Source organism: Armigeres subalbatus, chromosome 3 (genome assembly GCF_024139115.2).
Source record: "Armigeres subalbatus isolate Guangzhou_Male chromosome 3, GZ_Asu_2, whole genome shotgun sequence".
Taxonomy (NCBI): Eukaryota; Metazoa; Arthropoda; class Insecta; order Diptera; family Culicidae; genus Armigeres; species Armigeres subalbatus.
Genome location: NC_085141.1, coordinates 384,222,410 through 384,294,498, shown reverse-complemented (window position 1 = coordinate 384,294,498; position 72,089 = coordinate 384,222,410). Strand labels below are relative to the sequence as shown.

General features: G+C 40.8%; 2 protein-coding genes and 1 pseudogene across 2 annotated transcripts; all 3 read right to left on the bottom strand.

The window, feature by feature from the left end:
• Positions 1-7,338: 7,338 nt before the first annotated feature.
• Positions 7,339-24,422, bottom strand: LOC134226683 (structural maintenance of chromosomes protein 5). The gene is made up of 7 exons (XM_062707625.1): positions 24,018-24,422; positions 23,819-23,960; positions 22,578-23,134; positions 9,532-10,341; positions 8,247-9,411; positions 7,697-7,972; positions 7,339-7,624 (listed from the first exon to the last, which is right to left on the bottom strand). The coding sequence occupies exons 1-7, from the start codon at positions 24,068-24,070 to the stop codon at positions 7,514-7,516; spliced, it is 3,114 nt and encodes a 1,037-aa protein (XP_062563609.1). The 5' UTR covers positions 24,071-24,422; the 3' UTR covers positions 7,339-7,513.
• Positions 24,423-36,753: 12,331 nt separating this feature from the next.
• On the bottom strand, positions 36,754-41,131 carry LOC134222945 (uncharacterized). Its single transcript, XM_062702090.1, has 5 exons — positions 41,073-41,131; positions 40,651-40,759; positions 40,417-40,434; positions 39,141-39,654; positions 36,754-36,803 (listed from the first exon to the last, which is right to left on the bottom strand). Exons 1-5 carry the CDS (start codon positions 41,129-41,131, stop codon positions 36,754-36,756), a joined length of 750 nt encoding a protein of 249 aa, XP_062558074.1.
• Positions 41,132-65,202: 24,071 nt separating this feature from the next.
• LOC134223810 (uncharacterized) lies at positions 65,203-66,493 on the bottom strand (annotated as a pseudogene).
• Positions 66,494-72,089: the final 5,596 nt, after the last annotated feature.

Genomic DNA, 72,089 nt, shown 5'->3' with positions numbered 1-72,089 from the left:
TGATCTGCCGTTGTGAATTAAGACAGTCAGTAGTTGAACTAATTTGGTGTTCAAATCGTCAGCGTACGACAGTCGAGGGCTTTCGATGACTAGATGGACGTCATTGAAGTAGAGCAGGAATATAAGTGGCCCAAGATGGCTTCCTTGCGGTATTCCAGATGTTGCTTGGAAACTATTCGATTCGCAGTCATCTAAAGTCACCATCAGTTGTCGGCCAGTCAAGTAGGAGCGGAACCAGCACAATAAATCACTACCGATGCCGTACCTGTCGAGTTTGGCAACAGCGATAGCATGATTCAACTTGTCAAATGCGGCGGACAGATCGGTGTAGATAACATCGGTTTGCATCCTTCTGAGCATGCTGTTGGTGATGTACGAAGTAAGGCATAGCAAATTGCTAGTGGTAGAACGACCGGCGGTAAAGCCGTGTTGGTCGGGGCTGAGATGTTGCTTGCAGTGCGAATGTAGTGGTTCCATGACAACGAGTTCGAACAGCTTAGAAACGGCGCTTAATGACGTGATTCCTCGGTAATTGTCTACGTTGCGTTTGCTACCTTTCTTGTGCACCGGGAACATGTGAGCGATTTTCCAGCAAGATGGAAATATTCCACTAGACAGTGACAAATGAAAAATACGATGAAGAGGGTCAACCAAACAAGAAATTTGTTTTTTGAGGAAAGCAGACGGAATACCGTCTGGTCCTGGATTATAGGACGACTTGAGTTTTGTTGCGGCCCTAGATATAGCGTCAACGTCGACATCTAACACGCCTAATGTTTGGTTGCTTAATGGAACGTTGCTAGCTGCGAGTCTAACTTGGTCAGCACTAATACGCTCATCGCTAAAGACACTGGCAAATTTTTCAGCGAATAGCCCACAGAGCTCCGATGGGGTAGACGCTGTTTCACCGTTGTACTGCATTGAAGATGGCAGACCAGATTCGCTGTTTGTTGATGTAACTCCAAAAAGATTTTGGCCGCTGCTTGAACTTACGCTCAATGCTGTGCTGGTAACGCAAAAAGTTCTGACGACTGACACGCTGGTATTCATGGTTGAGCCTCACGTCCTGATCTCGCAGTGGTAGTGTCCGATACTTGGTAAATTGCCTCAGAGCAGCTCTCTTAACTGTCTTCAGTTTTCGTAATCCGCTTGTCTGCCAGGGAGGTCGCGAAATGTTATTCAGAACTCTCTTTGGAACGTGCCTATCGATGACGTACATCATGACATGTGAGAAGGGTAGAGCAGCTGAGCGATTCCAAGCAACAGCATCAAAATTTAAGAAAATTTTTAATTCATGATTTTCTATTGAGTTGAAACTTTGCACAGTTTTTCAATTTCATCTAAATCGTCATTTTTCGATATCAAATCTTCATATTGAGTCACGACTAACTTTTCAAAAGGGTGTATGTGAAAATGGTTCAAAAATATTTAAAAAGCTGCACAGCAAAAACGGAATGTTCGATTGTTATGATTTTTCAGCAAAGTTAGACAACTAAATGGTGATTCTTAAGAAAATGTGCACAGTAAAAAAAATTTTTTGCCTTTAAAAATATCATTTTGTCACAAAAACTCAAATATCTCAAAACCCTATCTTTTTTCGAACGTAATTTTTAGGGAAAACGGTCCATTATATTAGCTATCTACCATAAAAATTTGGTGATGGTAAACTAATAAACAAAAAGTTATGACATTTCAAACATTTCACAATTTTCACATATAGTAAACAAAAAAAATTTCCGTGTATTTTTTTTTCAAGAATCGCAGTTTGATGCTGATTTTATTGTTAAGGGCCTTGCGTGAGTTAAACAAGTTGTTTGTATGATATTCCATATTTATGTATTCATCGATATTATGTATATTATATGTATAAATATTATATGTATAAATAAATAAAAATGAATTAATATTATCCTAAGTATTAAATTAAATGTGGCAGTTACACAATGTTGTTATAGAAACTCTAAGAGTTTTGGGTTTGAATTTTGGTATGGGTTATGATATCATGAAAACAGTTTATTAATACTTATTTTTTATTTATTTTTATTCAAATTTTTTAAAATATCGAACACTTTTGAAATCCGACAATGGAATGAAACAGTGAAATTTTTGGGTTCCTTGGATCGTTTTCGCGTTATTAAATTGCTCGCTGAGCTCTGAAGCCTTTATTTCGTACTCTTCAGTAGTAGTAAAACAAAATGATAATTTGGTTAAATCTTTTCTTTTCTACGATTTGCCCAATCAAAAGTTCTTTCGCAGTTTTAATTGGATGCTCACGTTCTTTGGCTAAACTTGCTCTTGTGGCCATGCGCTTTATTGTTCCTCCAATAGCATCACAAGGACCTTTGCCATGTGATGTAGCAAAAAATGCCATTCTGCATCAATTCCGTACATTGATTTAAATTGACATAGGCTCGAAAAATTCTTACGATTTTTGTACTGCGACGCTGCTCCATCAGACATGAAATATATCTTTTGACTTCTTTATGCTTATCAACGCGTAAAAGTTAATCATTTTTCAATGAACAAGTTTACGGATACTGAATCGTGTCTTAAATCTTCGGAAATTATAATAAAACTTAAGTGTTCAATTTGCGTACTTCCATTAAAATAAATAACGAATGGATGAATTGTAGCTTGTTGTACGTTCCAGTGATGGGACTGCACTTCATCTTGCAATACAAAGCTGTAATTTTCAGAAAAATCACAAATGACTAAAAATTCACCATTTTGTAATGTATTTTTCGTATTTTTAAAAAGCTGGATTGTTCTGTTTTAATGAAATCGTGAGGATTAAACTTTCTAATTTCAAGCAAAAATATGACACAAACTCATCTACAGGTTTTACAATAGTTTCTATGTCACACCTATCCGTGGTCACCCATTGCTCAAATGATAACTGATCAATATATTTTTCTTCAAACTCAGCGAATAAAGTATTTTCCAATGATGAAGAATCTGGACAATCCGAACAAGATCGTAGATAGCAATTTGATGTTGTATTTTCACACAAAAGACTACCAGTTAACATTTTAATATCCTTTGTTAAATTGATTCTTTTCAAACTATGTAAAATAAGATTAATATTCTCATGGGTTGTGCACACACACACATTATGTGTTCCTGAATTGGAAAGAAGCTTACATTGCCTTGGCCGAAGGCTTGCAAATGAGGAAAAACCTATTTTAATATTATCGTGAATTTCCTTGAAGCGTGTGTACGCTTCTTTCAAAGTCGTCATCATTAATCGTTTTTTGGATTGCTTGACGCTTTCCATCTTTTTTTACTGATACATAATCTTTTTGACCAGGCATAGCTCGACTTACTTCATCATCTTCAAAATATTGAACTACTATTTCTTTTGTCTCATCTGTTAATGCAGTACTAGACCTAGTATTTTTGGTTGAAAGACAGTTATTTTTCAATTGTTTTGCCTCTTTTACTGTATTTCTATTGGTTTTGAACTCATCAATGGCATCCTGAATAGACCACGAACTTGGCAGCATCGACAAAATCAATAATTTTTCTTTCCTTGTCGTGGCTGCATTCGAGAACCTTTCCTTCATATTTATAATTACCTCATCGTAGTCTGTATTTTCCACATCATCAGGTCCTAATTTGAAGAGGTTTCTTCGTACAGCTTCGTTTATTTCACGGTATTTTTGCTCCGGGTAATAAACGTAGTCCATCTTACTCCATTTAATCGGAGTCACTTTTATCCCAGCTATGCCCTCGTTAAAGCGTTCGATGTTGACCTTTTGGATACACTCATCTTCCGATTGATTTGTTGAAACAGATTTCGCTGATGGTACGGTGGCAAGGCTCTCAGCACTTAATACTTCTGGTAATTCCTCAGTTGTTGTCGATACATCTGGCAATTCCTCAGTTGCTGTCGTTTTCGAACTTCCTGCGCTCTGCTCAACCGATGATATACAGATTGCTCTTTTGTCAACGTTTAGACGGCAGGACGTGCAAATGCGTAAATTTGTATTCAATGTGGACATTGGAGCATAACCAGTCGCTTTCAGTTTATCTATGGTGCTTTCGGTGAGATTTCGTAGCTCTTTTGAACACTTTTCCATCAAACGGCCTACAACAGTTGAGAAAGCGGCTACTCATGTTGTTCGTAATATTTCAATAAACAAAATCACTTTTAAGTTTTTACTGACTAGTTTGGTGTCATTTGCTTGACTGAAGAAAAAAATTACTATAAGATCTTTAACAACCTTAGTAGTAGTAATTTTTTTGCTTTTTCGTGAGCATTGTCATGGTATGTACCTATCATGCATTTGTTGTTGTTGAAGATACCCGTTTCCTCCCGATCATAAAGTCTATTCTCTAAGAGGTAAATTTTTTTCAAGAAAACTATAGCCGTATACGTGTATATAAATCTTTTATTTTGCAGCTTTTGTCTTAAAAATAAGATTTCTTATATGTTTCTTATTATCCACAGGTTTTCAACACTAGTGTTATTAGTTACTAGTTATTAAGAGATTTTTCGCCAGTCACGTACAATAAAAATTATAACACTATCAATACTTTTGATCACAATACTGGATCGCGTCTAAGTTTCTAATAGACATTATGAATAATTAAATCAAAATATCATAAAAACAACTTGTTTAAATCACGTCCCTTAACAATAAAATCTGCATCAAACTGCAATTCTCGAAATAACTTACACAGAAAAAATTTTTTTACTAAATGTGAAAATTGTGAAATGTTTGAAATGTCATAACTTTTTGTTTATTAGTTTACCATCACCAAATTTTATGGTAGATAGCTAATATAATGGACCGTTTTCCTAAAAAATTACGTTCGAAAAAGATAGGGTTTTGAGATATTTGAGTTTTGTGACAAAATGATATTTTTAAAGGCAAAAAAATTTTTTTACTGTGCACATTTTCTTAAGAATCACCATTTAGTTGTCTAACTTTGCTGAAAAAATCATAACAATCGAACATTCCGTTTTTGCTGTGCAGCTTTTTAAATATTTTTGAACCATTTTCACATACACCCTTTTGAAAAGTTAGTCGTGACTCAATATGAAGATTTGATATCGAAAAATGACGATTTAGATGAAATTGAAAAACTGTGCAGAGTTTCAAATATTTTCGAAATGGTCGCTCAGGATCGACTGACATGCCCCCGTGGAATGCCTCAGCTTCATCCACATCATGCGTATTGAGAACGTTTCCCCAATCGATACTCGATAATACATCTGTAATATTTAAGTGGTCGGCTTTCTTAAAATCGTATGACACGGGACCAGTACGTTCGATGAAGTCGTGTACATGACTGTATTCGATGCTGATAAGTAGTGGAGGGTGATGAGCAGCATTTTTGACCAGTGCGCAAGGTGCTGGCAAGATGAGCGGTGCATTGTCCTGTCTGCTTACAAAGCATAGGTCCAAAGTGCGACCGTTTTCATTCACAATGCCGTTTATTTGGCTAAGAGTGGCTGAGCTGTAGTTATCCAAAAGCATGCAGGATCGAATGTTCTGGATCAGGGTAAAGGAAACCGCTGTGGGACTGCTTCCAAGAGACACCAGTCAGGTTGAAATCGCCCAGGACAAGCACTTCGTCAGTCGGAGTGGCCGTTTCTAAGACGGCGAAGACTGATTGGCAGTGAGTATCGATGAGTTGTATGTCATGAACCAGATCAGGAGGGATATACAACGAGCACAGGAACAGTCTTCGGTCACCCATCTCGATTGATACCCAGACGTGTTCGAGACTCCTTCAAGAATCGCTTTCAACTGGTTTTGCTTTGATTCCGGAACGCACGGCAATCAAGACACCGCCACCAGTAGACTTCATGCTGTTGTGTTGATTCCGATCGCAACGATATACTTCGTAATCGTGACCAAACATTTGGCTGAAAAGTGTTCTGGAGTCGAGCCATGTCTCTGTTATTACTATAACGTCGTATCAGGAACTGGAAATAGCGAGGCGGTGGTCGTCGATGCTGGTGTTCAGACCACCTACGTTTTGATAGTAGATGGTAATGTCTGTTGCTTTCTCATCGCGATGCTGTTGTACACTGGAATTTGAGACACTCTTAGGCGAAGCAATAGTTGGTCGCTGATCATACTTGCCAAACATTGAAGGTCGGAAGGCCCCGTCTCCCGACTCAAACGCAGGGCCGGGACGACTGCTGGTCGCTGGCAGGAGTGGCTCGACTGCGATGAGTGGAATATTATGACAAGTGAAGACATTCCACTAAAAAGCTCAAAATAATTTTCTTAACAACCGTAGGCAGTCAATCATGCTCATTAGAGTTATACATATTTTGATATTTTCGCTCCCTTAAGCCCCAAACGCAATACAACGGAACGGCGACGGAAACGGAAAATTTGACAGTTAGCCCGTTAGCGTTTCCGTTATATTGCGTTTGGGGCTTTATGCTTAAATTTGAATCACTCTAACTGCCCCTATTCGCATAAGCGTCCCATGTCAGTTTTATTCAACTTGAGAATATGCCGTTGAATTTTTCAAACTCGTTTTACATGGAGAAATTGAAAAATATTAATAAATCGATAAAACCAGCAATCTTTCTGAAAATTTGGCATAATATTCGTTATCTGTATTCATTGTTATGGAACTATTAAATGGACCATAATTATATTTATTTTATGTGCAAAAGTGTATTAAAGTCTGGGATGTGACTGTTATGCGAATAAATAGCAAGATGGGACAACACAAGTGGGTTTTGATTTTCAAATTTCTAGAACAAAGCCTATTATTTTATTAGTTTTTCTTAAAGTTTAAATCATTTTAAGCTTATATCTGGCAGAAAATCAAAATCGTCAAAAATCGACATGGGACTCTTATGCGAATCGCGGCATCTAAGCTCATGCACAAACCAGTGCTTAGAAACCTCGCAGTTTAATAACTGTGGAAGTGGTGGAAGTGCTTAATGAACACTAAGCTGCGAAGTGGCTCTGTCCCAGTGTGGGGATATGCCAATAAGAAGAAGAAGACTTCGGGCGATCGTTCTGGGATATGGTGCATTCTGGGTTATGGTTTTCTTGGGAACGGTTTTCTGGGAAATAGTATAGAACCGTGTTTGATGAATGTTCGTGTTTCAAAAAAGTCAATCTTCGACCGCTTTGCTCAAACCCTTAACGAAGTCCGATTGAGTTGAAATTTTGCACGCGGACTTTTTTTTTGAGGAGATGAAACTTTTGAGTACTACCCGTTGTTGAAATTCGATGGTAAATTTTTTCCTATACATTCCATTGGCACCCTAAATACACACATAAGTGACGCTTACTTCGGTTATGCAATCAAGAGCAATATTAAAGGCGTTCGGATGTAATTCATGTAAAAAACATATGCTTTTAAATGTTTGACACTTGTACATATAAAAATCTTGAATAGTAAGATATGTCCAGTAAACTAATGGAATAAAATACGAAGCATTATCTTAGTTAACCAGAAGTAAAATCAACGATAAAAGTTAACGTGAAGAAATGCATACATCTATACATGTTTGTTGAGTTGAGGAATACTTCTAGCCGTCTCGCATCTGATCACGTACAAAAACGTGAGAATCTTCTATGAATTTACCATTGTGAACGATGAAGACACTCATGAGGTCGTTGTACTTCAAGTTTGGAAGGAGCTTAATAGTGGGGGGAAAGAAAGAAGACCAAGTTTATTTATCGACTGTTACGGAAATCAGTAGTTTCCTTACCTTGGGCGTCACGAAGAAGTATTGCGACTGACCGGGGCGACAGGTTTCATCGACCAACATCTCAAACACCTTGCGCTCGTTGCGCGGATCCATGCCCTGGTTGATTTCGTCCACGCATCGAAACGGCACATGCGTGATGTGCTGCAACGACAGAGTGTAGGTGGCGATGGCTACAGCGCGTTCCCCACCCGATTGCACGTGCCGATCGAGAGCCTGAAGCTTTTCCGTGTTGCGATACTTGACACGAATCTGAATACCGTACTCGTCATAGTCACGCTACGCAGAAACAGAAACAAGAGCAATGGCAGATGTGCAATTAGGATGCAATTAAGAAACATTTCATTTAGGTTTTGATTATTTGACTAGCATAAAATAAGATAAAAGAACATTCATAAAAAATACTATGCGTGAGTAGGTTTCATTAATATGTAAGTGTGGAGGATAATTATTTCAGGATTATGGTAATTTTTCCTAAAATTTTGCTTAAAATACGCATAGCTAGAGGCAATGTTTTTATATATGATTTGAAATTACATAAAAGTAAACTCACCTCTCCTTTCTTGATTATTTCCACCTCTCCTGCAAAGCCCATGCTGCTCATGAATCGCGAAAAATTTCCGTTGATGATATCCACTACCCGACTGATCTCCGGATACCATTGATCATGGAGCTGTTGCAGCTCGGCCTCCAAAGCTTCCGTATTTTTGGTGGAGTCACCAATGGATGCTCTCAATGTTTCAATCTGTCGACAGCGGTTCTCATAATCCTCCAAGATGTTTCCGTTATCCCGTGACATACATTCGATTCGAGCCTGGATTTCGTCCATGTGGTTGGCCAAATCTTCCAGTGCCGATGGCAGTTTCCTAAATTCTTTCAAGTAAGGAAAATCCTCATTCTGTGGAGTCTTGTTATTCGTAAGGTCCTTAGCAAAGTGTAGTTTCCTCTTCACTTTGTCTTTCACTTCTTCATAGCGCCTTAAAACGGAATCGTGATTTCGCTTTGCGGAATCGAATGCATCCTCTGCCGAGCGGATTTCGCCTTCCAGATCAGCATTTCTACTCAAAAAAATCGTCAATTTCTGTTTGTAGGCTTCGTACTTAACTGTGGCAGCCACATATAAATCCATCTCATCCACCTTCTTCCCCTGAAGTTTGAGCATATCTGCAATAGTTTTCCCACAGAAATCTCTGAATTTGTTTTTTTCCGCATCGACATTAACTAGTCGTTTGGCCAGATCGCTGCACTTTTGTTCCTGACGTTTTGTTTTGTGTTTAAAATTCTGGTATCGTGTGAACTTTTCATCTACTTGTCTGCGCTCGGCATTCAATTCCGAGCATTGCTCCTGCACTCTGCTGATATCCGCTTCAATCTGAGTACGATGATTTCGAATTTTGTCACACTCTCTCACCAGTCGGTCGAGAGCGTACTTTCGTTCCTGCAACGCCTCTGGATCAACATTTTTGTTCAATAGATTCATCGAGTGAAACTCATCACACCGGGAGCTTTTTTCGCCTGTGTAACGCGACTTACTGATGTGGAACCGATGCGATGGAGTGAAAAACAAACGGATTTCATCCGGCATTTGGGAGGCATACTTGGTGGATTCGTCAGAGCCAACCGGGACGTTTTGCAAATTAAAAGATTTGCAAAGGTAGTTCAAAATCGGAAAAGGTGCTTCAACCATGTCTATCAGGTAGGAGTAAAAACCATAACGTCTGTAAAGAAAAGCAATGTAGGTATTTAAGAATGAACACATGAAGTTCAAGTTTCTACAAATCCATAAATTTTTAAAAGCAGATTTAGCAAAATTAAAAACATAAAAATTCAATACTTACTGTAAACTTTGTATTGGCAGTCGTGACTGATAGTTTAGTTGATCCGATGGCTCCGAAAACACCACGTTCACTCCTTCAAGTTTCATCTCTTGGCGTACCTTGCGCAGGAAAAGCGCCATATCGTCCCGGTCCTCGCAAGTGAATGCTATCAAGTCCCGCCTGGCGATAGTATTTTCCAAATATTTGGCATTTTCGCTGTTTGGAACATTCAGTTCTAATAGCATCGGCTCGTAAATCTTTTTGCGGAATAGATGTTGATTTTCTCGCAGCCACAGTGTTGCATTGTAGGCACTCTCAAACCTCGACTGCAACAGACGCATCTTGACTTGTTCGATGTTTTCCAGTGCTTCAATTCTCCGCTGAATGCTTACCATCTCTGGTTTCAGCTCTGTTTCGATTTTCTGGTTCAACTCATTCCGCCTACTTACCAGAAGGTCACACTCTCGTTTGACCTTATCTATCTTGACCGTTAGTTGTTTCTTCTTCTGTTCCTGGACGGGCTCTGAACCCAGTTCGTTCATGGCGTTTTTGCAATCTTGCACCAGAATCGATAGTGTCTCTCTGGCTTGGACCAGTTGGTTTTCGCGATCTGCTGCCTGAGAAATGGTATCATGTAGTTCGCGCTTGTGCGTTGATATTGAATCTTCCAGCTGTTCGGTCCTGGTTTCCATCTGCCGCAGTTGGTTCGAATGTTTTTGGATCTCCGACGCTTCCACTTTGATCTTTTCGTTGAGCTCCCCTTTGGTTTTGTTCAGTTTGGCAGCTTTAGATTTGAGTGGATCCAGACGTTTCTGTTTCTCGTTCATGCTCCTATAAACGTTAGAAGAATAAAACAAATTATAATTTTCAAATGGCTGAGATCTGAGATGGTTGTTAACCTGACAGCTGTGAAGTGTGGGACTGGTTCGAATATTTCATTTCATTTCATTTTCATTTTGCAGCGTTTGGTGGGGCAATGAGAGCGCAAGTCAATCCAAAGCCGATAATAGAGAGGGTAATGGCAGAAGAGTCCTTGCAGACCACTTGAACGCCATGGGGTAGGATAAGGATGGGGTGAAGTGAGGTTCGGATTTGGAATCGACTCGACACTAATGCAAAATGTAATTGAATGCAAACTAGTCAATGATCAAAGGATAAAATGATAATTTCAAGATTTCTAGTACAACGTTTTTCTAGTTACCGTGGAGGCACCATATTTGACGCAGTTAAGAAAATTTTGAAAAGAATAATTATTGAAAAAGTAATTGCAAAATGGATTCGCCTAATATTCAACATAACAAGCTTTCTACTATTATAGAATGTGTACAAATAATGAAACTTCGAAATATAAGTTTATTTCTTAGTTTTTTAGTCTGTTTTTATGTGGTACTTGAGGTGCCCAACTTGACGCACTAATTTTACCATGTTCCTAATTTGACGCAAAGTTGTTCCTAATTTGACGCACTTTGAAATTGTGTTAAACTCAATCAAATAAACGCCTTATTTTTTGTTTATATAATGACAGTGCAAAATAACTTTGCACGTTATAAAACAACAAGTTAATTCATTTTACAAAGCAGCATTTCATTTATTTTTGTTCAGTTGTTCTGCAAGTTATATGCTACGTGGCACATAAGAGTTTTGTTAGTTTCATGTACCCAATGCATCAATCAAAATGCTTCTCAATTAGGTGTAAGAGTAATGTTAAAACATATATTCACGGGAGAACTAACTTTGACATTTCATTGCATAACCAGCCTATCATGGTCTGTTGCATTTGTAATAAAAACCACTTTCTTTGGTAAACTGCAATTTTGAATCTATAAACTGAGACGGATACAAGGAACGCAACCATTTTTAGAACAACGTTGAAGCTACCAATATGCAAATGCTACTTGACCAGCAAATATATCTCAAAAATATGAGCTGTCCGTCTATATACATTTTTTCAATAAACTATTAACGTAAACTGAAGCTTATATAAGAAAGGCAGGCATATTTTTGTTTGATTTCCTATTCAGGGTTGCCTGACTAGTGGCTTGCATAGCAATAGAGTAATTATTTAAAAATGCGTTAATTTTTTGGCATGTTAGAATTTTGTACAGAGAAAGTAAATTGAATTGTATGATACTAATTTATTATATAATATTATTTTCTCGCGAGAGTGCTGAGTAAAGTTAGGAGTACACCGGCACCAATGGATATGCTTAAAACGCTCATAAATTTTTGTGTTGTCGTGCAAAACCTGGTAGGGCATTTGAAGGCAGCAAACGCACCTGACGCATCCTTCTTTACTGCACGATTTGGTCGATAAACTTCCTGCAAATATCCGATTGGACTGGGCGCTTTACAAGCAGCGAAAGTTTGTAGCAGATTTGGAATCGTTTAGCAACTACCGTGCTGTGCCCTTATTCCGTTCACCTAAGACAATGCGCTATGTCTAAAAGCTCTAAAAAACAGCCGTTTAGTATTTTGAAGCTGCAATTTCACTACATAGTATCATTTGCTATATCCAATTGAAAATAAAATATGTTGGGTAGGCTGACCATACGTACCGTATTTAACGGGACAGTCCCGTTTTTTAGACCTTTTTGTGCTGTCCCGTCGTAATCTAAAAAATCCTCAATTTGTCCCGTTTTTTCATTGATTCTGCCAAAGAGCTCCAAAATATTATTCAAACAAAATCAATATTTTAGGCCGGGATCTAAAATCAAATACCTACAAAGAAAGTGTTTTTTGTGTCTTTATTAGAGAGTTTAACAGCCCTCGGCTGGATCATCTCTCAACAAAGAAAGTGTACGAAACCCACACAAAAAAGTGATGTTATGTTATTAGTTTTGTTTTTAGAAGAATACTAGGATAAAGGATGTATTTTGGACCACCCTTACGGGAGCTTTTATTTTGGACCACCAAGAGGAATTTGCACTCAGTGGTCCAAAATATGAGCCGTCGAACTGGTGGTCCAAAATACCTCCCTTACCCTATCTATGCCGTTTAGTATTTTCCATTGATCGACTTTTCTTAAGATTTTTCATAGTTGATGCCAACATGTGCTTCTCCGGGCAATTTTTTTCATGCAGTTTCATTTCAATTATTTTTTTCTGCTTATTCCGGGGGCATTAAAATTTGGCCAACCATCAGTGGAAGTAACTTGATAGGCAAATATTTTCTGAAAATCAGGCATCTCAACGTCAATAAAATAAAGCGCAGGGAGAGTGATTCACAGTCGGCGAAAAAGCGTGCGCGTGTGAAAAAAGTTCCGAAAAAGAAGTTTTATCAAGTGCTTTGTGTGGGATACCCCCTTCTATACCAAGACGGACCTCGGTGGCAACCCGGACCGTAGAGTAGCTGGATTTTGAAGTGTCAGGAGACCGGCCAGCAATTTTTGGTGAAGCGGAGCAGAATCTTCGTCGCATCGCATCATCGTCGGAAGAAGGCATCACCACGCGGCAATTGTGACCGGAAGAAGAAGAAGCACGGAAAGACAAATTGGAAAGAATAGAAAGGATTAGAGATTTAAAAGAACAGAAAATAAAAAATAGTTTTAGCGTATAGTATAGTTATAAGTTATAAGCAGGGTGGATAACGGTAGCACCAATGAAAAACACCGAGGCAGGAAAATTGATTAGGATGAAAAGAATAGTAGATAGCAGGAAGAACGCACATGGACGAGTAACCAGACTCCAGTCTAGGCAAGAAGATGCGAATCGTAATCCAAACACTGGTGGAATCGAAGATAGCAACAGGGATCCGCAGAATACACAACAAACCGCAACAACCGAAACAGTTATCCTGGAACTGATCGACACCGACAAGAATGGACCGAACCATCCATGCCAGATGGGAAAGCTTCTTAGAGGAAAAGGATTCAGCGCCTTTACAGACATCGTCAAAATAGGGAAGTTCAGGTTTAAAATCGTCACAAACGAAATCTCTCGGCTGCGGAAACTAAAACTAGAAACCGACAACCTCAGGATATACGAACCCAAGAACAAGAACCAAACCATAGTGTTCGTGAAAGGAGTACCGGAAAGTTTCGACGACGAATAGATGGCGGATAACACAGAAACGGATCTAAAGCTCCAGAGAATTCGACGAATGGGAAGAAATAACGTTACAACACATCCAACATTAAGGCTATGGTAGAAGGCGGCCAAGTTCCAGATAAGGTTAGGATCTACGGTTGTTACTTCAGGGCAGAGCTTTATATTTTTCCAGTTCGACAGTGCAAAAACTGTTGGAGATACGGTCACGGGGCAAAACATTGTACCTCGAGGACCCGCTGTACATCTTGCGGTGGATGTCACGTTGTTTCAGTCTGCAGTAGATACGCCAAATGCCCAAACTACAAAAAAGGTCAAAAAGCGGATGACCCAGGATGCCCAGAAAGACAGCGGCACAAAAGCATTCGAATAATTATGAGAGAGAAGCAAATCCCCTTCAAACAAGCGGAGGCCTACTATCCCAGACTGAAGAACCGATTCAGCATTCTAAGAGAAGAAGAAGCAGGAGATGCAGATCCATTACCAAGGCTGCGGACCGAATATCAGCCATTCTCCAAGAAGGAGAACATGCAGTACTGCAAGTAATCTAGAGGCAATGGAAGAAGCGACGACTATCAATGAACGGAGAAACCAGCCCACACTCTACGACACAGGAGAAGACCAATGCCCAGAAAACCCTCTAAGAGCCACTGAGAAAGAACGTCTTATTTCTTGGCTCCGACAGGCGCTGCTTGCAGAAACCAGATCCAAGAGATGGCTGAGAGCACTGAAAGATCTTCATCTGAAAATCACAAAAAGGATTCAAACAATATCCACAGGACTAGACAGCGACCAACTTCTGATTGAAATCGGACAGGACATCCAACAAATCATCGAAGAAAATGACCATCCAAGAGGAGCTACAAGATGCAACAGCAACCAGCACAGTGGAGTGTAAAAAACTGATGATTCTACAGCACAATATCCAGAGTCTCCGACCTGTCGAAACAAGAGAAGAACTCAACCACTTCTTAACGGAGAATTCTGTGAAAGTAGCCTTGCTGCAGGAAATATGGCTTAAAAAAGATGAAGGTTTCAAACTCGCCCGTTACCGATTCGAATCAACTAGAAGAAACCATGCTATGGAGGAGTTGGCATTCTTGTACACCAATCAATTGATTACGAAAACCTGGCTTTCGACAATCTTCTGCCCTTAGAGGTTGTCGGAATCAAGATACTAAAAGGATTCGACCCGATCACCCTCATCTCCGTTTATGTTCCACCGGGATATGATTTGTGCAAAGAGGCAATATCCAAAATAAAAGACTTCTTCGGAAGGATAGAAGACATGGAAGGCGAGATATTAGTAGGAGGGGACTTTAATGGACATCACCGTTCGTGGGACCCCCTGTCCTCAAACTGCCATAAAGGAAACGCAATCAATGCTGCAATAGAGACGTCGAAGTTCATCCTACTCAACGATGGCTCCTCTACATGCATGTCGACGCGGGATAACAATAGCACGGCAATAGATCTCACCATAGCCACAACAGGACTAGCTACTAAGTCTAAATGGAGCGTGATCCCCCAAGAATTTGGTAGTAATCACCTATCAATCATGATAGAAATAGGAAGTCAAATCCCGATAGCTAAAGGAACAAGAACCCGAGTAAACAACAAGAAAGCAGCAGAAGCCATAAACAAATTGAAACCGCAGTACATCTACAACCCCTTAGAAAGGCAGAACATATTCGAGGAAGCCATATCAGGAGTGTTGTAGTTAAGGATAAGAAAGCGAACTATCTGAAAAGGTGATGGTCTAAAGAAATTGACGAAGCTTAACTAGAAAAAGAATCTTGCTGAGGGACTAATAACAGATCAAAAACTGATAAACAAATCAGATCAATTTGCAAAAAGGAAGTGCAGTTCTGAAACAACTTATTAGAAAAGCCAAAAGGACATACTGTGCGCAGCTATCGGATGCAATAGACGAAACAACCCCTGCCAAACAGTTGTGGAACATCGTTAAAGGTCTCGATACGGCACTCACCCAACCGGTCCAAAGAAAACCGGAAACAACCATTTAGAACGCGGGGATCTTCATGGCACACTACTACGAAAACAAATTCAAGCGAGTTCCCAAACCAACATCTGCAACAACACCGGAGCTAAACGGAAACGAGATGGCCCTATCGACGGAGGAGATACTGGCTGCTCTGCGGAAGAGGAAAAAACACTCGGCAAACGGAGAGGATTCCTTGTCGTACGATATCCTAAAACATCTCAGACTCGACATGAGGGTTAAAATCGGAGAAATGCTGAACGAAGTTTTCGTCACCGAAGTGATTCCCGAAGGATGGCGACTAACGCTAGTAAAACCGATTCCCAAAAACAAGGGGAATCCTCTTGACCCTGGATCATATCGTCCTATAGCTCCTATGAGCGTCTGCCTAAAGCTAATCAACTCGGTGGTCAACAGAAGACTAATCGAAATTGCAGAAATAAAAGGACTGGAAATAGAAGGACCCCCTTTTTCCTTTGGGTTTCGGAAGAACCGCTCAAAGCTGCGTAAACTACGTAATAAATAAAGTAAAGGATATCCAACAAGACGGTGGATTCCCAATTGTCATCTTCCTCGACGTGACTCAAGCTTTCGATTCGGTAAACCTCCAAAAGCTATTGGATACACTAACAAGCTTGAAGATTCCCAACAAAATTTTATCATGGCTACACTGCCGTCATACGCATATTTGTCCCATGTTTGCTGGGATTCCCTATATACATGGGACAGTTATGCGTATAACGGTAGTACATTCCTACCCTAAACGTCGTCTTATGGTGCTTAGGACAGCGGAAAGTGACGTAATCAGAGAAATCAGCGAAGGACTGCCCAAGGATGCCCATTGTCCTCGAACCTGTTCAACCTCTACACCACCAGCCTCCATAACATTGCGAGCTAGTCCAGTTCGTCGATGATTTCGGAATAGCCATCGCTGGAAAAAATCTAGAAGAGGCAACAGAGAAAGCCAATCACTATCTCTCACTACTCCTCACCAAACTGAACTCACTAGAACTAAAAATCAACGGCTGTAGTAACATTCACGAAAAAAGATACAAACAACATCCGAATCAAAATAGGACTAGAGAGAGTTGAGGTTCAAAACACGCATCGATATCTGGGATACATCGTGGACAGAACGCTCACTCACAGGAAACACATAGAAGAAGTGAGAACAAGTGCAGCAGGGAAACTAAAAATCATCAAACTCCTATACAAAAAATCCAACAATGCCAATCCAACAACACTCATCAAAATCGGAAATGCCATCATCCGCAGCAGACTGGAGTACGGAGCCCAGATTTACGGAAATGCATCGCAAACCAACCTGAAAAAACTTCAAACGGTACAAAACAGCTATCTGCGGAGTGCTATGCGATACCTCAAGTCAACTCCAATCCACGTTATGCTGTCCGAAAGTGGGCAACTGCCGTTAGACGCCAGACGAGAATGGATGGCACTGAAGGAAATACTCAAAAGTACTTTCCACAGCAATCAACTACAACCATTTGTGAACAAAGCCGTTCAGACTGGTACGGCGGTGACTGGTGCGACGAACCGGAAGATCTTTGCCACCTCCTTTACTACTGCCCAAAGCACAATGCTGAACGTGCGGAATACACAGTACTGGAATACTGCAAACCCCTAATCAACATTCTCTCCGAGAACATCGAACAAGACCTACGGGAAATTGTATCATTTCTAAAAGCAATTAAACTACACATCTGAACACCACCCTCAAAAACAACGACGGAAACCACGATAACCGAAATGGCAAGATGGACCATGATTGGTCCCAGCCGTCTGTCAACAGACATCACAAAGAAAAAAAAAGCGCAGGGACAGACATTCTAATTTTTAAATTAGGCTAATTTTCAATTATTCTTTTTGAATTTTCCAAAGTAGGTAATTCACTTTTTTTCAAATTTGGTTTATCGCATATTTTTACATGAAATGATTAATTTGATTCGAAGTCGAACTTTAAGGGTAGTTTATACATCAGGGGCTTGTTTCAAATTTCACTTTCGAGAGTTATGGGATTCCGTTATGAAAAATTAGAAGTTCGGCCCGATTTAAAAAATAATCAAGCGGAAATCGTAATTTTAATCGAAAATTTACGACACGAGCTGTAAACCAGACTATAAATTGCCCAGGATTTTTTTTTTACTTTTGCGACGAAATTGTATGAGTCCTGTTTTTTTTTGGGAGCACATGGGCACAAAATCAATGAACAAGATTCCCGAGGTGTGAAACTACTTATAGCGTCAGTTAAATCAATTTCGACCAAAAAGCACTGCGAATTGATTAGATTTCACGTTGCGCCAACCGTATTCATGGGAATAATTAAAAAAAAAAATCTCACTTATATTCATGACAGAGATTAGGCACGGAAAATCAATAATCCCATCCTATTGCTCTTTTTGCATTTGCAGGGCTGGTAGCGATCAATGCTGCTCAAAATAGTGACTTTAGTGACCAACACTGGCGAAAAAAGGGACCAAATAGTGACTTTCATCTGCAGAAAAAGTGACCAAATAGTGACTTTTAATTTCATTTGCAGTGACAGAAATGGACTTTTATTTGTTAAGTTGAAGTTAATAAGGCTGAAACAAATAATTTTCAAAAATTATTTCTCGCCCTAATATCTTTTGGTCGAAAATTTCAATTTGAACGGGCAATAAATTTAAAAAAAAATGAATTGCCGCCAATAAATTCTTCAACAAATCCAATGAGAAGGAAATTGACAAGTTAAATCTGATAAGTTTGTTTTATTTGATTCTTTTTAACATTTTTATAAATTTTCCGCCCCCTTCACCACTGGAAAAGCACAACTTTGACGGCAAGTCATACAGAATAATGTGCAATAATGTTTATTATGGATTCGAACTTATTCGGAAAATCTTCGCTTGTGTATAAAAATAGCACTTTTTATGACAGAAATTTATATAATTCATTTTTAGACATAGAAATTCTACTCAAATAGTTTATAAATCTGAAACCCAAGAATTATTTCAAAACCTAAAGAATTTTTTCAGGATTTTAAAAAGCCTAAACAAGAAGATCGATCTACCAACCAATAAATTAACGTATTTATCTGATCAGATGTCGAGAGACCATTGGCAATTCATTTTTTCATTTTGCTCCTCACGAAAACATTACGGAAATTTTACACACCGTAGCTCGACGAAAACCCGCGCAGCCGTTTGCCCATTAAAATAAGTACTGATATCCCGGCAAAAATGATGCGATTTTATACAACTTTGACAGAAATCTCTCCAAGTCCATTGCATTATCAATCAGAGTTGCAAATTTCTCCATTTTGATTCAAAAATAGATATTTTTATTTTATTTTTCAAAATATACAGGTGATTATTATAAAAAAAAAGCTGAGAAGCAAGCCCTCGCTCACTTATGATTTCCACGAAACAACAGGGAATGTATCTAAAATTGAAAAGATTAATCTGAATATTCAACAGTTTAAAAACTGTTAAACTACACACTTTATCAATTAATAAAGTGAATAGTTTAACAGTTTTTAAAAGAAGTTTTTAATACTCAGCGGAGTCAGCCATTGGCTTTGTGAATATATTTAGATGCTCATCCCATCCTGCTTTCATTACTGTATACCCAATCATAAACTGTGACACAAAACCTCTTCAATTAATCGCTGTTGAAAATCTAATGACAACACCGAGATTCGCAGCGCAGGAGTCACGAAGAAGTTCCAAACAGCGTTAGGGCAAAAAGTACTATAGTGGTCATTTTTCCTGAATTCGTTATTTCATGTCCGTTATGAATAAAGCATCTTTCGACCCATAAAGCCCATCATTTTTTTCAATATTTTTTTCTCATTTCACGACGATGCTCACGGGACATAGTCAAAAGTTTCAAAATAGTTAAAAATAGTGACTTTTTCCGAGAAAAAGTGACTTTTTAGTGACTGACCCGAAAAAAGTGACCAAGTCACTAAAAAGTGACCCGCTACCAGGCGTGCATTTGTCTTTTGATTTTTTTTCTTAAAACTATTCTTTCTTAGATTTCCAATGCACAAAACCGGCCTTACACCTCGGAAAATTTTTCCGCCGGATTTTGATCCCCGTGCATTTTAAATGGGGCCGGGATTTTGATTTTCCGGGAATTTGGTCCGCGGATTTTTTCCCCATGTATTTTTACATATGCAATGTTTTCGGAATTTGGGCACGGAAAATCAAAATCCCGGCCCCATTCAAATAACACGGGGACCAAAATCCGGCGGAAAATTTTCCCGAGGTGTAAGGTAGCCTTTAGGCAGGGTACTTTGACAATTGTGAGTTATTTTCAATTGGAAAAGTTTTTAATATTGGTCAATAGTTAAATCCCTAATGCATGTCTAAGAGTAAATTAAAATAAAATTTCAAAATTCTCATTTTTTTTATATTGAGAGTTGCGTAATTTTCTTTTCCTTCGTGGTTTTGTCCGTGGTTTGTTAGAAGGTTATGATGGTGTTTTCACTCTGAAATATTCATAATTCTAAAATTTCGAAATAAAATTTCCACAGCTCTTGAATTTTATCACAAGGTTTTTTGACATGTCCCGTTTTGCAAGCGCGTTTGTCCCGTTTTTTCACCGAAATGATCTGGTCAGCCTAATGTTGGGATGCATTCATAGACTTAGGTTCGCATAGTGAGAACAAACTTGAGCAATTCTGTGGTCCTAATTCCAATCATCTGAAATGGCATTGTTCCTAATTCCGTTCATTCGTGTTCCTAATTCCAATCACCCGAAAAACATTTGATTTCTTGGAGATGCTAATACCAGGCATCATTTTTCTCACAAATCCATCTTTTCATTTATTATAATATTGCAAATTAAAAGCTTAAAATGTAATTTCCTTCCAAATTTAAAATACAATGAATGATATTTCCTTGGTATAGCCAAATTGACTGTTTTTTCGTTTGTTTCACTTACCATTCGAGATATATTCAACATGAACATTGCATTGCAGTTGCATTAGGTACCACAGAAAAGGATATATACGATTCCTTATCGGAGTTTTACACCTTATCTTCAACGTAATTTTGACTAGAGCCTGGATACTAGGCCTTTAATTCTAACCTGAACCTTCCAAAGCAATGTTTCTGTTTGGAATATTCTTTAAAGTTCCGGTTGTTTAAAGTACCGGATAACCCTACTTCTATGAAGTATTAACGGATTTTGGTAAAACATAACCTTATTTGCAGCTCAGAGAAGGCAGTTTTTTTAAAATAGAAATTCGCCAAGAAATTTCCGGATAAAGCTTTTAAACCAGAAAGCCGCAATTATGGATTGTGCTGTTTAAATTTGTCCGTATTCTCCGAAACCCTTTCTTAACATTGTCCAGCATTCAGGGGCATTCTCGAGTCCCTTCGAAACCCGCAGAGGGTTACGGCAAGGTGATGGTCTTTCGTGTTTGCTATTCAACATCGCTTTGGAAGGGGTAATACGAAGAGCAGGGATTAACACGAGTGGTACAATTTTCAATAAGTCCGTCCAGCTATTTGGTTTCGCCGACGACATAGATATTATGGCACGTAACTTTGAGAAGATGGAGGAAGCCTACATCAGACTGAAGAGGGAAGCTAAGCGGATCGGACTAGTCATCAACACGTCGAAGACGAAGTACATGATAGGAAGAGGTTCAAGAGAAGACAATGTAAGCCACCCACCGCGAGTTTGCATCGGTGGTGACGAAATCGAGGTGGTAGAAGAATTTGTGTACTTGGGCTCACTGGTGACTGCCGAAAATGACACCAGCAGAGAAATTCGGAGACGCATAGTGGCTGGAAATCGTACGTACTTTGGACTCCGCAAGACGCTCCGATCGAATAGAGTTCACCGCCGTACCAAACTGACAATCTACAAAACGCTAATTAGACCGGTAGTCCTCTACGGACACGAGACCTGGACGATGCTCGTGGAGGACCAACGCGCACTTGGAGTTTTCGAAAGGAAAGTGCTGCGTACCATCTATGGTGTGGTGCAGATGGCGGACGGTACGTGGAGGAGGCGAATGAACCACGAATTGCATCAGCTGTTGGGAGAACCATCCATCGTTCACACCGCGAAAATCGGACGACTGCGATGGGCCGGGCACGTAGCCAGAATGTCGGACAGTAACCCGGTGAAAATGGTTCTCGACAACGATCCGACGGGCACAAGAAGGCGAGGTGTGCAGCGGGCAAGGTGGATCGATCAGGTGGAAGATGACTTGCGGACCCTCCGTAGACTGCGTGGTTGGCGACGTGTAGCCATGGACCGAGCCGAATGGAGAAGACTCTTATATACCGCACAGGCCACTTCGGCCTTAGTCTGAATAATAATAATAATAATAATTTTTTGAGGAACCAAAATCATTCTACTACGTGATGCAGTAACAAATGTTACCAAATGGGCACTACATATTTTTCTATGAACGTTTCAACTTTGTCAGATCTTAAGTGCGCGAAATTAGGGTACTTCGAGGTACTAAACTAATCATTATCATTAGCAGAGTTAGGACAAGTAAAATTCTCAAATTTGATGCACGAACCCACCGGATTCATGCCTCAGAGAATCGATTCGCCGATTTACAACAGTGTACGAGTAGTGCACTTCATGACGCAGGGCTGTTTCAATGATGCGCATTACTCACTGCCACATCAGCTAAAAAAATTGACTTTAATTTAAGAGAAGCTGACTTTTGGCAACAAATCACAAAACAATACGAATGTTTTAAATTATTTTAAGTACATATTTGAGACAAAAAAGGCCAACAGAGCGGAGCGGAGCAAGCGCGCGTTCGTTCCAGTCCACTTTGTTGCTCTGCCACGTTTTCATTTCACCGATTGGCGAAAACTGAAACAATCATCGACTTTGTTTACAATATGCACAACATGAATATTTTCTTGTCCCTAAAACAACAAAGCTACGAGAACCTAAATTTTTGTTCGAATCCGAGCGTTTTCTTATCATTTAAAGTCCTTTACATAAACAATCAACAAAATGACAAATAAAATAGTAAAACTTACGTTTTTGCCAACTGCAAATCGTCCTTTATAGAAGTGAACTTCAGATAGACATCTTCATACTCCAACCACGCCTTCCGTGCATTGCATATTTCCACTTCTTTTTCGAACTGCTTTCTAACCTTCATGTTCTCGATCTGAACGCGTAATTCCTCATTTTTGGCCTCGGCTTCCTTCAGTTTGGTCAAACTGTCCGCACTCGATTTGGCCACCGTCTTCTGGTTTCTCCGCTTCTCCATCAGCTGGTCCATCAGTTCTATCATCTCCGGCCGGCAAACCGAAGCCTGAGTGTTCAGCAACAACTCCCGGGAGTTCATCTTGGTGAAATCCTGTACGCGATCTTGCGGCAGAAACTGGCACAGGTTGTCGATCTGAATGTTTAGATTTTTGATCCGATTGAGAAACTCCTTGTGCGACACCTTGGTGCCGTCGATTTCAAACCGATCCATTCCGCTGCGGTTGAACGTTCGGTTGAACATGACGACGTCCCGCTTTGCATTTTTATAGAGCGCGACCTCTATCTTGGCCACGTCTTTGCCATTCTTGATGTAGTCTTCTATCTGTAAGATACCAAAAACGTATTATAGCACCAGTGGCGTAGCCAGAAAATTGGTCTGGGGGGGGGGGGGGGGTTTCTAAACATTTTCTTTTCGAAAAAAAAATTTCATCCAAAAATTTTGTCTCTGGGGGGGGTTTTATACCCAAAACCACCCCCGTGGCTACGCCACTGTATAGCACAATTGAAGTTACAATTTGTCCATTTCGGAACATGTGCTGTGCATGTGCACAGCCAAGATATTAAAAAAAACTGATAATATAAATACGGACAAGAATTAATCTGCCGATGCGCATAACGGAGAAGAACCAGCCCAGGGTTAACAAAACCCTTGAGAAGGCATAAAAAAATCCTGTGAAACAAATATTCGAGAATTTGACGGAGTATATAAAACAAACAGGGAAACTAATTTCTTGAAAGGCGATTTATAACAAACCTGGTATATAGGTAATCAGGAACAACTTTAAATTTGAACGCACATGATTTCATATAACAAACATTGGAAAGCACATTCCTTGTGAAATCCACGGTATGGATCCGACAGAATAAGCATTTCACTATCAGACAAGGGAATGAGGGTTAGAAAAAAAGGAATCGATAAAATAACCATTGTTCATAAAATAACGTACGCCCCAATTGCAAAGTAGTCCCGTAATATGTTTGTGAGCTAAAAAATGAGCCAACTTACACTTCCGGAACGAGACAACAGTTTGCAGTTGCCTCCCATTCCCAAAACTATGGCAGCGACGATTGTAGACTTGCCGGTTCCATTGGGACCGATAATGATGTTGAGGTGTTCATCCGGATAAAAAATTGTAACATCGTAAGTGCTAAAAAAAATGAACATTCGATAAAACTGTTTGGACTCTCATTGAAGAAAAACTTACACAAAATCCTTGACTGCGACAGATTTGATCTTCCCTTTTATGAAGTCTTCCATTGATCTGTTTGTAGGCGATGAGAAACAGCTTAAAATTTGTATTCAGCCGCTTATGTGCGTGGATGTTAAATTCGGACATATAATTGGCTTGCAACCAGTAGATATCACTAAACACATAGATAGCAACCGCGTTTGTCGAGATAACACTTAACAGAACAGTATCAATAAAGTGAATTATAAATTAATAAAACGGAATTTATTTCCTCCAACAATGCAAATAACAAACAGAAATTCGTGGAAAACTAGATTGTTTACAGACGAGCCGATAACAACAAGTACTTTCTTGTTTTATTTATCGCTTGGAAAAGACAAACGCGCGAATCGCACCAACGATCAAGCTCTCGAAAGACGCGAAAATGCGATGATTATGGGATGAAGCATCCTTTAATTACGTAATCTAAAAGAGCCATTCAAATGCGCGCTGTGTTCTGTGCAACATTGTTATTTTGTATGGAAGCTTATATGTGAGTATGCGCTAAGTTGCTGCGATATGGAAAACATGCATAAAAGTGTGACGTAACTTATAGATCCTCCATGCTATGAATTTGCGATACATCGTTTCGTTGTGGATCGAATAATCAGATGGCAGCATGCAGCAATATAATCGTGCACTGGGCTCTTGCGGTGAGTAGCGTAAACAACAACACATAGAAAATTTTAAAACTGTACTTTAGGGTGTGCACAACAAAAACAGGACCGGAAAAAAATAGTTAAATAGTATGTAGAATGTATTTGTAATAAAAAATCTAGAGTTCGTGCTTTTAGTTTAGATGAGACAAAGCGATTTTTGGGCCAATGGAAAAACTTTACTCGTTGAGTGATCGGACGCGAAAAATTTTCCTCCCATCATTTTTCAGATGTTAATAATTTTGCGAATTTCGGCAGTGTTTAATAAAATAAGATAGTATATTATTGGTGTTAGGTTTGTAATCTTCAGAATATAAGTGAGATAAGATTAATATAACTGTTGAACTAGAAAGGTAAGAAATTTCAATAATAAATATTTTCATCTAAGGCTCCCGTAAAGATTTTGTATTTGAAATCGGTGAGTGATTAATGCTGCAGAATGGTGGGTTGACATCAAGGAAGAAGCGCCCAACAGGGCTCTGGGTATCAGAACGTCGGCTCCGGAGGCACGTTCCCCTCAATTTGGGAGATTTGTGCTATCGCCTTCACTGGCCTTTCTCATCATTTACCTGAGGGAAAAGGTTTTCACTTCCAGGGAAAGGAAGATGAAGTATGAAGTTGGAAAGGAGAATGGAACAGGTTTCTGGAGAAGGAGGATACATTCAATAATACATACATACGATGCATTTTGTAAAACGCAATGAAACGCGAAGCAGTAGAGTAGAGTGGGGCAAGAGTGCGCGTGGGGTAAGATTGCGTTTTCGATTTTTTGAAGTAATAAAAAAAGATAAACTAGCAGCACTCCATCAGTTTGACAGGTATTCTGGCCAACTATTATCATGTGTAATTGTAAACGATTTGAATAAACAACAAGGGAGATATGGAGTTAGATAATTTTTCGGTCATTTTGCTAAAAACAATTGGATTTCCGCAACTAGTGTTTCATTACCATATAAACGTTCAATCAGGTGAACATTATTATACCATTTCGATAACCTATTGTATAGAGTACTTTATGGTACAGAACACCAATCCGGTTGGTTTTCCAAGAAGTCAAAACCATTACTTGAATAATTTTTGGGACTGTGGGGTAAAAGTACGCAGGAACCGGTGGGGCAAGAGTACGCATATGAATCTTCAAGTTATGATGTCAAACCCGTATCTCCGGCCGAAATAAGACTTCTTCCAAAGTGTAAAGATTCACAACTAAGAAAAAAGGGACAGAATTCGAAATTATCACAAGTTTTTAGGATAAGTTGAAGTAATTCGGTGTTAGAAAGGACTTAGCGAACAAAGCACTGAAGCGAAATAATGAAATTGTATTAGGACTTGATGTCCACCTAAACATAGTACGAAAACACAATTTCATCTAAATGATAATTTCATTTCATCAAAAGAATTATGTGATTGGTGGACTTTCTTTAAGGAAAATGCCTTTGTATACGTCACGCGAAACCTGATATATATTTTTACCTCTGTACTTTTTTGTATATATAAAAAACAATGGTTTTTCGTATGAAAGTATTTTTAGGACCCCCTCCCCCTTTAAGAGTTACGTAATCTTTAAACATTTCCTAATATATGCTCATTAAACATCAATTAAATGTTATTAACTCTTATTTGTGTTAATATATACTTAAAGCACATGATTGGATAAATGCGTACTCTTACCCCACCCGATGCGCACTTTTACCCCACCGGTGGGGTAAGAGTGCGTTTTTCACTTGTCTTGCAATAAGGGTTCTACTAAAACGAATCTCAATAATTTCAATATTTTTTGCACTGGGTAACATAAAGGAAGAGTATATGAATCATCGACACTGATTTGATATGCAGAAGCTTACTTCATAAAGGCCACATGATCGATTGAAAACTAAGTGCGTACTCTTGCCCCACTCTACTCTACTGGAGAAGTCACACAATGCGAATGCATATGATATACCATTTATAAGAAAAGCCCATTATGTAGGCTCACACGCATTAAACTAGGGATTAAGAGAGGTGTCACAAAAACACTGAGGACGTAACAATGAACGAACGTCAAAGACGAAACAGAGAGTGAACTGTGATGAACGCATAATGGTAATCCATATAGGTGACAATTTGATGAAAACAAAGTAAAAAACATATTCATAACCCCACTCTTATTTAACCTCACGTTGAGATTGAACAAAAGTAGCCGAAGCCGAACGTCAATGACGAAACACAGAGTACACTGTGAAAAACGAATAATGCGAATCCATATAGATGACAAACACAGAGTACATTGTGAAAAACGCATAATGCGAATCCATATAGGTGACAATTTGATGAAAAACTAAGTTAAAAACATATTCATAACCCCACCCTTATTTAACCTCAATTTGAGATTGAATAAGAGTAGCCGATTATCTCGGAGAAGGAAAAAGTCAACTACGCCATAGCTCCGGTTAGCGCAGCGAGGGCTAAATACTGGGAAGGAGACCCTGGTGCTTCACAGGCTCCGTTTGTGGTTAGGTTCTTATGAGACCCCCTAACCATTCATTCGTGGGCACGGTAAGCATAAAGCCGCATCACACCGAGAATTAGGGGTCACCTGTATGGTGGACTTTTACCACTGGAACAGGCAATCCGTAATGTTATGCTTAGCCAAATAACCAGCTGCCAACACCACACGGCTATGCATGATTCATGCGACGCCGTCAGTTACCGTTCTCCTGTTTACCGACGAGTATTGTCCGCAGCACCTTACGCTCAAACACTACGAAAGCTCTCCGATCAGTTTCCTTTAACGTCCATGTTTCAAGCCACCGGAAGAATCAGATTAGTATGCAGCGCGAATTTTGTCTTCGTTTGCAGACTACGAGACTTAAGCTGGTTACAAAGACCGTAATAAGCCCTATTTGCAGCTGCAATACGCCTTTTCAGGTGTAATGTTCAATATACACAAGTAATGTTCCAATATACACAAATTCTTCAAATTTTTCACCATCCAACACCATTTCACTACCACCACCACTAATGAACCCACGTTGATTGCCAGCGACCATGTACTTCGTTTTGCTGGTATTGATCGTGAGTCCAATCCTCGCTGTCTCCCTCTTAAAAGGCACAAAAGCCTCTTCCACGGCACGGCGATCAATTCCGTTAATATCGATATCGTTATATGCGATCTTGTGATAATGGTACCGCTCCTTTGCGCACCAGCTCTCCTTATCGCTCCCTCGAGCGCTATATTGAACAGTAGATTCGAGAGTGCATCACCCTGTTTCAATCCATCTAAGGTAACAAATGATGTCGATATTTCATCCGCAACCCTTACACTTGATTTCGATCCGTTCAACGTTATACGAATCAGCCATATCAGTTTCGCCGGAAAACCATGTCCTAACATAATTTGCCATTATTCATTCCGTTTCACTGAATCGTTCGCCGCCTTGAAATCAATAAACAGATGATGGGTCTGCAAGTTGTACTCCCGGAATTTATCAAGGATTTGTCTCAGGGTAAACATTTGATCCGTCGATGTTCGGCGTCGGCCCTCACGAAAACCTGCCTGGTACTCGCCGACGAAGAACTCTTCAAGCGGTCTCAATCTGTTAAACAGAATACGGAACATAATTTTGTTCGACGAATTGAGGAGAGTAATGAGGGCAAATGAGACCGTCCATCCAGCTAGCAGGCATTTCCTCGTCTTCCCATATTTTCGACATAATATGGTGCAGAACTTCATAAAGCTGCTCACTGCCATGTTTGAGAAGATCAGCCGGGAGCTGGTTTTCCCCGCAGCCTTATTGTTTTTCAGCTCTTTAACAGCTTTTTTAACCTCATCTAGCGTAGGCGACTCCACAGCTTGTCCATCGTCGCTAATATTTATTCACCGATGCACCGTCACTTCCACTATTCAACAAAGTCTCGAAGTGTTGCTTCCACCTGGCAACCACTTCGGTTTTATCTGTCAGCAAATTCCCTTGTTGGTCGTTGCACATGACGGGAGATGGCGCTGTCTTTCGTTGCACGCCATTGACAGATTGATAGAACCTCCGCATATCGTTCTGCTCCATTTTTTCCTGTGCCTCGCTAATCACTTGTTCTTCATATTCTTTCTTTTTCCTGCGGTGGGTTCGTTTTTCGGCTGCTCTTGCTTCATTGTACCGATCTCTATTCGATCGGGTACCCGACCCCAACATGAACGCTCTTCCTACCAATTAAGGGACGGAAAAAGTCCTCTCTACCGACCTGAGCGTTAGCGTCTCCGATAACAATTTTCATGTCGTGTCTTTCACGTCCTTCTGCAGTTCACGAGCCAGAAGGCTCACTCGTCCAGGTTCATTTAGGATCCTGAAATTCCAGGTACCGAGTTTCCAATCATAGTCCTTATTTCGTTGCCGGGTCGGTTGCCAAAAATAACGTTATCTTTTTCTTCTATCTCCACTTTTCGTGGTATTTGAGAGTCTTCAGTAAGCTACCTTACCGGGGTCGCGTTACTTACATTACGCTGATGAGGCTGCCACCTTAGGTATCATCTTCTTCTTCTTATTGGCATTACATCCCCACACTGGGACAGAGCCGCCTCGCAGATTAGTGTTCACTAAGCACTTCCACAGTTATTAACTTCGAGGTTTCTAAGCCAGGCTACCATTTTTGCATTCGTATATCATGAGGCTAACACGATGATACTTTTATGCCCAGGGAAGTCGAGACAATTTCCAATCCGAAAATTGCCTAGACCGGCACCGGGAATCGAACTCAGCCACTCTCAGCATGGTCTTGCTTTGTAGCCGCGCGTCTTACCGCACGGCTAAGGAGGGCCACCTTAGGTATAGCTGACGCGATACAGCATTTCGTTAATCAGCCGCTGGGTACCAGGCAGACGCTGTTTGAACCGCACCTCCTGGTGAACAGACGCTCAAGGCGTCTCACTCTAGATGATGGCAGAAGGACACCAGTGCCAGTGCCAGAAACTTTAAAGACATATAAACCAACGTGGGAACTAGCAAAAATAAATTACAAAACAGTTATTTCACCAGCAATGACAAATAGGCTAAAAGCAGCAGCACTTGGCAAACGAAATAGAAAGTCATTGAGTAAATACGAAATGCAAATACAGAGAAAAATTATTAGTTGCTGCAGAGAATACCTAAATGGAGAATTAAATTATCTAATTTATTAGCTTGAGCTTGAGCTTGAGCTTGAGCTTGATTGACTGCTCGTAGTTGCTACTCCATTATGACCAGATCAGCTGTTCTTGCACAGGGAACCAACAGATGTTTGCTTGGGACTAGCTCACATCTTCAATGTACAAGTACTGGTGATCTCATTTGTTAGGTCATACTGGCGCCTGCCACGTCAGAATGCAAGTCAATGTAGGGAAGGGGGAGGAAATGATGATGCAATCACTCGCCCACTGCAAGCCGAATATACCCCTGCACTTGCCACGAGTTCATGCGGAATTTGTTGGAATTTTTGGGTTAGGTTCGAGAGGCAGAGGTCCGTCTTGGTTAACGAGCTGCCAATGTGATAGATAGGAGAAAGCAAGTGATGGAATTTCTAATTGGATGTATGGAAATGCGCTTTATAGTTCATTTCCAATTCTAGCAGATTTCTGTTAGAATATTCAAGTTGAAGGTATAGGAATTGAGATGGAAACGGTATGGAAATCCATTTCCAGTTCTAGCGATTGCTAGAACATGAGAAATATAGAGGAAGATACAAAGTAGGAGAATGAACGGACCTGGGATTGAACCCACGATCTCCTGCGTATGAGGCAGAAGCAGTAGCCATATGACTACCAAGCCCGCTAATTAAATGATCTAATTTATTAGATAGAAAAACTGCAGTAAAGAAAATAAAGGAAGTGAGAATTAAATATTGGGACATATTCAAAGAAGACAATCAGGACATCCATTGAAGATTGCCCAGAATTTGAAATATAGAAGAAAAAATCTCTGGCTCTGGCGTGGTGGTCCTCTTTTCCCGAGCAACTCGTGGGATCAAATGGAAAACCAAGTCAATTCTTCAATTAGTGGTAGTAGTGTAGGCGACAACCCCTTCGCAAGAGGTGGGTTGTCCAGGTCTCCGCCTAGGAGGCCAGAGGCAATAGTCGACATCGAAAGCGTGGGTTATTTAACCTTCTCTCCGGCTACGCCGGTAGAAGTTATATACGGCCCATGGCTTGTGAGGGCGATGAACCGCAAACGCGATGGGCTTTCGGCCTTCGAGGTGGCGACGGAACAGCTGGACGTCATCGAAGCATAATATCAGTAAGGACCTTGCTGAAACTTCGCCAAGTTGGAGGGGGCGCTCGGGACGGCCAAGTGCAAACCCGTGAAATCCGCGGAGTCGACTGAGGCTCAAGTATTCGCGGGTACGTCGGGGGTGACTGCTCCAACGGAGCAGACACAAAAACGGGGGAGACAATCTCCAGGGAATGAGCTCCCTGAAAAACTGAGCTCCCCAAAACTTGGAGGGTTACTACCCCGAACAAGGGTAGTGAGGCTGGGAAGCTGAACCCCGGCCAGGTACCTCTAAAACCGGAGGTGGAAGGACCTGGAATGGTCCGTCCGCCCAGGAAAGACGGTGGTAAGGGGTTACGGTAGGCTGAGAGCTCTAAGCCTCCCCAGACCAGGGAAATAGAGGGGGATGATGCCTCCTAGACCCTGGTAAAGAACATGAGGAAACCGAAGACGTCAAGGGCCGAAAAGAAGGCCAAGGCGAATGAGGGTAGCAAGAAGTCTAGAGTAGAAGCCAATCGCTCCAGGGGCGCTGCCTTAGTCATCAAGACGGACGAGGCTAAGTACTCGGACGTCTTAAAGGCGATGAGGAGTGACGTCAAGTTCGGTGAACTCGGCGCCGACGTACGTCGAATAAGACGTACCCGAATTCACGAGATGATCCTCGAGCTGAAGCGTGGAGGCGGAGGAAGTCCTAGGCGAGACGGTCAAGGTAAGGGCACTTACGACGGAGGTGAATCTAAGGGTTAAAGACCTGGACGAGATCACCGAAGTCGAAGAGCTCGTCACGGCGCTGCGGCGACAGTGTGAAGTGGAGACGCCCACCGCAGCCGTTCGGCTACAGAAAGGTCCGGCAGGGACGCAGGTAGCATTGGTTCGGCTATCTATAGCAGACACTTCCAAGGTAGTCAAGTTAGGGAGCGTCAAGGTGTGATGGTCGGTGTGCCCTGTGGGCATATATGAGCAACTCGATGTTTGCTTCAAGTACCTGGAACTTGGGCATAAGCAATGGGACTGCAAAGGCCTTGACAGAAGCAAGCTCTGCCGACGCTGCGGATTGGAGGGACATAAGACACAATGCTGCATGAACCCTCCCAATTGTTTGATTTGTTCCAGCAAAGCTGTGAACAGCAAGCACCTCATAGGGGGTTCAATGTGCCCGTCGTTTAATAGTGCTGCAAAATCACAGTGCAGGTAACGCAGCTGGCTTGCTCGGCCTCGCCCGAGTGTCCGGTGTGCGCAGGTTTAAAGGAAACAGCTGAACACGTGTTGTTCGTGTGCCCACGTTTTCGCGCAATGCGTGACCACATGCTTGTCTGGACACTACCCCGGACAACCTAGTCCGGAGGATGTGTAAAGATGAAGTTGGCTGGAACGCCGTTTTATCGGCTATCATCCAAATCGTCTCGGAGCTGCACAGAAGGTGGCGCGTGGACTCGAGGAATGTCTAGTTCAGGCGCAAATAAGAGGTGGTCCAAGGGTTCGGAGTAGGCTTCATGGGTCATACCGGTGCCTTGTGGTTGAACTCGATCTTTTTATCGAACAAGTGGCCCATGAAGAACAACATGGTATTGTCGCTTTCGCGGCGTCGGTCAACCGGGCGGGTTCCGAGGACGGACAGGGGTCCTCGTCAAGGCTGGGGCGGGCGTAGGCACCGCGTCGACAAGTCCCTCTGTGTGCTGGCGAATAGGCCCTATCGCAGAGAGGTCAATTTGGGGTGCACGCGGCATCATTATTCTTGATACCAGTCGTGCAGAGGGAAGCAGGCGCGAAGTCGACCCTTCCCACCTTCCGAGGACATAGGGCGTGGTAAGGCCACCTGGAAAGCCGGAAATGCGCTGGCACGATACCATGGTGTTCTTCTAAAAAAGCGAGTCACGATCAGGGTTGTAAATATTCGGCAGCGCTGGATGAAGGTGACGTTTTTTTTTATATCCTTTTTTCAAATAATCTTCCCGCTTTGAAATCAACCCCAAATTCCCGGAGAGGCAGAAAAGTAAACAACAGAACTCACATCACCCACTGCGCCGCGAAGATTAAATTTACCACAGCAAAATGTACACATTCACCCAGCAAATTGAAAAAAATCACCACGCGTTTAAATGGGCCACTCACAGTCATACGGTAAGGCGCGAACTGAGCAGCCTGTCAGAGCGACTTGTGAGTGGCTGAATGCGAAATTGAATGGACGGTGTTGGAAATGATTTTTCGGCTGCACCCAGTCGCACTCACCACGGCGGCGATGAAGGCGACTGCAGATTATACTGAGATCCACGGCATACAAAAACAAGGCACTATCGTCATGTACGTAAACATCAATTTTCACTGTAAACAATTGACGTCACTGCTATCGCTGCTAGGGACGAAGCAAGCCAACGCTCTACGATTGAGTTTGGCCTTCTTTTGCACTCGTTCATACTGCGATAGCAATCACGTCACTTTTGAGCTGTCATTTTCTTTACGAGCCTACCTTGATTCTGTATACCGTGACTGAGATCCATGTTTTTCACTGCATTGACTGTGAAATATTTCTACCCTGGTCACGATGTTCGATGCTGCAAGGACGCGCAGCTAACCTCGAGAGTGCGTTATGCACTGGCCCCCCTTTGAAGCATTACTTTCTGGTTGTACCGAAGGGACGATGGGCTTGGCGGCAATGGAAACGGTTTAGCGGGTCGGGGATGCAGTCCTGCCTCCCTCGTTTGCTGTTGGAGGTGGCCCCTAACCTAAGGATGTCTGTTGAGCAGATTCCCCCTCCATTGCTTAGGAAGAAAAAAAAAAACACACACACACACACACACACACACACACAAATAAATCAAGATTATGAAACAAACTATGGGACAAATTTTGTTAAGAAAATTATTTTGAGCTTTTTAGTGGAATGTCTTCACTTGTCATAAGACGAGTTTGTACAATCCCATTTAATTCCACCACTTGTTTGTACCTTAACAGATACGTATTTCGACCTCCACAGTGAGGTCGGCTTCAATGTCTCGTACTTGACTTGACTACAGAATCCACACAGAATCTAGATTTCCATTACTCGTTATTGTTGTCGTTGCCAGTCCATCTCATCGTGAGTCCATTGTGTCCGTTCATCCATGTCGTCTATCCAATGATCGTTGCATTGTTCGGTTGCCATTTATCCGGGTAACGTTGGAGGAATGCCTCCGAGAAGAACAAGTTGTCAGTCGTTATCAGGCAGCCCTGACGGTAAGGCGCGTACCCCAGAACGCCACCGTATGGGCTGCGGATCTGGCGACTGACGAGGGTTTGGTGGAGGGGCTGGGAATTGAACCCATGACTATCCACTTGTAAGGCGAACGTGTAGCCAACTACGCTATGGGACCCCTCAAAATAATTTTCTGAAACATTAAAGTTGATATAAAAGCACTGCTCTGGTTGATCATCAATTTTGGTACAATTAATACAATGCTAAGATTTACAGGACCTGATATTTAAGTTGACTAGGATTTTATGTCTTGATGCATCAGTGGTCTCAAAAGCCGAAACATTACCAATGACACAAAAACTCTTGTTGCGATGTTATTTTGCAACCAAATTCAGTTAAAGTAGAAACCACCTTCCCTTGCTACGCTTTGTTAATTTCTGGATAGACTGGCAATGAGAGTAGAATTAGAAAGATGAGTGGTTTCAAGATTCAGAGTCCAAAGACAATTCAAGTTGCTTTGTGTGAACCGGAATAAAGGATAATTAAGAAGATTATCATAAATTAAAAGTAAACATGTAACAAACCGATCCGGCGTAGCCGAAGCCAAACAAGATTGCTGATAAGGTGTAGGAGCTAAAGTAGTGATTGCACTGAAAAATTGTCAAAGAAGAAATGAAATGTTGTATTGTAATGGGTAATGGGGGGATATTTTTGGATACGGCATGAATGCACTCTAGCAGTGTGAAATGCCGCTAATAAAAACAAACAAACTGAAAAATTGTTCTGTATAAGATAATGTGTCATGAATGTATTATAAATGAAATATATTTCAGCTTTAGCTGGTCAATATCATACCGGATTTCTACCCTGCTGAAAGAAGTTCAGCACCCAATCACGGCTCCAAACCCTATTGGCAACACTCTAATTCGGCAAACATCAAGAAAGAGTGAAATCTTCTTCTTCTTTTTCTTCGATAGCTCTACATTCCAACTGGAACTTGGCCTGCTTTTCAACTAAGTATTCTATTAGCATTTCCTCAGTTATTAATTGAAAGCTTTTCTATGCCCATGTCTCGTACTATGCCCAGGGTGTCGAGAAAGTTTCCAACCCGAAAACATCCTAAGACCGGACCGAGAATCGAACTCGCCATCTCCGGATTGGCAATCCTACGCCTTTGCTCGCGAGGCTACTGGAGACCCCTGTATTACACGCCCGGAAATTATTATCATAAATCATTGGATTTTCAATATTGTTTAGCCACCTAACACCAGAGCTGAATCAACTCATGGCAGGAGTTGTTGTTCTTTCGTTTTTCGTCCATCTTACATTTTTGCTTTTGCTACGAATTGCCTAGATTTGCTTCAAGAATTTTCACATTTCAAATGTAAATTGAATTCCTATCCCTAAGCCATGAAAACCCTCTGTTTCGTTCGGTTTCCTCCTTTTTATTTTGATTCCTTCCCTTTTTCAATCGACCATGTGCTATCATACATACCTAATTTGAAATCAATCTCAATTCTAATGCATTCCGATTGGATCAATGATTCGAGCATTGATTTGAATATTTTTATGCTTTGCTAACATTTGGGATTGTGCAACCTTCTTCTTCCCTTTCTAGTTAATTACCGCGATGACACATTTTCCGTAAATATGTTAGTTTTTCAACAATCTCAAGAGCTACTTAACTTGTTTACCGAGCGTTTGTTTTTTATAAGCCGGATCCATGCACCATCATCACCCCTACATTTGAGTGTTGAATTTTCCGAAACACGATTTCATTGCCAGCAACTCAGAAAAGTTGGATGATCTCTTGTTTAAACATTGCTCCGGCCTGCGACGACGATTAGCTTTCCTTCTCCTTGCGTACTGGCTCACATACTCGGTGCTACTTTTGTAACAAGCAAGGTGTGCATACAATAGGGATTTTCCACTTCATCCCTTCTGGCAAAGGCGAATCAGGACTCGGGTGCTAAATACCGAAAATGCGAGGTACACTTCATATGATTAAAATGAAATATGGTAGCATTTCTCGGTTTCCGATTTGTTCAATGAGTTGAGATGCCTCTTACTTTTTTTTAGCATACGTCAATACTTGGAATAAAATTTTTCTTATTTTGAATTTGAAAATAGTTTGAAGCAAGTGGTTAGACTTTTGATTCTCTACGAAATAGATTCAATGATTGCTGATGATAATAAAGTTTTTCTTGAAATGTGTGTAAAAATGTGTTGTAAAATTTTTGAACAATTCTCGATTTGTAATTTTCAAATTTTTTATTACATTGACTACACTTGACGTATTGAATTTTTATGATTCTACTTGTCCTCTGATGACAATGTTCATTAATTCTCCTAGCGTATTTCCGCAAATTAAATTGACAACAATCGCAATAACTTGTTTTAAATTTTGGTGCTGATACCCACTTGACATTTCCTCTCAAGCCAATCCATTTCACATTATCCCGACCACCGCTCAGCCTAATTACTTTACAACAAATAGAGCCTAAGCTGATCGCTGTCGTCGACTGTTGTGACAACAAAGGACCGAATTTAATAGCAAATCGCTTCGGCAAACATTACATTAGAAAGAGCACATCACTAAATGACCAAGCGCCCACTGATCTTCAAAGTATCGGAAGAGTCAGGAAGAATAGCATCTGCAAATAACATATTCATAGGGTTCGGTTCCATTTCATCGTACCGTTGGTTTCCACGCTCCATACTGTGTAATAGGATAAGGGGAAATCGATGTTTGGAAAATTGGTGAGATACTCTCTATGGAACGAAATGAGACCAAACCACGAACCAGTGACAACTGTCGACAAACGGTGGATGGACGCGGTTCGCTGGCCCCGCACGGATTTCCCAAAACGAACAAACTCACAACTTGTCATATGCACCCCTGGAGGATTAAGTCGATCGGGTTTTAAAACCGTAGGACGAGATGAACTCGCACCCTCAAAAAGCGGAAGTACAAATAGGGAAAATAATTGAATCCCTAATTGAGGGTGTAATAGCGTATTAAATAGTTTCGGGTTTTACGGCGCAGTTTGAGAGTGTATCGAGAAAACAGAAGGGGATCAAGCGTGGTATTACTTTTTTAGAATGTTTATTTTTTGAGAGTTCTTTTTATTATGCTGCTCGTTGCGAGACATTACCTGCATTCAAACGATGGGAACTGTTTCGGGGAATCGATTTGCCGAGCATGTCACGCAAGATATGAAGGAAGTTGAAAAATCACTGCACTAGTTTCAATTACCTCAATTGAGATATAATAACGATAATGAGGAAATTAGTTTCATGATCCAAAATTTATCATTTCATGAGACTTAAACAACCAAAACGCAAACGACTGGTTATTACATTTAAAATTACAGTAAACTCACCACAGATCGAAATCCAGAGATGAAAAGTTTGCAAACAAATTTCTGCTGAGCAGACCACACTGCAAATGAAACAGTCAGTGTTGGTGCGACCCCAGCAGGGATTTAATCTCTATTAGAGGGATAAATTGGAACTACCTGGCAGGGTCCAGTCCTACATATTCTCAAACGTACAGCCTAATGACAGTGGAATTAAGGCCAAATTATCACCGAGTCAGGGAAAACGCTTGCGGTACAAAACCTCGTGCCGTGGACAAATCTCAAACCAAGCTTGCTCCCTTGCACGACGCCACCACACATAATCCATTTCCTCTAACCCCTTTGGGTACTGTATTCGAATACAAGGGGGGACCACCTCAAGCCGGCAGTAAGAAACTGGCGAAAAAATAATCATCCCAAAATGGTCCTAATTATAGGGATGCTGGTTGAGCTGGGAGACGACATAATTTGGATGTTTTCGGCTTGTTCCTATTTCTACCGTGAGTCACCGGCGCTGAGGACCAACGCTCTTTAATCCAATTACTATGACCGCGTTATATCCACTTGCATCCATCAGATTGAGCGAGAGCTCCTGATGAAATCAAAAGCATGATTCTTCGAGAGATGGACAGGAAGACAGTGATTGCAATCGCCTACGAGAACATTAAAATGCAATTTATTGCCGCTGGGTATGCGAAGTGCAAAGTTCAATTGAAGAAAACTGCGATAATGATACACACATTGACTGAATATGAGTTTCTTAATTTATGCAATTTGAAATGATTAGCGAAGATCGCAGATTATTAGACATACTCATCTTTACCAATCGAATTTGAAGTTTTAGGAACTACGACCATGTGAAAGTATCGCACTTGGGTCTTATGTTCATTATAAGCATCTATTTAGGCACATTATCGGATAGCTAAAAAATTCTAATTATGGTCAGAACAAATTAAACGTTATAAATGATACAGTGCGATACTTTAATTTCATTACAGATCATACTCTAAATTTCCGAATCAAATATAGCTCTGCGAGCAGTGATATGTACAATGTACATATTCCAAAATTATTACCACTGTAACCGTTCGCGAATTGTTTCGAGGTGATTTTAAAACACGGTGGCTTAAGCGCCACTCTCGAAGAGAGACCACCGGTCGTGTTCTCTATTTGCCCGACTTTTACAGACCCTTTAGTCTTCGGTGTATGTAGTATCCTTGACCTTCGTTGTCATCCTGTGCTTAGCGTCGGCCCGCATCCAGCGACCGTCAAGAATCCGGATTCTTCCTTGCACGTCTGTTCACTTCTCCTTTTCCATCCCCTCCCTGTCATCTCTCTCCCCATTCTACTTAAAAAATCTTCCACCTGAACACTTCTGCTATCTCCCGAAAAATTTAGGTCCCAACTGTCTACGCGCGATTTTCTGTAAAATCTTCTTCCGTGTTCTGAACTTGATGATCTTCTCCTTCTTCTACTTGAATCTTGTCGTTTATTCCTGTAGCTCCTATCTGAATCGTACTCACTCTCTGAATTACTTCGGCTGACTCGCCTTGACCTGCCTTTAACCCTTCTATTCTTCAAATTTTCTTCACTACTTTCCGAACTAAACCTCTTCCTTCTACTTTTTCCGTCAGGGCTTTTATTTTTCCGTGATGTTCGGCTCTTATGGCACTCCGGCGGCCTCCTCTCACTCCTACCTCTGTCATTTTTCTCATGTTCTTCCCAACCTTTATGAGATTTCCGGCTCTTAATGCTCTCCGGCGGCCGTTTGTCTCTTCTAGAAGTGTCCTTTCCATAATTTTCTTTGGATGATAACAAGCGCTTATGGCTCTTCGGCGGCTTTTCATCATCTGTTTCCTCATCACTTAAAACATCTCTTTCTCTTGAACTCAGACGAGATTTTTGGCTCTTACTGCTCTTCGGCGGCCCTGTATCATCGTCCTGTAGTTTATTTCTACTTGATGTTGCTTCCTTATACAATTTATCTTGCTTCCAAAGCACAAACTCTCTCCATTCTGCTTCTAATTCCTCCTGCTTTTCTTGTTCTTCTTGCTCTAGCGCCTTTCTTTTCATCTCTTCTCCTCTGTTCTTCCTGATATCCTCTGATTCGCTATCTGCAGTTGGATCTGTATAGACTTTATGCCCGACGCTTTTCAAAATCTCTGTAATTTGGGAACAAAGTTTTGCCTGATTTTGCTCCTCAGAATCATCCTGAATCACCGCGGTTTTTGTTCGAATGAATTAATGTCACAATCGGGAAACCAAAGCGAGATCTAATTTCTTGTTCAAACTCAATGCTATGGATTTGACGTTCTTATCAATTCTTAAGACTTCATCGTTGAAATTATGTTTTGCCACCCAAGTAGTTTTACCTTCTTTCTCTCTAAGCAACAATCTTGCTAAAAACCTTCTCTTATCTTCTGGATTTTCCCTACGGTCCACCAACTGTCCACGCAACTTCAAATCAAAATTCACTTCGTCTTCTAGCAGATGTTCTGCAACCGGTAAAATATACCGAAGACTCATTTTCGACTTCTTTTCTTAATTGAGATTATGAAAAGAAACAAAATTTATAAAGTAATTCAATTCAATTAAATATTCAACTAACCTAAAATTCAAATTCAAAATAAAAATCTTAACCTATAATAAATTCAATTCAATTCAAAAACTTAGCCTAAAAATTCGAAATAAAAAATTTAAATTTAAAATAATAAAAATAGACAAAAATTCAAAAATTCTGATTCAACTGAGAGAATTAGTAATTTTGACGTTGGGCGCCACTGTAACCGTTCGCGAATTGTTTCGAGGTGATTTTAAAACACGGTGGCTTAAGCGCCACTCTCGAAGAGAGACCACCGGTCGTGTTCTCTATTTGCCCGACTTTTACAGACCCTTTACCTCTGGGGACTCTCGAACGATCACTGGCTCCAAAATTACTTACGCTTGATCTTTACTTCCCAACTTCCCACCTACCTGAACTCGCTCAACCCACTGAAAAGAGAACGGGAAGCAACTTTCGAAGCTAACTTTCAAACTGTAGCCACGGCAAACGCAATGGGAGTGAATTTTCCCAGCCCCGTGAAACGCAATACAAATTTAAAACTCAAGCTAACTTCGAAGTACACAACGTTTATTCTGGACTATTTTAACGGTACGGAATGGAGAAAAAGAGCTAAATCATGGCCATGAAACAACAAGCTCACATACCTGCGCAGGTTTTTGCTTCTCGATGATCTGATGAGTTGGCCGAGAAGATGGCGACGATGTCTCCCGACCAAGTTGTGGCGATGGCGGCCGATTGGCTTTGCCGCAGATGCTGCAGATTAACGCGCAGCGATGGAGGTCAAGCTCGAGCGATATGGCCGAAACCAAAGATGCGGAGGGAGTGGCGGCTGGACGGAAGGCTTCCGATTTTGGAGTCGAGAGTGGTCCGGAATAACCGTTCCCTCAAGCTAGTAGCTTCCTTTCCCTAACGATCCGGCTTCGCGTACCTTTCCGGTTCACCGAGCGAGGACTAAAAGGAAGACTACTAACCGTCGGTTCGGGTTCGGTCCAGCGTACGATTATTGGTGACGTACGGGGACCGAGCTCTCGGGAATGATCCACGGGAATTGGCTTGGGGATCTTACCTTCGACGCTTGATTGGCGACCGCCGAGTTTTCGCTTTTTGACGAGCGACTTCACGCATGCTCGAGCTCTCGATGTCCGTTGGACGAAATGGCGGGCCCTGTAGACGCCACACGTATTCCCGTACCCGACTCCGGTCGAATACACAAAATCCAGCCCGTACCAAAAAGCGCAATGCGCTTTTCAAAAAACACGTCCTAATGACGTCTGCTACGTTAACTATTAGTCAAACTAGCCAAACTCAACTTAAAATACTGAAAAACTTCGTAGCCTACTCGCAAACACTTCTAATCACCAGCCGTTCACTTAGCGAAATCATCGAGTTCTTGTCTGAATTTTATAAAGAAACTTATCCTTTGAAAAGTCGTCAATTATTTTAAAATCGCGCCAAATAAATTTGAAATTGCGACAAAAAGTGCGCGCCTTCGCACAGTGGGACGGATTGAAAAAAAGACGGTCAAAAGTACAAATATGGTTTGAAATGAGAACAATTGGGTTTATTATACTTACTGTGATGAAATTGTATCGTTTCCAACTACATTCATAACGATTGTTGTGATTGTAGCACTCAGTACATATACATACATTTTCATGTAATTTACGTCATTTTCAAATGCATCGGAAAAAAACCTGCGGGCCATGGCGGGCCCTAAATTTGGTTTAGTTTGAAAATATATAATGTAAAGTAGTAGCCATTCGATTTTCAGCGCTGGGTAATGATGGGTAAATTGTTTTCTGACTACATGAAAACATCACGAAAGGGGCCGTCCACAAAGTACGTCACGCCTCTAGGGGGGAGGGGGGTTCAGAGCAGCGTGACGATCCATACAAAAATTTTAGAGGTTTATTACAAAAAGTGTGACGAAGGGGGGAGGGGGGGTTGAAAATCGCCGATTTTTGCGTGACGTACTTTATGGATCTTTCCAAATGAGTAAATTTCGAAATAAGCCCAAATTCAACTCCATAAGCCAAGGGTGAACATTTCATGAATTTGTGATACAATGTATGCAATTGATAGTTGATTATGTTATTTTTGAAGATGTATTGAGTTTGAAATGATTCAATAACAAATTAGAAAAATCTTGCAAAGATGTCATACTTCATATTTAAATATTATCAATAGTGTAAAAAACAGTTTTCATGCCAACTTCAAAGGTACCCCAATGGGCACAATATTGTTAAATTGACTCAACCAAAGTAATTTACAATGTTTTATTACCTGTACAATACGAGAAAAATATTTAAAAAATAGAATACATCATTTTGGAAAATGACCTTTTGACCCTCTTTCTAAAGATTTGTCCCTCTGTGCTTCGGTGAGTCGATAAAAACGAGCACATGAGAACACTACAACAGTACATGGTCAATTTCAATCTGGATAATAATTTAGTCAAGACACAAACAAAAGGTCGTAAGTAACCTGCTGATGAACGATCGAATATTGATTCAGCACAATAATGTGTTGTACAGATTTTCCACTTCTTCTTCTCTTCATTGGCATTACATCCCCACACTGGGACATTGTCGCCTCGCAGCTTAGTGTTCATTAAGCACTTCCACAGTTATTAACTGCGAGGTTTCTAAGCCAGGATACTATTTCTGCATTCATATATCATGAGGCTTACACGATGATACTTTTATGCCCAGGGTAGTCGAGACAATTTTCAATCCGAAAATTGCCTAGACCGGCACCTGGAATCGAACCCAGCCACCCTCAGCATGGTCTTGCTTTGTAGCCGCGCATCTTACCGCACGGCTAAGGAGGGATTTTCCACTTACCGGTAAAATATTTACCGGTCAACTCTTTCCAAATGAGCGGCTTGTTTTAGTCATCATGTAAGCAACACGTTTCAATGACAGCACCAAATTTACGCTTTTCAATAAACCTTCTTAGTTTTGACCAACACTAGTAAGTTTTATTCTAGCCCAAATAAGCTTCGTTAAAATCTAATTCAAATTATCAAGCTCCTGCGTGAATCTAACAAGTTTTGATTGAGAGACATCAAGCATGAATATCTATTCATTTATTCAGTCTACATCTAAACAGATAACACTGAATCAACAATTTGACGCCACAATATACGGTTCGAGGCCGCATCTCTCCATCTTCAAATGCTCCCCACGCTCGCCAAATCGTTTTGCACCTGGTCTGCAGACCTCGCTCGCTGCGCTCCACGCCGTCTCGTACCTGTCGGATCGGAGCGAACACCATCTTTGCAGGATTGCTGTCCGGCGTTCTCGCAACATGTCCTGCCTATCGTACCCTTCCAGCTTTGACTGCCTTCTGGATACTTCTGGATTCTTCGCCGCCACACACCGTCTTCTTGCACACCGCCAAAGAGGTCCTAAGCATCCGTCTCTCGAATACTCCGAGTGCTTGCAAGTCCTCCTCGAGCATTGTCCATGATTTATGTCCATAGAGGACTACCGGTCTTATCAGTTTCTTGTACATGAGACATTTGGTGCGGTGGTGAATCTTTTTTGACCGCAGTTTCTTCAGGAGCCTGTAGTAGGCCCGACTTCCACAGATGATGCGCCTTTGTATTTCACGACTAACATTGTTATCAGCCGTTAGCAAGGATTCAAGGTAGACGAATTCCTCGACCACCTCGAAGGTATCCCCGTCTATCGTAACACTGCTTCTCAGGCGGGCCCTTTGTCTTCGATGCATTCACCACCAGTCCAACTTTTGTTGCTTCACGTTTCAGGCGGGTGTACAGTTCTGCCACCTTTGCCAATGTTCGCGAAACAAATAAATTGACTGGATCTGTTGGAAATCGCACCCCGGCTGTTACATCCGGCTACAACAGGCACACAAGCACAAAAGTCCATTACCTTGTCTTAGTCCCCGGCGCAAATCAAACGAACTGGAGTGTTCGAGTGAAATCTTGACACAGTTTTGCACACCATCCACCGTTGCTTTGATCAGTCTGGTAAGCTACCCAGGGAAGCTGTTCTCGTCCATAATTTTCCATAGCTCTACGCGGTCTATACTGTCGTACACCGCCTGAAATCAATTAACAGATGAGGCGTTGGGACCTGGTATTCACGGCATTTTAAAGGATTTGCCGAGCTTCCGGAGTGTGTGCTATGGACGTTGATTATGCTGAAGTTGAAGAACCGGTTTTTGATCCGCAACCTGTACATTCTCTTATTGATCGGCCACCACCCGATCCGTTGCATATCGCCCATCACTATGGAAACTGTTCCCAGCTCGTGTGTGTTGCCTTAGCTCTGGTAGATGGTATTATTAGCTCTAAACGTTCGCACCATTGATCCCTTCCAACAAACCTCCTGCAGCGAATCCACAGTCCTTGAGCACATCGGCGAGTATGCGTGTGCTTCCGATGAAGTTGAGAGAAATGCAGTTCCAGAACCGAGTTTCCAATCGCTAGTCCCTTTCCGTCGCAATGGTCTTAACCGATGGTTCCGATCCGTACTCTCCTGTTCATTATTCGTTGCGTAAGTTTTTTAAAGGCTGGCTTGCGGGGTCTGATATCAAACTCCCTAAATTTCCGAAGGACTATTCCTCCTTATTTCCGGTGGACCAATGCACAGTTTTACTTAGAGTCCCTCGCTGGCACTTGAACGATGATCAGCCGCCCCTAACATGGAGGACATACGCTGTTGTGAGCCGCTCCTAACATGGAGAACAGACGCTCAGTAAGATTTGTACTTTCGGATAGGAGCAAATCCCCCCTTCCCTGTCAACATACGACCATAGTTCCCACCGGGATTGGATACCCGATCTTCCCTAAGGTTACTCGTATCCCGGACAGCGCCACGAGGAGGTAGGGATAGGAGTTGCTGGGTAAGAGGCTAAGGACCGCGAGATGGGGTATATTTTATTGCTGACTTTATGGCAATTGTTAAATTTTAAGGGTTAATTTTTATGCTTTGTATAAGAAGTTGGATAAGGTACACCGGGGCAAGTTGAAATGCGGGGTAAGTTGAAACGGAAGCTGTAATTTAGATAGGAAATGACCGAATGCTCTGATTATTTTTTTCAACAAACTACTCCCCTAAACGCACCTTCTGACTGCCATTCCCGGATGATTGCAGCTTTCAAAGCCAATTCCTGCCATTGTTTATTTTTCGCCCTTTGCAAAATCCAAACCAACTATTTGACGTGCTAATGAAACAGGTCTCAAAACGATGTTTGGAACAGTTTTTTCATCAAATTTTCACGGTAGGTAATCATTCAATGTTGAATAAGCATAATGATCATGAAAAATCGACGAAAGATCCGTTTGAATTTTTGTATTTTGGTTGTTTGATATTGCTCCGCATGTTCAACTCATCGGGGCAAATAGAAATGCGTGGTGCGGGGCAAGTTGAAACAACAATTCAAAACGTCACCCACGCAATTAAAAGTAATATTTTTTTCCAAACTTCAACATGGTCCATAAATACATATATTCGGAAAACATAAATTTATAAGAACATGCAAACTTCTGAAAATAAATGTAATAAACTTTCGCCCATTCCGTCACGAATGCAACCCTCCTACAATCTCCATTAGAATGAAAAGGGGTCATGTTTGAACTTAAGTTTTGAGATTCTTAATCTACTGAGCACTGACTCTCAGAAAAATAAAACATAGAGTATGTAAACATTTCGTTAACTCCACCTTTCACTTCCCCAGCTGCCTATCGAATCCAATCGAAGAGTTTAAGAGAGATATGCTGGCTGGTTAATTAATGTGCATTTATAAGAAGCTACAATAGAATTAATCATGTGCACAATATACAAGTGATCCAAATAATGAGCCATCCTGAATAGTAATCCGAGTGGTCACCAGTAGGGGGAAAACAATTTGATACATTTTCAGCGTAGTGCGTTCTCCAGAATTTGATCTCCGAAAATACGCTTTTGACCTTGTTGTACACTGCCCTTATTCGCATAAGAGACCCATGTCATCTTCTCCAACTTGAGTAATTTGCCGTTGAATTTTTCAAACTTGTTTTACATGGAGAAATGAAAAAAAAATTCTAATAAATTAAAAAAATGCCATTTTTTTAAAAAAACTGACATAATATTCTTATTCTGTATATATTGCTGTGGGACAATTAAAAGAACCATACTTAAGTTTATTTTTTGTGTAAGAGTAAGAGTAAGAGTATCAAAATCTGGAATGTCATTTTTATGCGGGCAAATATCAAGATGAGACAACAAAAGTGGGATTTGTTTTCAAATTTTTAGAACAAAGCCTACTATTTTATCAGTTTTTCTTAAACAGGAGACAATCTTAAGCTAATTTCTGAAAGAAAATCAAAATCGCCACAAACTTACATGGGACTCTTATGTGAATCCTGGCAGTATTATAGTCACCTTTACAACCGCGTGATTCTTGAGTCTCATTGAGTACATACATTTTGTTATTAATACGGCAGAATTAGCTCATGTCTGTATATAACGCAGTGTTTCAACTTGCCCCGATACGCGGGGCAAGTTGAAACGATGCATATAAAAAAATAATTTAAATATACAAAATATTTATGAAAAAGTTTGTTAAGGTTGCTTATTTTTTATGTATAATCATTGGCCCGAACTAGCAAACACCGCAATCGGATTCAAAATATATCAAAGGGTGATTTTTTTACAGCACTTCGAATTTCAACTTTGAAAAAACCGTTTCAACTTGCCCCGGTGTACCTTAAATAATTTGGAGTGTATCAATCACCACTATCCAGCATTTCGCGCACGGTAATGGCTTGACTGCCTAGAAAAGTGTCAAAAAAACGGCAGCTATTACCGCGCGCGAAATGCTGGATAACCTTCTTTTGAATAAGGTTAGTTGCACGGAGAAGAATCTACGAGACACGAAAGTACGAGACACTGAAGACGACCTTACTGTTGAGGTCGAAATACGTATCTGTCAAGGTACAATTAAGTGGTGGAATTAAATGGGATTGTACAAACTCGTCTTATGACAAGGAAAAAATAAAAAATCAAAATCAATGCAACTGAAAATTTCAAAAAATAATCTAAGTACTCCATTTAAAAGCAGTCTTGGGTGTTGGGGGTTAACTGCACGTAAAAAACCATTGTTGTTCATTAATAAATATTTCTTATACTCATACATACAAAGAAAAAACTTATACATTGCATTAACCACATATATTCTCAAACTCATACTTTTCATTAGCTTATGAACTTTATTAGATTTTTAGTATGAGATCATTCTTTAGGTGACATAATGAATTGCATTGGTATTTGAGAATGGATTTTTGTCATAACTTATAAGGTTTTTTCTTTACGTGTGGCAAGTCCTGAATCTAGTTTCAAACTATTCGAAATAATGAAAAGATATAGAAGACTCAAATGAAAATGCAAAAAGTTGTAAGAATACGTTCTGAAAATAAATTTTTCGAAATTAATTTATTGGCTTTTTTTCAGTGATAATTATACTACTCAAAGTTGAAGGGAGTGATGAAAGTAATGAAGTTACATATTCGATTGAGTCACATGGTGATCAAAAACGCTCCTAATTATTCAAACTGACATAAAACATATTTGACGTGCTTAGATATTTGTTGGGAACAAAATAGTAGGGTAAATCCGGGTGAGATGCCACACCATTTTAAACATCAATATTTCTCCAATTCAATACGATTCATTGTAACTCTACTTAGGGTAAGACGGTTTAATATGCCCCTCCCCTAAGGCAATACTTATGATAACTTTTTACTTTTCAAGGCAATTTATGCAAACTTTGTGATATTTGGTAGTCCAGAAAGCCGCAAATGCATTGACAGTGAGTAGGCTAGGTGTACCAGTCGTAGCTATAGCACCAGTTGTCGCACTAGTGCTTTATATGCCAAATGGCCAATCAAATCACCACAAAACAAGTTCAGTTCAGTATCAATCCCATAATAAAAAGGTTACAAAGCCTTATGTGCTTGACATTAAAAAACTAACAGAAGTCCATTTAAGCAGCATTGAATTACATTTCAATAGTTTCCATATAATTTTGAAGCAACTGCTGCAGGCTCGCTGCGCTTGTGTCCAGTTGGTAAGAGCATATCGTCCTGCATACACTGGAGCGCTTTGACCAGTGAAACATATTTTCGAAAAACGTTACATTTTTGATGATGGAAGCAATTTTATATCATATTAACCACTGAGAAAAGTTATTTTGTTGCCCAACTGAGTGTTCAAGAACAAGTTTTGCGGACAGTATGCTAGCCTCGCGCCAGAATGTTGAGCAAACAAACATGAAAAGTTACATCAAATCTGTAACTTTCTGTATTATGGTACTATTTTTGTTATGTTATACATAAATACTTCCTTATGTTATATAAAAATATTCCTCAGGATATACTAAATGTAAAAAATATATGTAGTTTAATTTGCGAATTGTACACGAAGAAATTTACACATAGCACATTTTAGTACATTTGTTATAATCCACAAAACCGTTGCATAAAAAGCACAGAAATCCCCTTTGCCGTCGCAAACTTTCGATGACGATGAACTCAACTCCTCTGCTTCGATCCGAGAATGGTATGTATGCGTCTGTGGAATGCAGCATTATTTGTGTCTCGGGCGGCCGGCGTTATGCGCGTGCTTAAATCGTGAGGTTACGAGGTCAAGTATAGGGGTCCCTCCCCGTACTTTCCACAGAGTTGATCCGCGTTAGTTTGCGCAAATTGTGCATCTGCAACATCGTATCGTCGCCGGTTGGAGGTGTATCGCACGCGCGTACTTGCAATCCTTCATGGAACGGTTTGTGCAGCTTCAGCGCAAGAACAACGATTGGTCAATTTTACGACGATGATCCAACCAAAACGTCGATCGTCGTCTTCGGGAGATTTTAGATCAAGAATAACCAGAATTCCGTGTGCGAAGGATGCGATCGTCGGTGGCGGCGCGAGAGACAGTCATAAAAGAAGGTCTCGAAGCCTGGAGCGATGCGACCGTGATGACTGATGTTGAGTGCTCTCCTCTCGTGCGAAGAGTAGACTCAGTCGGATGCTGCGCTTCGGTGTCGGTCTCTGCCGCGGTCTGATTTTGGTGGGCAGGGAACTTGAGCGACGTTGTCGATTGGCGCGAGCCAAGCGCTTTTCCGTTTAGGTTGCTTCTCGTCGTCGTCGCGCACAGGCACAGGCCAGAGCGGAGCGTGAAGTTCGTTCGATATGGTTCAACTTCTGGCACCGAGTCAAGTACACCTCTATTTCACGAGATGTTCGCGCGATGTCAATCACAATCGATAAATTATGGTACCAATTATCCTAGCGCAAACCGTAGCAGCACGCTTGATGGTAGTAATGGTTGGTTTCTGTTTTCTTCCGAACCCGTGCCTGCCGTCAACTGATGTCGTAAATACCTAAAACTTGGCCGGAGCTTGGTAGAAGGAGAGCCCATAAATTATTGTTGGCGTCCAAATTGGTGGATGGCAGAATCGCGGACGCCGATGCTATCGAACATTGTCCAAGAAATTACGCTAACTAACTAGGACAGCTCAAATAACACAATTTAAACAGCTTCAGTCAATTGAAAATAAAAACCGTTTATATAATTGAAATGTGACAGTTTATTTTGATTTTTTTTTTCTAACAAAATTATAACAGCATTTATAAGCTAAAAATACATAGGGGAAAAGACGGCTTTGGCAGGTTTTGTTCTATTATTGGCAGGGGGTTTTTGTCGATTGAATTTTATGAAATTTGGCCACAATATTCTTTGATATGCAAAGAATGTTTAGGCCAAATTTGAGCATAATCACTAATCAGGCATAAAAAAAACACTGACAATAATAGAATAAAACCTGCAAAGCCGTCATTCCCCCTAATTCGATTACCAAAAATTCTTTTAGTTTTGAGTCCCTTTCCTGAATTTTGGATCGATCCAATCGAACATATTCGCATGACACCGATCTATGTTACCATCAGATCAAATTCCCGAAACCATTTTTACAAAAATGTCCAAATTTCTGCGTAGTCCTGATATATTCTAGATCTGTAGTCAGCTTTGGTTATAGTTCCAGAAAAAAGCAATAAGAAATGTTATGTCAAAAAAATAAAAGGCAGGAGAAACAGGCCGAAATTTTCGTTTGGCCGAACAGGTAATAATTGTTTGATTGCCGAATAGCTAATTCGGCCGAAAATTTCGTTTTTTGTGACAATGAGCCATTTGGCAGAAATTGACATTTGACCGAACGGGTAATGGTAGATGTCGTTTGGTTGAACAATAGACAATGTGAAGAGTGTGAATTGATTGATAATTGAAAAGTAAGAAATGCGAAGTGAGAAATCAGGAGTGAGAAGTAAGCAATTAGGAATGAGGAATGAGACTTCTCACTCCTCATTTCTCACTTCTTAAATCCCACTTTTATTAAATTTATATGAGCCTTTATATACAACATTAATGCTGAAAGGCTTCATTCATTGTTACAACAATTCACTATATCTAACAGATGGCAAGTGAAAGACAATTGTGCAAAACAAATTGGACTTTTCGTTCACCAAAACTATATGTTTGTGTATGATCTAAATTGGATTATCTTGAACTTTGCCTGGACTGCTCTTTCGCCGTACTGCTCTCCAGCTTAAGCCTCTACCCTTACGCACGGCACGTAATCCACTTTCGGAAAAAAGCTGGCATCAATTGGTTGTTTGTGTAAAGGATTTCCCTCCTGGATCGATATAGCGTCCTTCGTAAGAAGCGTGAAATTTCTTCCCATCTCGTTCCCAGGATGCCTACCTCAATTCAATCAGGCAACCGCGGCATCGTCGGTTGTTGTTACTTGCTAGTTTGCTACTCTTCTCAACCAACCGACCGGCAGACCGTCAGACCTGGGAACGGTGATCCAATTAGTCATCCCCCATAGTAATCGTTAATGATATTCGCAGTCGGAGAGTCTCCCTGCATCGACAACCGACCGACCGAACCGCCACCAACCACCACCAGTCATATCGATGGTTGGTGATGGTGGCAGATTGGCATCTCCTTTGGGAAGAATATCATTTTCGAAGTCAGTGGTTTTCCGTTTAATCCCTCCACCTTCGTTTTCTCCGATATCAGCTTCTTTGAATTGACGCCCGCGTATGTAGCGACAAGGCTTATGATTATGCGCCGCGTATAAGCTGTGTGTATGGTTAGAGCTATGTTTCTAGCATAATGGGTAATTTGCATTCATAAAACCATTTCACGCTTTGGAAACCGCACCGCACCGAAGCTTCTCATGCTTGCATTATAATCGTAGAGGGTATGGGAGTATGTTTTGTTCTGTCGTTCTATTCCCCACGACCAGCCAGCCAGCCGTTCGGCAGGGCAGTGTGCAAGTAAAAGTGAACAATCAGCCACCACCCAACCGGGACTAATAATAATCCGCATAATTTGATTACGATATCATCAGCTCGGAAAGATGTATGCAAATAACGTTTGCACAGCTCATTACAGTTTGGTGAGACGCTGTATAGTCGATAAGTGTGTGGATAGAATTTAGAAATAGGAAACAAAAAACTATATTGTATTTCCTAACAATATCCTGGGAAAAATCGTACAAGTAATCAAAAACAAAAATCATTAAATGTTTCTTTGTAATGCGTACTCAGTAATTTTATCACACTGCACTGAGCCTATCTATGGCCATCGGTTAGTTAGCGAAGGCGCTGTTGGGTCGACATCCTTTCATCATTTAGGGCAGTTCATTGCAGTTGAGTTCGAATGCTGCGTTTTTTCATCACAGAGTGTTTAAGGCAGAATCTCCGTTGAACATTGATTGAAATACAAAGAAGAAGCAAGACGAGCTTGAGTGAACAGTCTCCTGGTTATTGGGGTTTCGGTCATTTGACATTATAGACATTCATGACTAAATACGCTTGTTTATTCAAAACATTTAATTTCTGTATTTTATTTGGGCTTGTTAAAATTAATGTGACCACTGGCGGCGCCAGAGTTCTGGTAAAAGTAGGACACCAGCATTTTTGGCGTAATTGGTTTATTTATAATTTGGCGTCAGTAGTAAGAATTATAATTGGAAGCGTTAATCAGTCAAGCAGTAAATTAATTTAAAAAAAGTCAAGCAGTTTCAACGAAATTTTTATTGCAATTTATCATCTATAATAGAAAGGGTCAATTTTCTAGCTAGCAATTCCAAGTCAAAACCAGGTTTTCTACTGACCTGAATTCTTCGGATGTTCTCAGGAATTCCTGGGAAATTAATTTCTGACATTTTTTCGCAAATAACTTGAACAACTTTTTAGGAAATACCTCCAGAATTAAAAAAAAATCAAAATTTCCATAAATTTCTATAGAAAATCTTTCGAAAATTATTTCAGGTATTTCTTTGAATACTTCGGAAATTTCATTCTTTCGGAAATTTCTCCAGAATTTCCAGCAGAATTCCTTTCACAATTCTTGGACAAAATTTTCCTCTTAGGATTTTTAAAGAAAATCCCCCGGAAATAACTTCACAGATAAATCCAGAAATTCCTTTGCAAATTCAAAAAAGGCAAACTAACAAAATTTTGAAAAGAAAATTATTTTGAGCTTTTTAGTGGAATGTTTTCACCTGTCATAAGACTAGTTTAAACAATCCCATTGAATTCAACCACTTAATTGTATCCTGACAGATACGTATTTCGACCTCAACAGTAAGGCCGTCTTCAGTGTCTTGTAAGTCGAGTCAAGTACAAGACACTGAAGACGGCCTTACTGTTGAGGTCGAAATACGTATCTGTCAGGATACAATTAAGTGGTGGAATTCAATGGGATTGTTTAAACTCGTCTTATGACAGGGGAAAATTTTGAAAATTTCTTCATTGATTCCTTTACGAGTTCTTTTAGGAATTTCTTCAGAAATTCCTTAGAGAATTCCTGTAGGAATTCGCTTGAAATTCCTACGAAATTCCATTGCAAATTTCTTCGGATATTCCTTCAGCAATTGTTGAAATTGTTTTAGGAATATCTTCGAACATAACTTTAGGCGAATCGTTCTGTAATTTAATTGGGAAATTCTTTGGAAATTCCTATAGGAATTATTTCGGAAATAAATTTAGGAAGTTGTGGGATATTTAGGAAAACCTCCAGAAATTCTTTTGAGAACTCCTCCAGCAAATCTCTGGAAAGGCCTTTGTAAATTTCTCCGCAAATTCCTTCTCCGAGAAATCCTGCAGAAATCATTTTAGTAAAACCGTGCCAAATTTGTACCAAAATTTTCGCAGTAATTATTCCAGGAATTCAGTTGGAAGAATTTTTCCAAAAATTGATGTATGAAATGATTGATGTATGAAATTTCGAAAAAGATCTCTTAAAGTAATTTCCGAATGATTCCCAAGAGAATTTCTGAAGTGGTTTCCGAAAAAAAAACCTTGAAGGAATATCCGAAGGTCTCAAACAATATCTAACTGAATTTGCGAATGAATGTTCGAAGGGTTTCCTAAAAAAATCGAAAGAACTCCTGGATGAAGTTTTGAAACAATTCTGAAGGATTTCCAAGAATTTCTAGCCTAGAGAAAAACTTAGAAAAAATGCTTACGTAATAAGTGTACGACCCCTAAGATCAAAAATGAACATTATTTGCAGTTTAATGCGTCTAAGCGCTAATGTTTCAAGGTCTATGAGCCTGCATCGACTGGCATAGTCAGGAAGGTTCAGAGAGTCATTCCATGAGAGCTGTCGTAAAGCGTATCTGAGAAAAGAGCGTTGAACTGTTTCCATTCGGAAAGGTCCTCCTTTCAAGAGGCCCGGAAGCCTCCTTTCAAGAGGCCCGGAAGCCTCCTTTCAAGAGGCCCGGAAGCCTCCTTTCAGGAGGCCCGGGAGCCTCCTATCAGGAGGGCCGGCGGCCGCCGCCGAAGAGGCCCAAAAGCCTCCTTTCAAGAGGCCCGGAAGCCTCCTTTCAAGAGGCCCGGAAGCCTCCTTTCAAGAGGCCCGGAAGCCTCCTTTCAAGAGGCCCGGAAGCCTCCTTTCAAGAGGCCCGGAAGCCTCCTTTCAAGAGGCCCGGAAGCCTCCTTTCAAGAGGCCCGGAAGCCTCCTTTCAAGAGGCCCGGAAGCCTCCTTTCAAGAGGCCAGAAGCCTCCTTTCAAGAGGCCAGGAAGCCTCCTTTCAAGAGGCCCGGAAGCCTCCTTTCAAGAGGCCCGGAAGCCTCCTTTCAAGAGGCCCGAAGCCTCCTTTCAAGAGGCCCGGAAGCCTCCTTTCAAGAGGCCCGGAAGCCTCCTTTCAAGAGGCCAGGAAGCCTCCTTTCAAGAGGCCAGAAGCCTCCTTTCAAGAGGCCCGGAAGCCTCCTTTCAAGAGGCCAGAAGCCTCCTTTCAAGAGGCCGGAAGCCTCCTTTCAAGAGGCCAGAGCCTCCTTTCAAGAGGCCCGGAAGCCTCCTTTCAAGAGGCCCGGAAGCCTCCTTTCAAGAGGCCCGGAAGCCTCCTTTCAAGAGGCCAGAAGCCTCCTTTCAAGAGGCCCAGAAGCCTCCTTTCAAGAGGCCCAAGCCTCCTTTCAAGAGACCAGGAAGCCTCCTTTCTAGAGGCCCGAACGCCTCCTTTCAAGAGGCCCGGAAGCCTCCTTACAAGAGGCCCGGAAGCCTCCTTTCAAGAGGCCCGGAAGCCTCCTTTCAAGAGGCCCGGAAGCCTCCTTTCAAGAGGCCCGGAAGCCTCCTTTCAAGAGGCCCGGAAGCCTCCTTTCAAGAGGCCCGGAAGCCTCCTTTCAAGAGGCCCGGAAGCCTCCTTTCAAGAGGCCAGGAAGCCTCCTTTCAAGAGGCCCGGAAGCCTCCTTTCAAGAGGCCCGGAAGCCTCCTTTCAAGAGGCCCGGAAGCCTCCTTTCAAGAGGCCCCTAAGCCTCCTTTCAAGAGGCCAGGAAGCCTCCTTTCAAGAGGCCAGGAAGCCTCCTTTCAAGAGGCCAGGAAGCCTCCTTTCAAGAGGCCAGGAAGCCTCCTTTCAAGAGGCCAGGAAGCCTCCTTTCAAGAGGCACGAAGCCCCCTTTCAAGAGGCCCGGAAGCCTCCTTTCAAGAGGCCCGGAAGCCTCCTTTCAAGAGACCCGGAAGCCTCCTTTCTAGAGGCCCGGAAGTCTCCTTTCAAGAGGCCCGGAAGCCTCCTTACAAGAGGCCCGGAAGCCTCCTTTCAAGAGGCCCGGAAGCCTCCTTTCAAGAGGCCCGGAAGCCTCCTTTCAAGAGGCCCGAGCCTCCTTTCAAGAGGCCCGGAAGCCTCCTTTCAAGAGGCCAGGAAGCCTCCTTTCAAGAGGCCCGGAAGCCTCCTTTCAAGAGGCCAGGAAGCCTCCTTTCAAGAGGCCAGAAGCCTCCTTTCAAGAGGCCCTGAAGCCTCCTTTCAAGAGGCCCGGAAGCCTCCTTTCAAGAGGCCTGGAAGCCTCCTTTCAAGAGGCCAGGCCTCCTTTCAAGAGGCCCGGAAGCCTCCTTTCAAGAGGCCCAGAAGCCTCCTCTCAAGAGGCCCGGAAGCCTCCTTTCAAGAGGCCAGGAAGCCTCCTTTCAAGAGGCCCGGAAGCCTCCTTTCAAGAGGCCAGGAAGCCTCCTTTCAAGAGGCCCGGAAGCCTCCTTTCAAGAGGCCCGGAAGCCTCCTTTCAAGAGGCCCGGAAGCCTCCTTTCAAGAGGCCCGGAAGCCTCCTTTCAAGAGGCCCGGAAGCCTCCTTTCAAGAGGCCCGGAAGCCTCCTTTCAAGAGGCCCGGAAGCCTCCTTTCAAGAGGCCGGGGAGCCTCCTTTCAAGAGGCCGGGGAGCCTCCTTTCAAGAGGCCGGGGAGCCTCCTTTCAAGAGGCCCGGAAGCCTCCTTTCAAGAGGCCCGGAAGCCTCCTTTCAAGAGGCCCGGAAGCCTCCTTTCAAGAGGCCCGGAAGCCTCCTTTCAAGAGGCCCGGAAGCCTCCTTTCAAGAGGCCCGGAAGCCTCCTTTCAAGAGGCCCAAAAGCCTCCTTTGAAGAGGCCCGGAAGCCTCCTTTCAAGAGGCCCAGGAAGCCTCCTTTCAAGAGGCCAGAGCCTCCTTTCAAGAGGCCCAGAAGCCTCCTTTCAAGAGGCTCAGAAGCCTCCTTTCAAGAGGCTCAGGAAGCCTCCTTTCAAGAGGCTCAGAAGCCTCCTTTCAAGAGGCTCAGAAGCCTCCTTTCAAGAGGCTCAGAAGCCTCCTTTCAAGAGGCTCAGGCCTCCTTTCAAGAGGCTTGGAAGCCTCCTTTCAAGAGGCTCAGAAGCCTCCTTTCAAGAGGCTCAAGCCTCCTTTCAAGAGGCTCAGAGCCTCCTTTCAAGAGGCTCGGAAGCCTCCTTTCAAGAGGCTCAGAAGCCTTCTTTCAAGAGGCTCAAGCCTCCTTTCAAGAGAGCTCAGAAGCCTCCTTTCAAGAGGCTCAGAAGCCTCCTTTCAAGAGGCTCGGAAGCCTCCTTTCAAGAGGCTCAGAAGCCTCCTTTCAAGAGGCTCGGAAGCCTCCTTTCAAGAGGCTCAGAAGCCTCCTTTCAAGAGGCTCAAGCCTCCTTTCAAGAGGCCTGGAAGCCTCCTTTCAAGAGGCTCAAAATCCGCCTACCAAGAGGCTCAGAAGCATTCTTCCAACAAGCTCGGAAGCCTCCTTTAAAGAGGCTCGGAAACCCTCTTTTCAAGAGGCTTGGAAGCCTCCTTACAAGAGGCTCGGAAGCTTCCTTTCAAGAGGCTCGGAAGCCTATTTTCAAGAGGCTCGAAAGCCTGCTTTCAAAAGGCTCGAAAGCCTCTTTTCAAGAGACTCGGAAGCCTCCTTTCAGGAGCCTGGGAAGCCTCCTTTCAAGAGGCTCAGAAGCCTCATTTCAAGAGGCTCAGAAGCCTTCTTTTAAGGAGGCTCAGAAGCCCCCTTCAAGAGGCTCGGCAGCCCCCTATCAAGATGCTTGGAAGCCTCCTTTGAAGAGACTCAAGAGCATTCTTTCAACAGGGTCAGAAGTCTCCTTTCAAAAATCTCGGAAGCCTCCTTTCAAGAGGCTCGGAAGCCTCCTTTCAACAAGCTCAGAAGCGTCCTTTCAACAAGCTCGGAAGCGTCCTTTCAAGAAGCTCGGAAGCATCCTTCAAGAGGCTCGGAAGCATCCTTTCAAGCGGCTCGCAAGCCTCCTTTCAAGAGGCTCGAAAGCATCCTTTCAACAGCCTCAGACGCCTCCTTTAAAGAGGCCCGAAATCCTCCTTTCAAGAGGCTCAGAAGCCTCCTTTCAAGAGGCTCAGAAGCCTCCTTTCAAGAGGCTCAGAAGCCTCCTTTCAAGACTCAGAAGCCTCCTTTCAAGAGGCTCAGAAGCCTCCTTTCAAGAGGCTCAGAAGCCTCCTTTCAAGAGGCTCAGAAGCCTCCTTTCAAGAGGCTCAGAAGCCTCCTTTCAAGAGGCTCAGGCCTCCTTTCAAGAGGCTCAGAAGCCTCCTTTCAAGAGGCTCGGAAGCCTCCTTTCAAGAGGCTCAGAAGCCTCCTTTCAAGAGGCTCAGAAGCCTCCTTTCAAGAGGCTCAGAAGCCTCCTTTCAAGAGGCTCCAGCCTCCTTTCAAGAGGCTCGGAAGCCTCCGTTAAAGAGGCTTGGAAGCCTCCTTTAAGAGGCTTGGAAGCCTCCTTTCAAGAGGCTCGGAAGCCTCCTTTCAAGAGGCTCGGAAGCCTCCTTTCAAGAGGCTCGGAAGCCTCCTTTCAAGAGGCTCGGAAGCCGCCTTTCAAGAGGCTCAGAAGCCTCCTTTCAAGAGGCTCAGAAGCCTCCTTTCAAGAGGCTCGGAAGCCTCCTTTCAAGAGGCTCGGAAGCCTCCTTTCAAGAGGCTCGGAAGCCTCCTTTCAAGAGGCTCGGAAGCCTCCTTTCAAGAGGCTCGGAAGCCTCCTTTCAAGAGGCTCGGAAGCCTCCTTTCAAGAGGCTAGGAAGCCTTCTTTCAAGAGGCTCGGAAGCCTCCTTTCAAGAGGCTCGGAAGCCTCCTTTCAAGAGGCTCGGAAGCCTCCTTTCAAGAGGCTCGGAAGCCTCCTTTCCAGAGTATCGGAAGCCTCCTTTCAAGAGGCTCGGAAGTCTCCTTTCAAGAGTCATACATTACGTTAATTTTCAGTTCCATTTTCCATATAAGATATATGAGTTACAATTATTTTCATTTACAGCAAAACAGGGGGTACCTCAATTAATACAAAAGTGCCTCAATTAATTCAAAACCGCTGTCCCAGAGGGATCTCTTAAGGAATTATTGGAAGAAATTCCTGAAATAATTTCTGAAATAACTTCTTAGCAAAGTTCGAAGGAACTCATACTCCAATTTCCGCAGGAATTTCAAAGCAATTAAAAAAACTCAAGGAATTCTTCCAAGGGAATTTCGAGAGGTTTTCCTAATACAATTTCCAAAGGTGTTTCCGAAGAAATTCTATTGAAAAAAAAAAAGCTGTCAAGAAAATTTCGAGTGTTCTTTTAGAATTTTCTTCAAAAGATTTTCCTATAGGATTGTTTGAAGGAATTCCTTTGGGAAAATCTGAAGGAATTCCTAGAGTTCCTTCATTTGGCAGGGTAGGTAAAAAATTTGACCTCAGATTACGAGAAGTGGAGAGGGAGAAGTGAATAATGAGAAGTAGGAAGTTAGAAGTGAGAAGAGAAAAGTTTCTTGATCCTTTTTTATTATTTCTTTTGTCTTCTCCCTTCTTCCTACTACCTTCTTCTTTTTTCCATCTTCCTTTTTCTTTCTTCCTTCTTCTTTCTTCCATCTTCCTTTTTCCTTCTTCTTTCTTCACTCTACCTTCTTCCTTTTTCCTTCTTCCCTTTTCATTCTTACTTTTACCCAGGTATGGGGAAAATCGGTTCACTTACACTATTCTTTCTCTTACCTCAACACACAATTACAAATTAGTCAACTTTATTCGAACCCTTGCAATATTTGGCTTCAGTTAGTAACGAATCGTGCCAAAAACAAACAGACAAAATTCATCATCTATTTAGTTCTTTCTACTTCCCTCTTCTTTCTTCCTTTTTCCTTCTTCTTTTTTCCTTCTTCCGTTTTCCTTATTCCTTTTCCCTTCATCTGTTTTTTCATTCTTCTTTTTCCCTTCTTCTTTTTTCCCTTCTACTTCCTTGATTCTTTCTTCTTCCTCCTTCCTTCTTATTTATTTATTCATCATTCAGAGATGATTGCTTCGTATTGCTTGCTACTCACCATCTCACTTATCACTTCTCACCTATCACAACTCACTTCTATGCTAAAACTTTACACTACTCATTTCTCATTTGTCACTTCTCACTTTGACTATGCGGCCAAACGACATTAGGCCAAACGGCATTCGGCCAATAGACCCTGAACCGGAAGTTCCTTTAGGAAATTGTTTGGTAATTCCTGAAAGTGATTCCGACGGAAATTCAGGAGCCTAGGGAATGGAATACCTGAAATAATTTCTGAGTGTGTTGCTAAAGGACTTTGTTAAGGATAATCCGGAGGATTTACTAAAAGGATTCTTAGACAAATTTTGGAAGAAATTTTCGAAAGAATTCCTAAAGGAAGGTATTTCTAGATTTATTTCCTGTGAATTTTCGAAGAAATTACTTGAGGAATTTAGTAATGAATCACTGGAGGAATTTTCGATGGATTACTTAGAGAAATTTACTATGAATTACTGTAGGAATTTTTGAAGGTATGCATGAAGTATCTCTTGGATGACTAATCGAATAAATTCCTTGAAAATCTTTACAGGTTGTTCTTCGGAAATTCATTCAAGAATTCATTTTGGAATTCCTCCTGAAACACATTTGGAAACACCTGCAGGAGTTTCTTCCAAAATTTCTCCAGAAAATCTTTTAGAAATTCCAGGAATAACTCATAAAACGTCACTAAGAGATTTGGGTATCCACCCAAAGAAAATTCCGAAGGAATTTCAGATTGATTATCCAAATAAATATCTAAAGGTCCAAAGGCATTTCGAGAAGAGTTGGAATACCTACGGAAATGGTTCAGGAAAATCATCAGAAATTATTTAGGGAAAATTCTTTGTATGAGTTTCTTTATGAATTCCTTTTAAACTAGCTTAGGATTTATTCCAGAAATTGAATTAGGAACACCTTCAATTTTTTAAGGGATTGCATCAGCAATTATTTCAGGATATTCTTACAAATGCTTCCAGTAATTCCTCAAAAAGAAAGAAATTTTTGGAATTCTTTTAGGAATCTTTCGGAAATTACATCAAGAGCTCCTTCGGAAATTCCTTTGATATTTCCGTTAGAAACCAATACGAAAATCCCTCTAGGATTTCCTATTTAATTCTTTGATAAATTTCCGGAAAAAATCTTCCAACAAAATATGCGGAATAATTCCTGCAAGAATTTTATATGGTTTTACTGAAAGGAAGAGAAATTTTCGAAGGAATTTTTTGATGAATTTATAAAATATCCAGAGGATTTTCCTTATGAATCTCAGGATGAATGCCAAAAAAATTGAAGGCATAATATTCTAAATTATCTCTGGAGAAATTTCAAAAGCCTGAAGGATTTTCGGATAGATTTTGCATAGGAATTACTAAAAGTATTTTCGAAGGAATTCTTACAGGAATTTACGTTGGAATTTCTAATAAAATTACCGGATAAATACCTATTTTAATTTTTACAGAAATTGCTTGATTTCTTCAAAAATTCTTTCGAAAATAAATCCAAGAAATCCTTCGGAAGTTTTTCCAGAATTAATCAAAATTCTAGGAAAATTTATTTTTGTCAGAGCAATTCTGGAGTATATAATTACTTGTCATAAAACGAATTTGTACTATCCCATTTAATTCCACCGCTTTATTGTACTTTTGACAGACCATTGACCTCAGCAGTAAGGCCGCCTTCAGTGTCTCGTACTTTACTCGACTCGAATCGTTGAATTGATGGGATTGTTCGAACTCGTCTCATGACAAGTGAAGATATAATTAAATTTTTGTGAAATATTCGATTTGGTGGGTCACGTGCCCCAGCTTTACTCTGCCAGTGGATGTGACTTTCGAATGCCGTAAGGAATCATATGTTGAAATGGCTCATTCTCAATCTCAGCTGATTTTATCGACTCTATTGAAAATTATTGCAGTTTGTGATCAAAATTTTATATAACGCTAGTAGCTGCAGTTATTTCTCATTTAATACCACTGCTGGGCATTAAGAACTGGATTTCCATAAATGCATACACTCAATTTTAAATCAATTTACACAATTCCAAATAACTATTTCTCAATGATTTTTCAATATTTTACATCTCAACTTTTTTTTAGATTTTACAATTTTTCAGTTGATGGAGTTGAACTAAATATCCATCTTCTCAAACATGGTCGTGGGCTATGTTTGTTATATGTGCGCATATACTTTTGCTTGCTAGTCGAAATTTTATCACATAGGGTGTGCACTTCCATCGGACGAAACAAATAACATCGAAATTCATCAAAATAATCATAATTTTGAGTAACTTGCACAGGATCTGCCAACTGATGTTAACTTGATAATTCGCTTCGCTAATACCACCACTAGACCAGGTCGCACAGGACTACATCGTTCGCTAACGAATCGCGTTCCTCCGGTTGGGAAAATTTTTGTCCGATATCTGCAACACACCCGCCGGGCAATTGGAGAGCGTTCATACACCCGTGAATTCCGCACATGTCGCTATGTTGCAGGTTCTTTTATGTCCGCATACGATGCATCAAACTGATTTCCAACTCGGTTGGATCGTTGAAAAATGATCCGGCCATGTAGTTCTGATATATTTATTTTCTGCCAAACAGTATTTCCATATTGCTTCTGCCCGAGTTCGGCGATTGGGTTTTGCAAATCGGGATAAAATCTTGTAAATTTCGCATGGGAACACACCGAGTTTGAATTTTGCGTTAGGCAGTACCGCATCGCAGCGCGGTGAAATCTGTGATGTTGTGCAGGGCTGTTGGAATTGGAAAAGGATCTCCAATTTAACGCCAGTACTGGGTGCAGGTTGAAATCTGCGTTCTACGTTAAAATGTACGAATATGACGATAATTTATGAAAACGGTGATTTTAAAATTATGTAACCATCCCATTTTATTCAAGGCCAGAATCACATTCAAACTTACCTACTACCTTCAGGCTGCTCAAAACGATAAGCCATTGAAATTCAAAACAATTTGTTTACTGTTTATTCTCAGATATATTGTTCAAAATATTCGTTTTTTTTTGCCTTCCTCGTATGCAACGAAAAGGATGGATATTCACTTCCAATACGATTTTGTGCTAAAAGGCCCGAAGACCCATAGTGTTATATATTTCAATCGACTCAGCTCGACGAATTGAGATGATGTCTGTTTGTATGTGTGTGTCCGTGTGTGTATGTATGCGCACAAAATAAAACTCACTCATCTTTTAGGCACTCATCTTGATCCGATTTGTTTGCAATAAGTTGCATTTGACGGAGAATTCTGTCCCATTGTTTCCTATTGAAAATTGGCCAGATCGAACTATGGGATCAAAAGTTATGGCCAAAATACGATTTCTATGCAAAAAACACGCTAAGAAATTCTCACTCAAATCCTTATAGTATATATAATGCATGAGAAAGGCACAAACACCAAACACAGGTAGATGAATCAGGGTTTTTCATTTCATATAATTTCGGATCATATTCCGGAATACGGATTTCTAATTGTTATTTTCCGAGTTCAAAGTGTGCCATGACCTTGAACGAGCACGGACAAGTTTGTGTCATGAAAAAAAAACCACTGTCATAAACGGAAAATATTTTTTTGAAAAATATCGAGAAAATAAGTGTACCTATACAAAAGTTAAAACTCGAAAAAAATGTACACGTAAAAAAATTTAATGTTATTTATTATTAAAATTTCTAATACTTTTTTGCCAAAGCAGGCGTCTAATGATATGTATAAGAAAAAACTTATACATCGCATTAGTCACATAGATTCCGAAACTTATACTTTTCATTAACTTATGAATGTTATTAGCTTTTTGATATTGGATCATTCATTAGGTGGCATGATGAAAAGTATAAGTATTTTCGAATGGTTTTTTGCCATAACATATAAGGTTATTTTTTTACGTGTATAGTAACGGAAGCTAGAAGTGCAGTGGTTAAGTTGCAGAAGGAGTGGGAAGTGAGTAGTATGGAGTTTGTGGAAGGCGGTGGTGTTGGAGGTCGGTAGTTTGAGGAATTTTGTGGAAGGGAACTTTTAGAAGCAAGAAAGAAAGAGGTTGCGATCAGGCTGAACTGTGGAGATGTCGTGAAAAAAGGCGAAACTGGAAAACGAATGTTTATTTTAATTGTACAGATTATGTTAGAAAAATAAAATAGTTTGGTGTTTGGTCTTTATAGTGGGGATGGGAAGAAAGTGATTCTGAAATGAATGTTGGTAATTGGTGATTGCTCTTAAGGAACAGTAACAACTTGACAGATTATTGGTAGTAAAATGGATTGCGGACTGGTTTCATAAAGGAGAGGAAGTAGCATAAAAATCGGCTGTTGATGGAAAAGTAAGTAGTATTAAGTTTGTGGAAGGAGTTGGGAATTGGGAGGCGGTTGTGAACAAAAAAGGAAAGAAGAAGTATAGCGGAAATAAATTGTCGGAATTGGTGATAAGATGGACGAATGGTTGTTATAAAGGCGCACGGAAGGAAGGGTAATATCGGATATCGAGAGGGGCAATCCATATACCGCATGGACAACTTTGGGGGGAGGGTATGGCCAATGTTCATGGTTCACACACATTTTTGAATATTTATAATATTAGGCATAATATACTCTGTTTTTACAATACCAAACTATGACAAAAGTATTTTGTATATTAAATTTTTTTTTTTTACCTTACCAATTTCTGTTATCGAGGTCGTCGCTTCTGCTCGGGTGATGACAGCGCGTCATTGGAGACTTGTATACCTGTAACAGTTACTCGGTCTTTATCTTAGTACAGTGTAGGTGGCCACGTCGTAGAATTGTGCTACGGTAAATGACCGTCCCCGATGATCTTTAGCGTAGCTCCGGACACATTTCCGCTGGCATCGCATCACTGGACCCCTGATCTTCGCTGTTACGATCCGATAAGCGAGGCCCCTCCTTGAAGCAGTTGAGTTAGCTGACTTCAATCTCCCATTTGAAGTCCGCTCTAGATTTACGGAAAGTTATAATATGCTTACACGCTTAAAGTCAAGTACACATCGCATGAATAATTTTCACACATCACGGCGACGCCTTGGCCGACTCTCACAATGTGTGAAAATTTTGAGTGAAATACGAGCAGTCGCTGTGTACTGTGTTCATACGCATGATATGTGTAAGTGAGTTCGCCTCGAACTGTCAAAGTCCCTTCGGGTCGCTATGATGGCAAACGTGTGCGGAATGTGTCCCAAGGAATCATACTTTTTCGGAGGATTTTTCTTTTGTTTCGATGTCGGAACAAAAAGAGTGTGCGAATATAATCATCGCCTTTGTTTTGTTCATCGAGACAGTTGTAAAATCCTCTGAATAAGTATGAAAATTTAGCTAGTTTTCACTCCAGCTTGTAAACACATAATTGAGGTAATGTCCGATTCCCGACTGCTCTCTCACTGTGTGAAATGAACTCAGCAAAAGTCGTTAGCCGTCAGTTACACTAAAATGAGTAACATCACAGTTACTCATAATATGTGTTGTTCCAGGAGAGCCCCGTTATGTGTGAATGGAACACAAAATTGTGTAAATAATTTTAAGCGTGTATGTCTTACCGTTTCAGACTTTGCTCTCTGAGAGCGTCTTCTGGCTCTGTGATAGGCTGCACGAAAATTGGCAAGAGTGTCATGCCACCAATAATTTGGCCACCGGTTATTCATTGGCTTCAATTTCCTCGGCATCCTCTCTTATATATGAGAGAACGTGAGAGTAAGTCGTCGATTTCCCCTCTTGAGAGAAAATGTTGCAAAAGGCAGTTTTTTTTGAAAACTAAAGCGAAATTCAACCAAATGAAGCATCCACCGAATATAATTATGTCTTCGCTATTGGATGATGTAGTTTTGAAACAAAAATACTTCCGCCCTCCAGCTGGAGACTGCTTTTTCTCCTCGGTGGGTGGTTTTATTACTGGGGGGTGGTACGAGCACGTGGCTGTCTTTCTCGTGTATCACTGCATAACGGTAATTTGAGTCTTAATTGATCTTCCAATTCTTTTAAATATTATACATAGCAATCCAATGACCCAAACTTATGGGATTCGTGATACGGATTCACTTTTTAAAAAAGACTTAGTAACTCTAAAACACTTCTATTAATAATACTAACACAATACAGCACCACCGGTGATTGTCCAAAGCTGCCAAAGGAAAGAGAGCGCGCCACGCGTTCGCGGGTTATTTATAATGTACAAACTGCTGATCTAGCAGTTTGGGTCGTCCACGTTGTCTGACTGCAATTGGTGCACCTGAGTGGCACGATGTTCCGATGTTTCCATAACGGCTCCCCTTTTAGTTTGAAAGCCGTCCTCGGCTTTCTTCTATTGCTGTGGGATAAGTGGTATATCTCTTGACTCGGGACATCCATCAGTTGCTAGGCTGAAATTGATATGAATATCTTCTTTTGTGTTAAGTGTGAGATGTTTTCTCCAACTAAATATTTTAAAGATGATGGCTATGATCAGGCCCAGGATACATATGATTATAACTGTTGTTGATAATGAGGTTAACCATCCAAACATATGTAGTTTCCAATGCAGATTGTTCGTAGTTAAGTTGAGATGATCTATCTGGTTTCTGTGTTCTAAATGCATCTCTTGCAGATGCTGTAACGGGATATTGTTTATCAGTATAGTTGGACTGACCTTAATTCCTGTGGTAGGGATGAATGGTTGAATTTCCAAGTCGGAGTTAGCATACTCCTCGTCGTCCAGCTTCACAGTACAATTGGAGTATTGTATGAGGAATGACCCATTGAGTAATCGTTCGGATGAACAATTTGATGAAAGTGTAATGTTGGATCCTGTAACCATGATGTTGCCTTCTGTGATTTTACGAATAGTTTTAGCTTCGTAAATTCGTTCCATAGGACATTTGGCTGTGTGTTGTCCTGAAACTAATTGTTGAATGCACTCCGTAGGCGGTTCCAAGTTGCTGGAGGAACATATAGAGAGATCTTTCATCTTTGGACACGGGTTTTTGACATAAATACGTTCTGTCCTTCAATATAAAATTGTGCCGTGAGATGAATTCGTAAATTATTGGCAATTACGGGTTCAATCAAACCAATTTTGTATTGCACATCCTTGATTTTTGGTATTTTGAGTATATACATGAACATCTCGTTGTTATATACTGCGTACGCGCTTGCAATGTTCAACATATCGTCGACCGAGTTCAATCGAAAACCGTTATCGTTGAGGATATGGCGAATAACCGAAAGTTCTTCAGGGTGGATGATGCGGCTGCTTGGGATGCTTCGTCCGGCTAGTGTTATAGATTCTTCAATTATCTCTAAATAGTATAATAATTCATCAATCTCAAATATGAAATTCAAAGAGTCTAAACTATCGAATGTTACTTTTTCCAAATTCTGCTCGTTATCTAACAGTGAATTGAAAGTTTTTGTCAAGTTTCTCATACGTTTCTCAAACAAGTGATTTATCTGAATTTGTTTATTATTTTCATCTACCATTTGCGTCAGTACTGCGCCGATAGCATAGTTTGATGCGTCGGTAGTTAGTATGAACGGTTCATTAAAGTCTGGATAACTCAAGAGTAGTGTTGTACTCATGATATCCTTTAACTTAGCGAAGGCAGATTCATATTCAGGATTGGTAGTAATTGATTTATTCTTGCCACGAAGTTGGCTAGTCATTGGTTTGGCAATTTTGCAAATCCTGGTACAAATCTTCTGTAGTAGGAGATTGTTCCGAGAAACGACTTTAATTCTTTTGATGTTTTCGGTAAAGGCCAATTTTAATTGCCTCAACTTTCTTTGGGTTCGGTTTCACCCCGTCTGTAGAGACGACGTGTCCAAGGAATTCTACTTCCTTACGAAGAAATTCAGACTTATCGCATTGTACCTTAAGGTTAGCATCTTTAAGGGTTTGTAAGATTTTCTGAATGTCCTTCATATGCTCATCTAAAGAAGTTGAAAAGATAATGATGTCGTCCATATAGACGAAACATCTTATCCCCAGATGTTTTCGTAGAACAGCATCCATTAAACGTTGGAATGTCGCGGGCGCATTCTTCAACCCGAACGGCATTCTCAAAAACTCGTATTTTCCATTGTCGACCTTGAATGCCGTCTTTGGAATATCCTTCGGCTCCACCTCTACCTGGTGAAAACCACTGGCTAAATCGAGTAAAGAAAAGTACTGTGCTTTTTCGAGGCGATCCAAGATCTCGCTGATCTCGGGTATAGGATATCTATCAGCTGGCGTTAATTTATTGAGTTTCCTATAATCTACAACTACGCGATATTTCTTTATACCTGAATTATCCGTTTTCTTTGGGACAACCCAGATCGGGGAAGTCCATGGAGAAGAGGATTCTCTTATGATTCCAGTCTCCAACATTTTCTGAATTTGCTCACTTACTTTTTCCCGTAGATGGTATGGGTACTTGTAAGTTCGTTGGTGAATGGGGTTACTTTCACCGGTTTCTATTTTGTGCTTTACTTGATGGGTGAAATCCAATTTCTGTCCATCATGGAAGAAAACACTCTTGAAGGGCCGAAGAGTTTTGGCTAATAATTTAACCTCTTCTTTATTCAAATGTTCTGCAGGGAAGTTGAGCTGCGGAAAAGTTTCATGCTAGTTGAGATAAAAACGTTCATTCTCAAAGGGTTTTAATATCTCCAGTTTGGCTTGCCTAGTAATAAACAAGTGTACGGTGGTACGATTATTTCTAGCCGCATAAAGGCCAGGTCTTAATGTGACACCTGTCGTCACCTGTCGTTTCTTCCTCAATGAGAAATGCCCCGTCTGCAGTAGTCGGTATCTCTATGAGGGTTTCCGTTTGTTCCTGAAAGCTCATGGAACTTGGATAGTATCTAAAGGATATTTTATATTTCCAATCGAAAGTTCATGGCTACCGGTATCGATTTTGGCATTCATTTTTTTAATTCAATTTGAATACGTGGTACGGTAGAGTTTTATCAAAGCTTCTAGGAAACATATTGACATGCAATACTTTATCAATAACAAATGTACCATTTTGATTAGTCACTATTGCGGGTCGATTGGTTTCCTGGCACTTTAACACATGCTCCGGATTAATGTACGATTTATTCGCTCCAGTGTCTATCAAGAAATTCAATATCCCTTTATTAGACTTATAGCGAATAAACGGTATAAAATTGTTTACGTTGTTTGGAGATCGTCTTCCTCTAAGTGAAAATTTGACACGTTGGGTTGCATCGTTCTACCTTGCACATTGTCATCCTCATCGTCATCGTCGTCGTCATCGTTATCTACGTCTACTTCGTTCGCGTGGAACTCTGATTTAAATCGAAGACCACATTATCAAGAAGACTGGCAACACAGTCTGAAATCGGGCGACACTGTTAGCAGCGCTGTCGGTGAGCCGAGGTGGTACTATGTTTGTTTGTGTGAGTGAGTTGACACTGTATAGTCAGTTACACGTTCAATCAAAATATATGAAAACCACATTTAAATTATGCTTCGAAAAAACTCTCGAGAAGTACACTGAGATTAAACGTATTTCAATTTTATGAGATCAGCATATCTTTAAGCCAAATAATGTTCGGAATTTGGTCTTGAATTGATGAAAGTGCCACACTCTATGTTAATTTCTGTACGGACCTGTTGATCTCCTCCACATCTCGACTGCAGACTGTGTTCATGATATGATTTGAAACAATTTACTCTTTAGATTTTTCTTATTTTTATTATTACCTTGCCTAAAAAGCCAAAAGTTCGAAAAGGTTATGCTATCCTAGACATAGTAGAAAATGAATCACCCACCTTGTGCGTGCTTCCAGCGGCACACTAGGAGTTAACTTTCTGAAATCAGTATGGCGAAAGGCATCTAAGGTTCAAAATAAAGCACCTTCAACAAAAAAATATGTGGTAGGCTTAGGCTGTGAACCATTCTACCGATTCGTTTAACTTTTAGTTAAAATTTGACAAGTGGAACTTTTTTACGAAAAATGAGTAAGATTTCCGTTAAAAAGAAGAGATTCACTCTGTCTCTTAGTGATTTGAAACGGGCGTGTACATAACTAGTACCAAATAGTTTTACTTGAAAAGTTCCAAACAAAACTTTGAGATAACCCGCGTTAGACGTTTTTCCCCATACAAATATCCGGTGGTTAACTCATACTGGCTGTTTGCACATATACGTTAGCACCTGGAAGCTGGCAGCGGCGAGTAGGAAACCAGCCATTACCAACCAACCAATAATTTATTGAGAAAATTCAGATAATAGATAACAAAAATAGATGTTAATATATAGAAAGAACGGAAAATATTCAGAATGTTGGTTCACTAGCCGTGATTATGTTACCTCGGAGCAAGCCAGAATTTAGACAGATTAATAATTTTCCTAGGCAAAAAAATAAGGTTCCAATAGGTTCAAATTCGTTTTTTAATCACAATACTTTATTTTGTAGACAAACAGATAAGAACGCAAATAAGACCCCAAAGAAATATGTTTAAAGCATATAAAACTAAGTAAACAGTCTCAATTTTTAGCTTAGTTTCAGATAGTTTTTTGACTCTCTTTTCTTGATTGGTGTTAAGTACTAAGGAACTGCCCATGCGAGATGTTCATACAAATAATAATTCCGAATTTGTTCTTTGTGTTTTTTTCTGAATTGCCACGAAAAACTCTTTTTGTTTCAAACTCAGTTTTACGAGAAATTTTTCTACCTGTACAAAACTGAGCTGATTTGTGGTTCCTTGTGGTTTGTTTTGTGGGTTGACAGCTATATTCCATTGCAAATAATAAAGGTGCGGGGTTTATCTACGTTTGCTTGTGTTGGTAGACCATCAGCAAAATAAACATTAAAGAGAAATGTTGTAACCCGCTGAACCAAGCGGCGAGGGTTCGTGGTGCTGGTTGACTAATAGCGAAGACCACTTTATCAAGAAGACTGGCAGCTCTGGCATTTTTCCATACAAGCGGCCAACTTCATTGCCGGCAGAGCCTCTTCTGAGTTGAAGTGGTAGCTTGTTATCTGTGTGGTAGTGATCTTAGCTAACTGAAGTAAATGAGTTCTAATAAAGGTGCGGAGGAAGTCGATGTCTGCTAGTGTTAGTTAACTGTCAACAAATAACTTTTAGGGTAAATTTTTTCCACAGTAGGGACGAGTAGAGTTCTAGACTAAATTGCTTCGAATTGCTGCTAAATTGCGTCAAATTGTTGATTCAGTGTTATCTGTTTAGATGTTAACTAAATAAATGAATAAATGAATGCTTCGACATTGACAGATACAATGCTTGCATTCTCTCTCGCAATATGTCAAAAATTTTGTCATGAAGCGTGTATACAAACTATTTTCGCAAATCGCCAGTACCAATCAATTTACATGGGCCATCCACGATTATGCCCTTCAGATTATTGCCTAGCTTCTGGCTATTAGTCAACCAGCACCACGAACCCTCGCCGCTTGGTTCAGCGGGTTACAACATTTCTCTTTAATGTTTATTTTGCTGATGGTCTACCAACACAAGCAAACGTAGATAAACCCCGCACCTTTATTATTTGCAATGGAATATAACGGTCAACCCACAAAACAAACCAAACGGAAACACAAATCAGCTCAGTTTTGTACAGGTAGAAAATTTCTCGTAAAACTGAGTTTGAAACAAAAAGAGTTTTTCGTGGCAATTCAGAAAAAAACACAAAGAACAAATTCGGAATTATTATTTGTATGAACATCTCGCATGGGCAGTTCCTTAGTACTTAACACCAATCAAGAAAAGAGAGTCAGAAAACTATCTGAGTGTAAGTTAAAAATTGAGGTTGTTTACTTAGTTTTATATGCTTTAAACATATTTCTTTGGGGTCTTATTTGCGTTCTTATCTGTTTGTCTACAAAATAAAGTGTTGTGATTAAAAAACGAATTTGAACCTATTGGAACCTTATTTTTTTGCCTAGGAAAATTATTAATCTGTCTAAATTCTGGCTTGCTCCGAGGTAACATAATCACGGCTAGTGAACCAACATTCTGAATATTTTCCGTTCTTTCTATATATTAACATCTATTTTTGTTATCTATTATCTGAATTTTCTCAATAAATTATTGGTTGGTTGGTAATGGCTGGTTTCCTACTAGCCGCTGCCAGCTTCCAGGTGCTAACGTATATGTGCAAACAGCCAGTATCATGAGTTAATTACCGGATATTTGTATGGGGAAAAACGTCTAACGCGGGTTATCTCAAAGTTTTTTTTGGAACTTTTCAAGTAAAACTATTTGGTACTAGTTATGCACACGCCCGTTTCAAATCACTCAGAGACAGAGTGAAATTCTATTGACATCTCTTTTTTTTTACGGAAATCTTACTCATTTTTCGTAAAAAAAAGTTCCACTTGTCAAATTTTAACTAAAAGTTAAACGAATCGGTGGAATGGTTCACATCCTAAGCCTACCACATATTTTTTGTTGAAGGTGCTTTATTTTGAACCTTAGATGCCTTTCGCCATACTGATTTCAGAAAGTTAACTCCTAGTGTGCCGCTGGAAGCACGCACAAGGTGGGTGATTCATTTTCTACTATGTCTAGGATAGCATAACCTTTTCGAACTTTTGGCTTTTTAGGCAAGGTAATAATGAAAATAAGAAAAATATAAAGAGTAAATTGTTTCAAATCATATCATGAACACAGTCTGCAGTCGAGATGTGGAGGAGATCAACAGGTCCGTACAGAAATTAACATAGAGTGTGGCACTTTCATCAATTCAAGACCAAATTCCGAACATTATTTGGCTTAAAGATATGCTGATCTCATAAAATTGAAATACGTTTAATCTCAGTGTACTTCTCGAGAGTTTTTTCGAAGCATAATTTAAATGTGGTTTTCATATATTTTGATTGAACGTGTAACTGACTATACAGTGTCAACTCACTCACACAAACAAACATAGTACCACCTCGGCTCACCGACAGCGCTGCTAACAGTGTCGCCCGATTTCAGACTGTGTTGCCAGTCTTCTTGATAATGTGGTCTTCGCTAATAGCCAGAAGCTAGGCAATAATCTGAAGG

Bases quoted from the DNA above. Each gene is read 5' to 3' on its own strand.
- LOC134222945 (XM_062702090.1), bottom strand. From the start codon at position 41,131: ATGCGTGAAGTCGCTCGTCAAAAAGCGAAAACTCGGCGGTCGCCAATC. The intron at 40,760-41,072 runs GTAAGATCCCCA...GTTAATCTGCAG, and splicing joins TCGCCAATCAAGCGTCGAAG to CATCTGCGGCAAAGCCAATC. The intron at 36,804-39,140 runs GTAGGAGTGAGA...CCTATTACACAG, and splicing joins ACATGAGAAAAATGACAGAG to TATGGAGCGTGGAAACCAAC.
- LOC134226683 (XM_062707625.1), bottom strand. From the start codon at position 24,070: ATGGAAGACTTCATAAAAGGGAAGATCAAATCTGTCGCAGTCAAGGAT. The intron at 23,135-23,818 runs GTAAGTTGGCTC...GGTATCTTACAG, and splicing joins TGTTGTCTCGTTCCGGAAGT to ATAGAAGACTACATCAAGAA. The intron at 10,342-22,577 runs GTAAGTTTTACT...TAACGTTTATAG, and splicing joins GATTTGCAGTTGGCAAAAAC to GAGCATGAACGAGAAACAGA.